General features: G+C 40.0%; 1 protein-coding gene across 1 annotated transcript; it reads right to left on the bottom strand.

Annotated features, from left to right (window-relative positions):
• Nucleotides 1–18,883: 18,883 nt before the first annotated feature.
• THBS2 (thrombospondin 2) lies at nt 18,884–49,556 on the bottom strand. The gene is made up of 21 exons (XM_075707693.1): nt 49,487–49,556; nt 47,981–48,537; nt 46,273–46,357; nt 41,595–41,791; nt 40,647–40,787; nt 40,314–40,410; nt 38,948–39,118; nt 37,915–38,091; nt 36,456–36,629; nt 35,880–36,007; nt 35,621–35,773; nt 34,362–34,580; nt 30,940–31,047; nt 28,955–29,114; nt 27,388–27,506; nt 26,529–26,763; nt 23,191–23,418; nt 22,458–22,729; nt 21,402–21,499; nt 19,303–19,442; nt 18,884–19,008 (listed from the first exon to the last, which is right to left on the bottom strand). Exons 1-21 carry the CDS (start codon nt 49,554–49,556, stop codon nt 18,884–18,886), a joined length of 3,654 nt encoding a protein of 1,217 aa, XP_075563808.1.
• Between the last annotated feature and the right edge of the window lie 22,533 nt (nt 49,557–72,089).

Raw genomic sequence — 72,089 nt, 5'->3', positions numbered from 1 at the left:
TAGTGCAGAAGAGGATACCTCAGGTTGAACACTGTGGAATCAGCAAGGTAATCTTTTTTTTGATAAGCAAATGAGACCTAAGCTAAAGAGTATGGTAAATCAGACCAAGGAACTCTGGAAAACAGAAACATTTTCCTGTCTGCATAGTAGAGAGTACAGCTGAAACTGCATTTGTGACACCAAAAGTCACAAAAAAAATCTCTTGTTTGTACCACATCTGCCGCTGGTGTGTTTTTACATGCCTTTTCAGAAAACCAATTAACCCATCAAGAATGCTGAGCAAACTATGCTAATTTCAATACTTATATATCTCTGATATAGTTTAGTCTGAAAAAAAGCTGATGACATTCATCTGAACAAGCGATAGGTAATCTCTGAAAGAAATAACCAAGCTGACAAATATAAGATGGAGAGAAACAACTAAAGGATGTGATGTGGGACTAGCAGTTGCTAACCAGCTGAATCTGTCCACACTGTTATACAGCTGCAAAAAAACCTCAAACAAACCATGACTGCATATTCACATAAGAGTCCAGCCTGCAAAATAACTGAAGTTGTTCTGCTTTCCGCTGCACTGTGTACACATTGCTTAACAGAGTGCTATGTAATGGTTAGGGCTCTGTATTTCAAGAAAGATGTGACCTAACTGGAGACAGTTGAAAACTGATCAACTGCCTGGCAAATGGGAGTTAAAAGGAAAGATTAAACAGACTGGCAAAAAGCAGGGGAACAGGTAACGGTCCTATTTGGCTTGTACAAAGAGTTTATCACAAAAAACATCTTTTTCCCAAGGTCCACAGTGGATTGGAAAAGCAGAAACAGAAAAAGCTGTTATTTGTATAGCAAAGTATTGGATTCAGTAGTTTGAACAGGGAGATTAGGGAATAAGCATCACTGAACATTTTTTAAGGACACATTAGGTAAATATCTACCAGAACTGATACGATCACAGTTAGTCCTGCTTTGGATGCAATAACGCTCATTTTTCTACCCAAACATGGACTAGAAATGACCATTGAATTCTTTTTGTGCCTATACAACAACGAGCAAATCTATATAATGTTCCATTCTAATTGTAAATTCTTCTGTCCATTTGTTTCTTTTACAATGTCCTAACTTCAATCCGTATTGTTTTCATTTAAATAATATAAAATTACACTAATTGTTTATGAAATTTTATATAATAATATGGGCACATCTATATGTACATGCCATGTAAAGTTCATGAAAGTCTGAAATACCTGAAAATTCATCTACTGACCTCAAAAAGAAAACCATATGTGGTTGTGCATCTATGACTTTTGCAAGCTTGTGTAGTTGATTACACTTTCCATTTAAACTAGTTCTATTTGAAAAAATAAAAATTAATGCCCTTTGTCTGTATCTGTGACTTTGAGCATCTAGTAAAAGATTTAAAACACTTCCTATTTACTCTTATCCACTTATTTCTAAATGCTATCAAAAAACTACACATAGCAGGTATTCGATGGCACTTTTCCCTAACAGGTTTCTCTGTTGTCTGATTCTTCAGTCCCTACAACCCCAGTCCCACCCCTACCTGCAGAGCTCTTTGGTTACATAATCTGAGCCCATGCTGTTTATCTGTCAATGCTCATATTAAGCACTTTTCTTGCCATATCAAAAGGAAACAATAAATGATGTTGAAACACCTTGTTAAATCATAAGTATCGTTGATAGGTAGGGACTGACTCACAGAAATTAGGCATGGCAAAATTGTCCTAGGCCACATGTTATGAGATAATTTATTTAATATCTATTAATTTAACAATGTAAATATATACGCCTTCAAAATTAACCATATTTTGCACTGGGAATAGGCTATTATGAAGACTTTTTGCACTCTTGAGAACACAGTGAGACCACGGATCTGCAACTCTGCCCGGTTGCTGTGGAGTCCTTGTTTCATGCACAAGCCTTTTCAAAGGGTGAGCAGGGGTGCAGAGTGGTCCCTCCATCTATCCAAACGGAGCTGCAGGGCTGAGGTCTTGTTTCTCAGTGTGCACCAGTAAGAGCAGAGATGAGTGACGTGAAAATGGGAAAACAATTTTTTATGACCTTTTAAATAAAACACTGATGTTTCTTCATGACAGAATTTCTTGAAAGAAAAGGATGAAGCCTCCACCAGACCAGCCTGTGTCATTATCATAACTCATCTGAGAAAGCCAAAGGTCATTTCTGGTGGGATGCCAGCAAAGCTGAAGCTTCATTTCAACACAGCCTGTCCCAGTTAATTCCCTAGAGAAGAAGCAGCAGAAATTCATGCAGTGGGATGACTGCTGTCCTGCTAGAAGGCAAAGCTTGGTACTGAAACAGCATGGGGGGAAAAGCAGCTCTAGAGAACAGATACAATTTCTAGCTCTAAATCCTATGCGGGATTATGCATCTTATTTTCTGGTTTCTGACAAAGTGAGCATGAATACATTTTTAACTGATCTCTATGGTTTGCAGAAACCTTTAACACAGTCTTTGCAGTTCTGAAGCACCTGGTTTGGCAGGCAGGACTGCTTCTGTGTTTCACTACAAGACCACCAAACTTCATAAGCTGGCATGAACCACAAAATATCTAAAATTTTACAAAAGAGTCAGCCCTGCCAAGACTTCCATACCAGAGAATTTCAGAATAACGGTGGGGTACGTCCGAATTACAACAATTTGTCAGGGCCCTGTACAGCCTCCCTCCCTCCCTCCCAGGGGTTCAGCCAGCGGCAGGCACAGCTGTCCCCCACAGCAGGAGCTGCAGTGAGGGAGGAGCTGGAAAACGCCCTGGCCAGGGCTGGACCCCCTTTCCTTGGGGGCTGCCTCAGCCAAGGCTCCTGCCCTCGGCCTCGCTGGGTCTTCCTGCAGCCATGTCAGACTCCCGTTCCCCTCACCAGGCCCAAATCCTAGCCCCACACCCCACAGGCCTACATCCCAGCCTGGCCTCGTCCCATCCCAGTCCGCAGGGAGGTGCCCAGGGCTGGGGCTGCCCCGGTGCCCTCAGCTGTATGCGCCTGGCTGGGGGTGGGACAGGCCCTGGCTGCTGGGCCCTGCCCCAGCGGACCCCCATGGGGAGCCCCTGGCCCTCGGGGAGCCCCACATCTGTGAGCCCTGGCATGGAGCACAGCACCCAGCCTCCGGCTCCCCTGCACGGCTCCCTGCACCGCACATCTCTGGGAGCGTGGGGTAAGACGCCACACACACCGGGCAAAATCTGACAGGTGGGAGAGGGACAGCAGCACTTTGTGGGGGGGCTGGGGTGCCAAGGAAAAGGCTGGAGTGCTAGGAAAATCCTAGAGGTGCTCAGAACAACCAAACAGGGAGGTTTCTCCGGGGGGGTGTTGTGTCGGTGTATGACGATACTGGTACGAGATAGGTAGGTGTTGCCTGGGGGGTGTTTTTACAGGCAGGAGTAAGGGGGTGATAAATAGCAGTGACCGTGAAGCAACTGTAGGCTGACCATCTGAATCCTCCATACTAAATTTCAGTGCTTCTTTTTCCTGTCTAAATCTAGAGGCTTCTTCAATTCACCACACACAAAAATACCTACAAGCAACACAAGTTTAATAAAGAAAAGGCACTGGGCAATTGCGGGTAATGTCTAGGTTTTGCTGGTGATTAAATGGAGAACCAGGCAGTCCCTTTCAATACTTTGTTCCTTTTTACTGATGTCTCTGTTAAGTGACATGTAAATCTTTTTTTGCTTAACTTTACAGTACCTCTTAAAATCACCACACTGTCAGAAAGAGAGAAGTCAAAGATTTGGACCACAAGCATTAGGACTGCAAGACAACCATGAATTCTGTGGTATGAGACTTAACTTTCAAACAGTCTCACTCTTCTGAATAAATCTAGCTCAACAGATTTTGAGGACAGTAGCATTAAAAAACACATCCCTTTCATCAAGTTGCAAAAGCTTAGCTACAAATAAAAATGAAAATAATATACTGCACACACTGGCATTGTTTATGGAATTTAGGACACTGAAAGTAAAACTATTATCAGAGTCCTGGCCTTAGTAAATATTTGTTGTGTATGTAAAAACAAAAAACAAAAAACAAACAAACAATATCAACATACATCCAGGAAGAACAATCACCTTAAAGCATTCTTATCAGTAAATTTGCCTATTTATTTGCTTTGCAAGCTTCAGGGCCAGGATTTCTGAAGTTCTTTTTCAGTGTGCTTCTAGAGGGACAATATGGCACATCCTTCCTGCAGGGCTCCCCTACTTTACAAGACCTCATCACCTTACACTTGTGCATAATGGAGCTGTTTAACTGTGGCAGTAGGTGGTCTAATGAAATATGACCTCACCATTTCTTCAAGGACTCCTTTGGCTTCTTGTGTCATTTATCCTTCTCAGAATCACAGTGTTTACTTTGGACTGTTTTGCTAGAATTGCTCCTTGGTGCCTGATTGATTTGATGAAAAGAAGGACAGGCCGCTAGTGCCCCTTGGCCCTGTTCAATAACAGAAATGTTTCTCCAAGGGTTGGCAGCCTATGCTCGCTCTGGGCTCTGCTCCAGGTTTCCTCCGAGAAGCAGCTCTTTGATGACACGTAGCCTGATCAGAAGAGTCCTGTTGACATCACCAGAATTGGCTTCCCTTGCATGCTGGCAGTAGGAGATGCAATTCAAGGAGACATGAAAGGCACAGGATGACGGGGAAAGGAATGGTCTTCTGCGAGTCACAGATCAAATGCCTTGTTTCTCCTCCAGAGTTAGAAACAGATTTCTTCGAAGCTGAGCTAGGGAATTGAGACTGTCAGCCTGAGAGCAGCTGAGACTCCAGCTGAGCTGCTATTGTTTCTTCAGTGACAATTGTTCTCAGCGAGTACCTTCAGAAAACAGTATGGGTTTGGAGAGACAGGACAATGTTGCTGCTGTCAAGTACCGAGTATCTTCATCGCCCTGCTCTAACTGCAGTGGAAGCTGAGAGCTCTCAGCACTTTGTTGGCAGTGATCATCACCTCATGATTAGGCCCATGGACAATTAAGGCTTTTATATATTCCCACACAGAAGTGATGAAGAGTTGCAAACATCAGATTCTGATTCTCACTACTGTTATGAAGTGTGACTGCTGAAATATTTTAGATGTTTTTTCACTGAATTACATGAATGTTGCCTCATGAGCTTTACCCTTACTAGACATCAAAGAGAAAGAGATTAGAGAACTGCTAATTATGCGAAAATATTTCAGTCTTTCTGTGACTTACTAGTAAAAAGAGAATCCATACGGAAGAGAAATCTTAGTCAATCCTATCTGTGCAAAAATCATACGTATTTTATCTTTGAAATGTCTGTCAAATTCAGCTCTGTCAAGTCAATTACAACTGGCCAATGAGCTTAAAAGTTCTGTTAGTGATTTACTAGCAGATGATAGACAGATGGACAGCATGATCATGCCAGCTTAATTTCTTTGAGAAACCAGGATTAGTAAAAAGCCTATTTCAGATCCTAATTAATTTTTTACTGTAAGATTGGTCTGGTCGCTACAAATCATGTTCTGTATCCTTAATGATTTACTTCTTTTGAATGTTCTTTATATATATATATGTATTTGATATTTTTCTTATTTGGACTACAGTCAAGGGAAATGTTTTTCAGTCAGAGGAATAAAGATGTGGAAGCCCATGAGAAGAAGCATCATGATGGTGCTCTGCAATTGTCTGATTTTCTGATGGAGAGCAGGTGTCTTGGGACCACTCAGGCAGTTCTGGTAATGGTTAAACCCAGTGCCAGCTCTAGACATCTGCTGGTCTAAATAGGACTACACTGACTTCCTGTGTTTGTGTAATAGAGTACTTAGGACCCTGTCTTCCCTCAGGATCTGTGTAATTTGATGTCCTGCATGTGATACTAAATATAGGTTAAATATAAGATAACTGTACAGCCTTATACATATCAGTGTTCCTTTTTTTTAAAGTCAAATTTAAGTTCACCAATGAAATCCCAACCTACTTACAGATTTTCTTGCTCAGTGTAATTTGATGTTGAAGCTCTGACATTAATGATGAAGGACCTGAATCCGGTGCTTCTAGCAGGCTATGTATGAACTCCTTTAATTTTCCATAGTTTTGTAGAGTCACAGACTGGTTGAGGTGGGAAGGGACCTCTGGAAATTGTCTAGCCCACCCCCACCCCCACCGCCCCCTGCTTCAAGCGGAGCCAGCTGGAGCAGTTGCTCAGAACTGATTTTTGGTTTAGTGATGAGGTTTCTTATATCTCAACAAAGGTGAATATATATCACATCAGTGTTCCTAAATTTTTAGGAGATTATTTATATCTATTCCAGCCAGCAACTAAGCACCACGCAGCCGCTCGCTCACTCCCCCTACCCTGATGGGATGGGGGAGAGAATTGGAGGAGTAAGAGGGAGAAACACTCCTGGGTTGAGATAAGAACAGTTTAATAATTGAAATAAAGTAAAATAGTAATGATAATAATAAAAATATTATAATAATAATAATAATATACAAAGCAAGTGATGCACAATGCAATTGCTCACCACCTGCCAAACGATACCCAGACAGTTCCCGAGCAGCGATTGCTGCTCCCCGGCCAACACCACCACCCCCCCCACCCCCACCCCCCCCAGTTTCTATACTGAGCATGACGTCATATGGTATGGAATAGCCCTTTGGTCAGTTTGGATCAACTATTCTGGCTGTGCCCCCTCCCAGTTTCTTGTGCACCTGGCAGAGCATGGGAAGCTGAAAAGTCCTTGACTAGCATAAGCAGTACTTCGCAACAACTAAAAACATCAGTGTGTTATCAACATTCTTCTCCTACTATATCCAAAACACAGCACTATGCCAGCTACTAGGAAGAAAATTAACTCTATCCCAGCCGAAACCAGGACATTAAAATTCCTATAATTAGAAATGTCAAGTGACTGCAGCAGCTAGGATCCAGGATCACAGCCATTTGAGTCCTTCTGTCCGGTCAGAGCCTTTTTGCTTAAGCTCAGAAGTAAGCCATTAATTGAGTCATTGTATTCAAATGCCTCAGTGCAGAGGTGCGAGTAAAGCAAAGGTCAACTTGGATGAAGTCAGTTGAGTGAACACAGGTAATGAATCCTTCTGAACAAGCATAGTCAGAAATAAAAACTTGCTCCATTTGCCTGGATAAAATTAAGTCCATCTTGAAAAATCTTTATGGAATGATTTTTCTATACTCCACTAAGAGTGCATAAGAGAAATGTTCTCACAACAAGACCAAACAAGAAAAATATAGAATATTTATAGCATTAGAGTCACTTGTGAGTGGAGCACAATAAGAGAGATGCTTTCCTTCTGCATCCTAAAGAACAGTTTCATAAGTGCATACCTTTTTTGGCTTGGATCTGAGCTTTTCAGATTTATTTGTCCTATTTGATACACTTACATTAAAATAAAAACTTCGTTCTAGGAAAGCCTGTTTTTCTTCACTAACTGAAAAGGAAGTATAAAGAGTTAGGCCAGGTATAGATATCTACATCTCAGATGGCTAAATCCCATTTCTGGTTTGGATTTATTTATTTATTTATTTACCAGACTATCTGTCTCACACATCTGGAAATAGAGCATTTCTTACAGCCATAGCTGCAAAAGGGACATTGTGATACACAGACCAAATGGCCAATCCTTTATAACCAGTGTTCCTTTGGAAAATATGGTTTAACAGTTGCCCTCAGCTCACCATTAACAATCTCAAATCATTTCCTTTTCCATCTTTAAGAAGCCCTGGTATTTCTAAGGTAGGAACATGGATCAGTGGCCTTCATTCTGTTCTGAAAGGATGAAGAAAACAGAAAAAAGAAAAATCTCTCAAACAAAACGTATGTAAGTGAAAAATGCCACCTCTGTAAGCTCACTCTGAGGAACATAACTTCTGTATTTTGTGCATACGACTAATTCTTCAGCCTGCTTTTGCACAAGTGAAGCAAGAATTTGGCTCTCTGGTTTTATAATCTATTTAATAAAAAATACACAGCAGCAAAGAAAGACTAGCAGCTGGTTTCTGATGCACACAGCATAGCGGTTCCCCAGGGGATCCTGCCAAGCATCTTAGGTGGTTCAGACACTGGCTGATGATCTCTGCAGACTAGATCCTACATTTCTGCAAGTACTGATTATGACTTTGAGCAGTGTTTTTCCTCTCCCCCTGCCCACCTCTTTTGTGTGGTTTGTCAGTCCCTATAAATTTTTGTGCAATTTTGTTGCTGCTGCTTTCCCCACACCTATTCCTCTAAGCCACATCTGGTATGTTACATGTCTCCATCTGAGAGATTTCTGCTGGCCTTTCAATAGCTTCAGTAAAGTGATACTGGCATAGGTACTTTAAAAAAGCAGAGCCCCATTTGCAGCACAAATCATCGCAACATGTCTCCATCTGCCACTAAGCCAATAATTTTAGTACTGATATTTTTGCCTACAACAATTTTGAATCAGCAACTATACTTTCATTAACAAGAATTGTGTAAGAAGTTCATTTTTCATTGTGCTTTGCATGCAAACCCCTGTGCATACGAGCATTCTGTATATGTCTATATACAGGTTTCTCTATATGCAACTGTACTTGGATATAGGCACAAATGCTTTGTGACTGACCCAGGGTGAGCAAAATTAATATCCTTGACCCAGTAATCAATAGAAAGCCTATATTAACAGACTTTATTAGGAGAGTTTCCCAAGGTTTCATGGCTCACAGCTGAACAACACAAATTCAGATGCCTTTCCCCCTCCTTACCTTGCAATATCTATCTCATCACAAGGGCTGAATTTTTCTCTTCCTCTCACAGCAGCACCTCTGGCACTCGTGAGGCTCCCTACCACTTTCTGAAAAAGTAGAAAAACTCTCTTTGACAATTAAACAATTCTCTATAGTATACAAAATGTGTTTCATTCAGTTTAAAAATAAGGAGGACTTTTTTTTTTTTGACATGTACTCCCTGAAGTTTTACCAATATCAAAGTGCAGTATCATTGATGGAAGAGAAAGAAAACAAACAAATCTTAGATAGATCAGGTGACAAATACATTTGGCATCCACATTTTCTTATTAGACAAGATTAAAAAAAAATCCCTTTGGCTTAATACACTTCAGGAAATTAATATTTAACCTGAAGAAAAATCAGAACCCCCCCAAAGTCCCCATCAGCAGCCGTTATTTGGTGTTGTGGAACCTGGCAAATAGCTGTACAGATTCCTCCTATCAGCCTTTTTGTCTTCATCCTTCTCCAGTTTCCTTCTCAGTGCCTGCTGGTCTGTGATGGTGGGAGACTCTGCCTCCCACCACCTTGGCATTGCTGTGCACTTCTGAGAGCTGTGACAGGTGAAAAAGGGAGGATTTTCTACCTTCCCTATAGGTTATCCCCAGGAGAAATGGAACAACCTCTCATGTGATAAGGATATCACAGTGCAGAGCATAAACACATGTCAAAGCCTCAGATGATGAGATACAAAAATGTGGATATAGCAGACAATTAAAATGCTCTGAGATTGTTTCCTTTTGAATTAATAACTCTTTCCACGGCTTCAGTTTTATTTTACATTTCTAATGCAAAACACTTGCAAAGCAAGAAGTGTCAAGCTTTTTGCTAAAAGATGATACATGTCCCTCAAAATTATGAACATGTGTATGAAAAACTGCCAGTCCTAATAAGGTAAATTGACAACATTGGTTCATCCCTCATGGACACATCTATGCAGAGTAAAGACTGAGCAACAGAACAGGTAAAGATGTCACAGATATTTGCTATTTCTTACTTATTAATTACTTCACAGTGAAACATTTACAGTTTCTTGTAAAAATTAATCTTTCTTCTTGAGAAATACCAGTTCTGCATCTTAAATTATTTAGACATCACAGCCCAAAGGTTTTCCAAGCCACTTTTCAGTGTTAAAACTTTTCTAGAATATTGCAGGAAAGGGCACAAAAATGTACATTGATAAAATCTTTTCCATATCCATCTGGAAGTGTCAACATTTTAAAATTCATATTAATATTTAATCAAAACTGGACAGAAAAGTAAACTTCCTGTTTATAAGAAGGTCATATGTGCAAGTGGAGCATTAATTTCTTTTGAAGCTATAGAAATTAATGCAGTAGTTTTCCAAGTAATCTGTTATTTCTGAAGGTACTGCAAAAACTACAGTGGTTCCACTCTGTTTTGGGAATTGGGCAGGACCTAAATATCTGATATGAAATAATAGCTGATATGGAATGGTTGTGACTTACCAACTGCATTGTTAAATCACAATATTTCATCCTCTGTTGGGAGAAACAATATAGGGAAGTATGTACGTAATTATGGAGCTAAACAGTGCACCCTTTTTGAGAAATAGCAGCCCCCACATTATGAACTTGTCCTGGACAGGAATGAAGAAGCACAAGCAACAGTCCTTCACAGTGCTACAACACCACAATGCTTTGCACTTGAGTTTTTTTAAGAACTCTTTCAAAACATTATTTCATCCTCTGGGACATACAGGAGCATTATGAAACCCCAGTTCATAGAATTAAAAAACAACACTGACATGAATATTCCAGAAATAAGAAAGTAAAACTGTTTAGTTTTAGTCTATATGCATCATTAAGAAAAAAAATCTTAAGCACAGCATTCAGGTGTTAAATCTGGAACTAGACTGTAGACAGATGCATTGGCATGAGGATAGGGGAAAGTATTTTAAGTACAGGCAACACAGCAGCCATGGAGCTGATCTGCAGACCTCAGTGTCTGAAGTAACTCTCTGTGGGCTTAGCACATTTTCCCCCTCTCCTCTGTAGGGGACTGCGCACGGGGATAGCTGTGTGCAGGTTTTCTTACCTTGGCTGTTTCTTTGGCTGTCACAAGGGTCAAGTGGAATCATGCCACAGGTGCCAGCTCCCGCTTTTAGTAACTCAGTTGCACTATTTCTCTCATCAGAAGGCAGTCAATGCCACTGGAGGAGAACAGTTCTTCCTCTCTGCAGAAGAGATAAATGGTTCTGGCTAGAACCTTCCTTCCCAAAACACGTGATTTCAGTAAAAACTCAAACAGGCATCAGGTCTTCCATGCTGTTAAAAATGATTCCTAATAACAAAAATCAGCTTCTCACTTTTATTCACAAAAATTTACCAAAGGTGGAAATGGAACAAAAAAAACCCCTAAGAGCTCAAAAAATTTTACACAGAAGACCTTTCAATCACTGCAGAAAAGTGGATATTATCCACTCATTTTCAAAAGTAATAGAGCAAATATTCCCCCCTCCCTTTTGAAAATGTTCCAGAAATATTATTTGTCTTATTAATAAACTCAGATGATATATTAAATGCCTGGGTCATTTGTTAAAGTAGCCATAAAAGTAGCATTTTTCTATACTCAAAACTGGAGATATGTTTGAATGTCTGGGCCTTCCAGTGTACCGGTCTCAACCTGCCAAATCCAACAAGTTAGTAGAAGAGCGTTCTTTTGATCGACTTCTCCAGCATAGTGCCCCATGGTTGGATGAATAATCAGAATTTTCAGATGTAAATAAGGGAATATGGAAGCATTCAAATAAGATAATTTTTGTGATTGTCTGTCTGTATTTCTCTCAAAGGGAGGTTACTTCATTGTTAGAGGAAAGTCTGAACAGGAAACAACAGGAGCTGATGTTTTCGTATTGCTGTCATAATGTCTTGTGCCTGTTTGTTTTGAAATGGATGGTCTTGTGATAAAGACATTGACCTAGTCCTCGGAAGCCCACTGCTTCATTTCTGTTCAGCCACAGCTTCCCTCTCCCTCATGTTTAAGAGGGAGAGAATATTATCTTCTCACACCACAGGGAAGACCGATGCTAGGCATGAAGAACAATAGGTTTCTTGATTGTCTGGTGATGGAAGATACAGTTTCTGCTCAGAGTTGGGCAACCTTCCTATCTATAACTGTGAATGGCTTAATTTCTTTCCATTTAATGAATAATACTGATTTAAGGTCTATTTCAAGCTCTGGACACCAGTCTTTGATGGACAAATCATGTAAGATGATCCGAGAGAGTAATTTATTGTATTTGATCATTTTAATATTGTTGAATAAACCAAGAAAACTGAAGTCTTCAACTGAAAGCAAGGAATTAAATCCTATGGAAGGATGTGATACTATATAAATAATAGTCTTCCCAGTTCCCTCTGTGTACAATAGAAGATGCTTCCTTCTCAAACAAGTGGGAGCTTTTTATTAACATATTAATGAAAAAAAAAGTGAATGCAGAGTAACTCTTTACTTCTGTTGTTTTTCTGCACTTAATTAAAAAGATGAATTTCCAAGAAGAAAAAAAGAAGAATGTGGTGTCTTGCCATTTTACTGCCTATGGATGCTCCATTTGTCTGAAAATTGTGCAAATCTTAACTTGAGCATTTAACAATGTTCTGGTTTTCTCCCTGCTCTTGATCTGCTTTACAAACATTGGAACTTCTCTCTTTAAATGAAGTGCTGATGTCTAGAGCAGTGATTGCCAATATCTTTCTAACTGAATCTCACTTGGGAAAGCTAGTGATCTTCCACACGTCACTGGTTTCAGCTCTAGACATTGTCCCCACTTCTTCAGCATCAAGGCTGAGCTACTGTGTATAGTTAACCCATGGATTACATCCATGACCAGCTGGGTGATCCTTTACTTCTGACTGCAAAATCCTAAGCGGAGACACTGCAGCTGAATCTTCAGAAATCAGGACAGATTAATTTGCTAGGGCTCCACACTCCAACTCTAAAGTACTCAAGTCTCACCAGCAAGGAATGTCTTAACAATTGGTAGCCACTGCTCCTGAATATCTGTTAAAGCAAGCTGAGATATTGGGTTTGCCATACCTTGAATCATTGTCCCATTATGATAGGTAGACCCTTCCCTAAAATTTCTATTGGATGTTGTTGCTACTTTCAAGAAGGCAGCAGCAGCAACTCCAGGAAGAAAGATGGATTGAATGATCAATCAGAAGACCATCAGAGAGAAAGCTGCCTTGTATGAAACTGAAAACTCTGGATTTCATTTTCTTCACATATATAAAAAAGTGTTGGTCAACAATTATCCATTGCAGCAGCTGACTGTGCCTGCAGCTTTCCACCCTCTCCCTGGTTTTGTGTAGGCATGACTTAAAGAGAGGAAATCAGCTTACAAAGGGAGTCTCAAGGCTATATCTCCTAAAAGTTATGGAATGACTATGTAATCTCAATGACTAAAAACAACTGCTAAGTTACAAGTTACCTTATTACAGCTGTTGCTAAGATTTGCAATACGTGCCTCCAGCATCCAGAGACTGGTACATTCAGCAGTGTTGAAAACAGTCCAGAAATGTCAGCAGATGTCTGAAAAGAAGTTCACTTCCTTCTAAAGGAACACCACCAAATATGTTCACGTCTAACTCTACAAATATCAAGATGATCAGGTAATGATCAATGATCATGGACAGGATAAAAGGTTGTAAAAGATCAAAAATCCGACCCTTTTGCCTGATTCCAACTGTGGCCAGTAGCAGATGGCTAGGGAAAGCATTAAGAACAAGACAAGCACAGAATGACATTTATCCTTTGCAAAATATGTAGATTTTTTAGTGTGTGTGTGCGCGTGCACGCGCACGCATATGTGACATGTCTATGCAAGAGAGAGAGAGAGAGAGAGACTTGGAGGAGGCCATAACCATGGGTAGCACCCTGTACCAGAACAGAAGTACAACATGACAGCTGATCTTTTCAGCAAGCAGAGGAAATTCTTCTACCTTTGATGTGCTGCATGAACCCATTGCAGATACATGCACACAAGCAGTAAAAACAAAGCGGAATATTTTTTTTTCTAACGTGCAGTTTTATGACTAAATATATAGTATTCACTCCTTCCCAAAGTCTGTGAGAAATAAAGCCTGTCAATGAAATTAAACAGTAACAGACCTGAAATTGGTAAAAGGAAATTTATACTGTATATCGTGTATAATCAACCTCCAGAACTCTCAATAGGTAGAGAAGTGGGATTAAAACCCCAAGATATTTATATGAATAACAAGAAAATTTGAAGTTATATTAGTAAAACAAGCTATGCAGGCACGAAGGTAGGAACCACTCATCAACTGCCTGGGACTAGGAATGATGTTTCCCTTCTAGGCATGCTAATGAATGATTTTTAGTGATAGATATTTTACACCTTCCTTTGGTGCATTTGGCACTGGCAGCTTTCAAGAAGCAGGATAATGGATTAGAAGGACCTTTGGTTTAATCAGTCCCAGGTTTCTTTTTCTTCAAAGTTCCCCTTCCTGATCTACAAGGGTGGTCTTCTCCACATTGGGAACAAGAACGTGCCAAGTTATTACATATTTATTTATTTTTCATATGGCTTTAGAGAGCAGATGTTCCCATGTGAGCCTTAGTGCTCTTCCTCTATGGACGTTTGCAGCACAAACCAAACCTTGAATCTCATCCAGATATCACTCAAGTCCATAGCAAAACCCCCACTGAGCTGACCAAGATGAGCAGTTGGCCCACTGTGATAGTCTGTTCAGCTTCTGCCCCCATTGTGTAGCTAGCAAGGAGCAGACACAGATGCTAGCATTCATGATGCTAATATTTGGGCTGCCTCATATGCAAAATCACAGATATAATTCTTGGGTGGATTTTTTTCCTTCCTTTCTGGAAGAAACCATGGTAAATGTGTTACTCTTATAATGGACAAATCCTTAAATGCTGTGAGTTCAGCTTAAGTTTTCAGAATTCAGAGGCTTATCCAAAGTTTATCTGAAAAGCTCATAGTTTGAAAGTGGTCAAGAAGTCTCATCAGAACTTAATTTCAGGGGGGTTTCAGGATTTCAGTATTTCCTGGGGTTTTGGCTGGCCCAGAAACAATAAGATGCATAAAACTTACCAGAAGTATTTTAAAGGGAAGGAAATTTATCATTGACTTTTAGTAGATGGGAGCCTGATGCTCAGGGAAATGAAAAAAATTCTGCCTAGTATCACGCAGGAGTCAGTGGCAGAATTGGCGCCTGCTCTACTGTGCTTCCCCTTGTGAGAAAAACAGCCTCTCTGCAGGGATTTCAGGCCACCTTCTTCCATGCCCATATCTCTCTGGGAACCAGAAGTGCAGAGGCTGCAAAATTTTTAAATATGTATTTTTCCCAAATTACCCAAATATTCCTTAATGTCTTCAAAAGCCTATAGTTAGAACAATGGACAGAGGTCAGAGGATGTCATTGCTTTATGTGAACCTGCTCATTTGCAGCATACTGCTTGCTTTTTCAGTCCTTCCCTCCCTGTTTCTCTCAGAGACCCTATACTATTACTGAAGTGCTGCTGTTATGGTTTCACATGTTTCCAGTTGTTTTATTTCCCTGTGTCTGTTTTGCAGGACATTGTTTGGCTGCCACGAAGGGATTTATTTTTTTTCCTTCAAATCATCAGTAAGTGTTCATGCTCAACACTCTCTTGCAGATCTATATGAGAGATTTAAAAGGGACTCTTGAGAACGTGGGTACCAAGATCATGATCACTCTATTATCTGAACAATATCAGTCGGTGACATCCTTGCAGCATAAATAGAAGCAAGCCACCTCTCTACAAGACTGAACATTTGTTTGACTTGAAAGGACTCATCAAAAGATTGTGGTGAAGAGTATATGGCTTTCTTGTGTAATGTTCTGAGTACTCGCACTGGAACCAAAAGCCAAGGAAAGTGCATAGCTGGCATTTTTGTAAGCCCAAGAAGAGTGAATCGTTGGGATATTTGTAAGGCCAAGAAAAGTTAATAGTCGGGATATTTATAAGAAAATGTGACTTGAGTTCACACCTCAAAATTGGCATTTTGGCATGCTGGGCATTCTTACTTTTCCTAATCCAATTCAAATTCCCCTCCCTGGGAGCAGTTCATGCTCATGGCAAAGATCTCTCGTGCTAAGAATTTGTTTCTTGTATTTTATTCTGTTTGGTTAGTGACGATTCACTGGTTCCTGAAATTCTCCATCAGGAAGGCAATCCTTGCTCACACCAACAAATCCCAATGACTCAGATGGGACTCACAGCAGAAGCAGTTACAGAATAGGATCGTATATTTGTTCAAACACATCGGCCAAGACACAATACAGAGAATTTGTGTAGGAGTCCAGCAAAAAAAAGAGAAGCAGGACCAAAATTTCTCAGTCGCAATGCCATACATAAAACTTGGGATAGTTTGCCAGATAAAGACTTCATGGGGAATGATGTCTTGTCAGAGAGACTAGGAAACCTGCTGTTTACAACCTTAGAAGACAGTCAGTGATTTGTAACCAAGCAACAGCTTTGCTGGTTTGCTTGAAATGAACTGGTTTATAGCAAGGCAAGAGGCTTATTTAACTGAGGGCTTCGGGGAATGGAATATTTTCTTTAAAGAAACATATTAACTATAAAAAAGGTAAAGAGAATTTTGTTTATAAAACCTTTTTACAGTTTATTTCCTATCATTAATTTCTTAAAATATATATTTATAAAAATGAGGATCTGACTAAATGAATCAGGACGTTAAATGATAAAGTTCCGTCCATGTAAACAAATAAATAATTATTTACAATCTTTGGCAAAACAAAATGAAATTTCATTGATCTCACTCTCTCTCATACACACTTGCAAGGAAAAAAAAGGAAAAAGAAGTTAAAAAAACCATCATAAATAATTTACATAGAATAGGAAAATTATGATACAGTCCAAATATTAACATCTTCATCCCCACACTGATGTCTCTCTCTGACAAAACAAAAAACCCTACACAGCCATTACAATCATTACATTTAATGAAGTCACCCTCCCTTCTGCTTGGGACTTGGGGATACAATTTGGAACACCAAAAGTAAGAAAGTGAAACATTTAAAAACCTCATGAAGAGGATTTGGGAAAAAAAAAAAAACCCAAACAAAAACCACTCAACAAAACAAAATTGGAAAAAAAACCAAACAACCAAACAAAAAGATAATATGAACACTACAAAATGTGCAATAAAGCCAGCAACTGTGGATTCCTTTCTAATGAATATAGCAACAAAATCTATTTCAAGGGAGAAAAAGTTGATTCAACATTTAGCTCACTGTGCCCCATAAGAAGGCAGAGGTACTGTATAATTCCATTAGTTAACCCATCTATGAATAAAATTACACCAGCGTGTGTTTTTTGTGAACAAAGCTCATACAACTTAAACAAAACAAAAAAAATGTTAAACATGTTTATACTATTGTATATCTGAGTAACTGTTGTATCTGTTTAGAATAAACACTGGTATCCCTTCAGCATTATTTAAGAAGTTCTATATACAGCAGACATAGGTAACAACACAAAATATTAAAATTAGGGTAACTGGATATATATTAAGGTTCCATTTATAAATTCCTTATTATTATTCATTTAACTTTAAAGCATACATGAATATAACCCATGAAACTATACTTAAGTGTATACCATGCTTCAACAATATCTACATATTGTGATATGCTCTTAAAAATAGCTTTAAAATATCATTATTTGTGAATGTATTACTGATGCATTATATGACATGCTTTAAAATAAATTATCAGAGAAGGTAGCTCGGTGTGATAATCATAATAAATATTAACAAAATATTTATGAATGGAACCTTAAATTCATACGTTACCAAATTAAGTAATAGTGGCGTTGCCACCTTTTCAAAAACCCACATCAGGATTCAGGATGTCAAAGTGCTTTTTGCAGCAGAGGTGGGAAAGTGGTTCAGGTCCATTTTGCTCCACATGGTCATGGTATATTCTTTTTTACAAGGGAATGCAAAATATCATGGAAATGGAACAACTGGAAATAATTTTTTTGAAAGTCAGACAATAGTGACAGCTTTGGATGTTTAAATGAATCACTCTTCCCTTTCGCATGGCAGTTTCTAGTTCAATTCTGTTTGGCCTGAATTAAGGCTCTACTAGACAATGTTTTAGCTTGCAAATTTGACATTTCTACCAACTGTAATTGTAATGGGTGTTATTAAGAGCATCTTCATCAGCTAAAGAACGTCTTTTGGGATCAAGAAATGTTCATAATTGACCTTTACTTTATTATCCAAAGGCATTTTCATTGTTATTATAGATACTGTTGGTGTGGCCCTCCATTACTTTGCTAAAATTAGACCCAGAGGCTCTGTTATTGAAGTCCAGTCCTGATCAGAGGAAGGAAGTGTCAACCATACATGTAAAAAGTTATTCAAACACATTTTTCCTCACTTAAAGACAATGACTGATATTCATCACCCCTCTCTTTTTCTCCATATATATATAAATACATTAAGTAATTACATTTTTATATGTAAACGTCATTCCTTAAAAAAGACAAATAACAAACAAACATGTTTTGCTAAGTTTTCACTCTACAAAAGTGTTCTAATGTATCAATCTGCTTTTGCTTCAGTGGTGGGTCAGACGCTCACGTTTAGGTTTCATTAGTCCAGGCTGTGAGAAGGCACTTGGGTGGAGGGATGGCTGAGGCACTCCTGGCAGCAGGGAAGTACCTGGTGAGTGGAGCACGAGGACAGAGGACAGGAGGTACACAAAAATAGAAACTGGGAGTACCAGGATGTACTGAGGTGTCTAGGTTGCATAGCATTTACAGTACTTTGCTGGTAATGCAGCAACCATTGCTCAAGCATCTGAAAGAAATGGGAAAAAAGATATTAATTGTGGTTGTTTTATTTGGTTAGGAAGTCAATCACACAAGAACAGAGCTCCATCACGATACGGTATAAGGATGGAGCACAGTGTTTCTTGTTCTGCATTTCCTACAAACATGAGGACATTTATATGAAAATAGGTATCTGCCTATACAGACAGACACACACACACACACGTGTATGTGCACCTATGTATCTGAAAGTATATAAAAAATCATATATAAGAAAACCTGGGAAAGCATTTTCTGTATTTCAAAACATTTTGGACAAGGCACTATAGACAGACATGCTCATTAAAAATATCTGCTCTCTCCATGCCTCTTGAAAGAGGGGTGATCCAGAAGAAGCTCTTTGCCCGCAGGACACACTGAAATAACCTACAAAGGAAAGTGGATATACAGGGAGAATTCTAAGTGCATATCTTGCTCAGAGACTTCTATCTCATTTTTTCAAGGTGGGTAGTATTAAACATCTGGGTTTTGTTATTCAAATTGAGATTACTATAGGGGCAAAAGGCATTCAGGGTATTTCAACAAATCAAGATTTACTCCATGCTATGGTATTACAGATTGTTTTCAGTAACTAGAGGATACTTTTCATTTCCATATTACGTGCTTGCTCCACAGGTTATCACAGGCTTCAGCATTTTCCAGACATTTTCTGTAACTAACCTCTGCATTCATATTTGAGGTCAGAGAAGTAGACCATCTCTTGAGAGAAGACAAAAAGACCTAATCGTCCACCAGCAAAGGTTGTGTCATAGATCGGTCCAGAATCCACCATGACTTGTTTTCCTTCATACACTAGAACTCTGTAAAGAAGAGCATAATTTAAATTAGACAAGGAGGATAATGCAGTGTCCAGTGATATGGGGTGGTAACAATTGCCAAGAAATGAAACAGAATTAATTTTAACAAGGCACCAGACAACCCAGCTTCATTGTAAGGATCGCTTCTCATCTCTATCTCACGCCCACCTGGCTGGCAGCCATAACACATTAATCAGAAGCAGTGGAGCTATTCCATAAGTAATTTTATGCACACCATCTGCAAAAGATTTCCCAATTCTTTATTTAGAACAGTCATGTCTCCTGGAATGAACTATGTCATGTACTAGCTTTCATTGATAAGCCCCTGTCCCTGTGAACTCAGAGGTTAGCACAAGACCTTGCCACATCACTTAGCAAAGTCGTCTTTACAGCTGTGTGAGCAGCTGATTTATCTTTAAGTGCAAGGGCCAACATCAGAAATTGGAAGAACCATCCCTTTAGAGTCAAACAAAACATTAACTGGAGACATGCTGAATCTCAATTTCAGACATTTTAAGAGCTTAATGAAAGCTGGAAGGATTTGGATGCAAACAGCTAGACTAATAATAAATTGGAAAAGAAGGAGAACTTGGGTTTTTGGGTTTTTTTTTTTATTATTGTTTCAGGCACCCACCCTGGAGCCAAAAGACCTCTAAAGACATCTTCTCATTTTCTTTATCAGATAGACTGCAGTTCCTTAAACTTGGATTCTCCACTTCTCATGGGAGACCTTGAGATAGTCAAGGTTCTAAGGCTCTCAGTCTCTTAAAACAGCCTGGGCCAAATGAGAAGTGACTCTATAGTCTGTTAATTAGAGCAGTCTCTGGAGGAATGGGTTATGGTCCTGCTTCAAATGACAATACATTAGTTATACAAAACAGGATGGCTTCACATGAGGATGAACACACTTGAGCAACTTCCTATAACTCAGGAGTTAGGGACAGATTTCTGCTTAGGCAGAAAGGCATGTCCAGCACTTGCTCTACCTTGAGGTGTTTTATTTTCTGAAAGGTGCCCAAAGACAAGTATGAAACTGCTCCCTGAAAAACAGTATTTAATGGAGGGTAAAAAAACCAGCAAAAAGAATGACAGGTTTTCAAGTTCATGTAACCGTATTTAACAGAATTCTCAAAATTTTAAGAACCCAAAACACATGGGAAGACTTTAATGAATTATCCATTCCACCAAAAAAAAATTAAGCAGCTCTAATCATGTTAATACTAAATTGCTATTTCTGTAGAAGTAAAATGGTTTCATGACTATATTAGTGAAATAATTTATTTTATTTATTTATTTTCTATAAAAACACCCTAAACAAGACATTAAGAGGTCAGGTCAGACTCTGCCCCATGAAAAACATCCTTTACAGTTACAGTAGTTAGTAGAAGATAAAATTGACATGGACAGTTAATGCTCCTTCTTTGGAACAGCAGATAAACAGCTGGTCTCTAAGGAAAGTCATATGCCATAGCTCCTTTTTGTGTGCATTACAGATGTGCTCATGGTTACTTCTGCAGTATAAGCCACTATGGGAGACAGGATGCTGAAGTAGACAGTCTGTTGGCCTACTTCCCTGTGGCAACTCTGGTGTTTCTAATTAATTTCATTCATTCAAATTCCAGAGGCTGGGGAAGAATCTCATGTTTTAATCTTGCTTTGAATTTTCTTCAGGAATTTTTGGTCCCTTTACAGGAGAGCTATTGAGAAAGAATTTTTTTTTTCTTTAATTTAAGAATATTTAGCTGATGTAAATATTGAACCATCCAGACTAAATTAAATACATCTGAAAAGGAAAATAACTTATTCTAAAGATAACAAAATGTCCCCAAAATATTGGAACAAACTGTCACACAAGTATCATCATTATCAGAACTAACAAAGAAACTGGTAACACAGCTCTTACATCAACAGAGACAAAAGTTTTGCTACCAGAAAATACAGAGGTGCAGAAACATTTCTTACTTTATTAATCCTGTTTTAGGTCTATGAATCAAATGCCACCTGTAAGCAGTATAATCTTTCCAGCCAATGTTCTTGGGATCATGCCACAAAGTACGCACCTACAGTAGGAATACAAATGCCTTATTAGAAACAGACTGTGCTCCAGTAACTGTACATCCACTACAGTAACTGTACATGCAGCCAAAGCTTATTTGCTTCAGAGCATGAAACTGAAAATAGTGTTTAACATTTGATGGTATGATCAGCAGACCTCTTTTATAGGGTAAGAGTAATGAAAATTCCTGTCTTAAATTATTGATCAGTTACTCATCTGTAGTTTCACAGCTGGAATCACTGAAGACCATTAATTACAACGTCAAACCTGACTCCCCTTAGGAAGTCCTGCCCCTGTTTGCACATACACGCCCACGCTGCCAGAGTGGATGCTACCTTTCCTATCTGTACAAGTGGCTCCACCAAAGGAGAGGGACTGCAGCTTGCACAGATGTTACTGCCCGAGGCCTGCTCCTTGAAATCTCTCGCCTCAGTCAAGGTCTTGTTCCTGCAAGGAACTCCAAAGTGCGAAATTCCTATTCACATGAGAAAGCCTCACTAACTTCATTTCCAAAAGGCACAAGTTTCTTCCATGGCTGGGCCCTTTTGGAACAGCAGTTTTTCTCTCTTTGTTTTCATTTCTTTCCTCTTTGGCTGTCACTGGTTACTGAACTCTAAACTACGTAGAACTCAAACAAGCTGGAATGCTGAAGAAGCAAGTGCCAATACAGAGGTCACAAAGGATTTGTGGATAACTGAAACCTCTCACTCCTTTTTCTTTAGACCACACCACATCTTCCCTTTTATACATGTAATTTTTTCCATTCATAATTTTTATACGTGTAATGTTTTCTTTCAGACCCAATGCAAATGTTATTATTGACACTAGTAATACAGGAATTGAAGAAAAGCTGATAAACATCTGCAAAAATTGAGGTGTGAAAGGAAATTCTTTTTGAGACACCTCCCTTCTTTTTAGAATATTAGTCATGCATCGTTGGCCTGAAGTTTTAAATCTCTCACCTGTCCAGGGGTGTTTCCTGTGTGCCAGAGAGCATTTCTCAAGTGTTCACCAGTACCAGTTGTTGAATTCACTACTTTGAGCGACACACCAGAATAGCCATAAGCCCTGGTGGGTTTGTCCTCCCAGTAGGTCTGAGTGACCTGCTTCCACATCAGAACATAAAACCGACTGCTAGACTGGTAGCCAAACACGAAGCCAGCATAGTCATCATCGCGGTCTGTATTGACATAGAATGTCCCACTGAAGTCAACAGAGCTGAACTCATCGTAGCCTGGAAGAGGACAAAAGAGACAAACCATTGAGTCACACTGCTGGGTCCAGCCGCCCACACCCAAGAATCACAGCTCTATCCTGAGTTTTGCCAGGAGTCATGAACTATCTTTTTCCATTTCCTTACCTGTAGGAGAAGGGGTAATTACATATTGCCTACATATTGCATGGAGGCTTCTGGAGAGAAGTTGTTTACAAGGGGCATTGAAGAAAGCACGCACTATACTTTTATATCAAGTTTTTCAAATGGGTATTTTATGTGTGTTACAGTCAGTGATGAGATGAATAGTCAAAGGCAAACAGCATTGAACTGTATCTAATTTGGGCATATACACTGTCCCCGTGTGTCAGTCCAAAGCTTGCAGCACCAAAAAGGTGTGTTTATCTACTTTTTCTTTCCTTTCCTTATCACCAGATCACTCGTTACTTTTCCAAAGATGATGGCTGACATCTGATACTCACCCACGGCTATTCCAGGATCAGAGTTGGCAGTCTGCACCAGTTCCTTGCCTTGGTGGCGAATAACCCAGTTGGGATCAATCTGAGCTGTTCCCTTGGGGTCCAGGGGGACCATCTGGAACTTTCTGAAATCAGTTTCACTGATGGCATTGTTTTCAGGGCATACATCATAAATATCTGGGACATTGTCATTGTCAAAGTCATCTTTGCAAATATCACCTCTGCCATCACCTATAAGCAATGTGAATAAGCAAATGCAATTGTTAGCAATTTATCCAGCCTTCCTAACAGCTCTCCCACTGATGGAAGAAATTTATGATACATATGGGTATGTTACTCTCTTGTTTCTCAAAGAATGCTCCAAACAACTCCAAAGAAAGCTTCATTCTCTGAAAGTCCACTTGAAATGTTGCTAGTAATGACTGAAAGAAGTCATCAACTTAGATCAAGGCCAAAATCATTGTTAATAAAACTGTCTTGTCAGTCTTTATGACAGTGATCAATCTGGCCCCAGTCTATACGCTGCTTTAGAATCGGGTTGGGAAAATTTGGAAGTTTGCAATGTCGATATAATTCACTAATGCTCGTATTACATTTTCAGTTTGATTTGTCCCAGATGTGGATACAACGCCACATTTTAATATGTGCAGTGTAAATGAATTCAAACAACAGTGTTAAAATCTTAATCTTCCTGCACAGTACTAAATCCTTATATACAATTGAAGATACTACACTTTTTTTCAGACTCTTTTCTCTGTCTCAAGATTCCTTCAGCAACAATCTATCTAAGGTGCTTCAGATTGCAGAAATGTCACATCTATGTCAAAAGAGAGTGGGGACAGTATTGCAGTAAAATATGCATACATGCTCACGCTTTCAGTTGTGGGTAGAACAATTTGTCTTACAAAAAATGTAGTGCTTCAGAAAAATGTAAGAAAAAAGAAAGCAGCACTGTATCCAACAGGACTAGCCTTGGAGGAATGGAAATATTAAGTTTTGTTATATGAATTGCAAGAAGTTTTTTAGAGAACCTAAAAATACATCCATACAGCTCAGCTACAGTTATGCTGCTGCTCAACACTTTTACTATGCTCGATATTTAAAAAAAAAAAAAATTCCTTTCTTAATTTGCCCATAATATTGGTGGAAACAAGTAGATGTGACTTGCCTTGAATAGCAGGTGGTAAAAGGAGGCATCTAAAAAACAAAAATCTCATTGCCAACGCCACTGTTATTCAGTGGCATGCAATAGTACAAACACTCAAAAATAAAGTAGAAAAACTTGACTAAACAAGTACAGAAATAAATTAGCAAATGGCTCTGACTTTTACAACAGAAACCACTGGATATTACACTAGGTACTAATGTAAAACCAGAACTGCCAGCTAATTTGTTTCTATCCTCATATGGCTGAGCATCTGCTTTTTTTAATTTAAGTGTTTGTAACTGCTCTGAGAACATGGGAATTAACACAATGGGAAATAGCAATGATCCATCTCATTCATTATTGACCTACTACTAGATGCGTCACAGTAGCAAATGGAAAGCTACATTACTATGCCTAACCAGGACAGCATTATCCAAGTATGAGGCTTTCAGAGAGAAAGCAGAATGAGTTTTAGGCAACAGCCAAAAAAAAAAAAAAGTAGTTAGAGAAATCTGAAGCATCTAATATCTCAAAGACTTTCTGCAGTTCAGATATGTGATAAAGTGGTCCCATTTTCCACCTGGCAATCAGCCATGGAGATCTCCAATTCCTGACCAGCTGTATGCTCCTGCACCTGTTTGTCTTAGTACTTACTGGAGAAAAGAGACGGAATTTCTAATTTTATTCCCTTTGCCAATATCAAAGAGGTAATTCTTGAGTCACAGGAGAAACTAATTATTCACTGAAAGTCCTGCTGATGTTCATTTTGTACTGAGCTGCTGCTGACAACGTTGATTCCCTGTCACGGAAAGTTAGAAAGTGTTTGTTTACGCAGCCGCATCCAACAGCTCTCTCCAGGGCCTCATCTTTATATGCTATAGCTCACACTCTCAAGAGCATAGCAGCATCTTTTGGCTTTATTTATTGCTTTTCCAAGATTTCTGTTGGACCTGCCACTAATGACAGTGATGAGCTGGCTAAACTGTTTAAATTTACTCTTGTGAATACTTACTTCATACATAAATGTAGTCTTTCTCACAAGATCCAGGTGACAGCTGACTATAATAAACTACCCCAACTTGGGGGCACCTTTATTCTGGAATATTTCTGAAATTAAAGGGCTATCCCAGAGATTGGCAAGTACAGAGATATTCCCGTTATATCATTGGACTGAAGGGTAATTTAAGAACTACTACGGACTACCAACCAGAAACTTCTCACTGCAAGCAGTTGTCTTACCAGGAAATGAGTCAGGGCTCAGGATTTTATCTTTCTAAATGTACATAAAACCATATTGTGTAGGTACTAAATTCTGCTTTCAATTTCACCAACATAACCATGGAATGACTCCAGCAAGCTGTATAACTCAGAACAGAATTTGCTCACCTGTATTTATTGCAAGGGCCATTATTCATAGACATATTATGCTGGTTTTCAAAGAATGATACATATTTTTACTCAATTACATTTATGATTGTGAAACTATCACTATTTCATTACTGAAATACTGCCAAACATAAAGAAGGACTGTTTGAGAGTGACCAGCAACATTTTACCACAGAACTGGAGAATAAAACAATTATGTATCCATTTCTTAAACTATGACATGTACCTCATCAAGACATATTTAAAGCTACCTATAAAGAAAAGTTGAGAAAAGCTGCTCAGAAATCTTATTTTTACAAAAATAATTAAAAATTAGCAATAATTTTTTACTTAAACCTGGAGAAATAGTCTGTTCTTCAAAACAAAACAGCACTAAACCGTATTTTTTTCCATTTTAATATTCAGAAGACAACTTGTTTGAAAGCAAACAGCTCATTTTAATTTTTAAGACATCTGAAATTCAAGCTATTTGAAATATTTTCCCAAAGTTTTTTCACTTTGAATTTCCTAATTCAAAGTGAAAATCAGAAATATATATAAAAAAAAATCTGGTGTGGTGGGTTTTTTGATTTCTTAAAGGTATTCTTCTGGAAATAAGTACGTGTGTGTTTGAGCCCCTGTCAAAGGTTTCCTAACGCTCTAGCTCTGGACCAAACTGGCCAGTGCAGTTCCATTGAAGTCCACTGTGTCTCAAATGTCAAAAGCAGCTCAGTTTGATCTGAAGTCTTTCTCTTCACCAAATACTAATACTCCAAGATCAAAATTGGATACTAAAAACTAAATGAAATTCATATGACATTGCTCTTACCATCAGAGTCCTCCTGCTCAGGGTTGTATCTGAGGCGACAATTGTCTCTGTCATCTGGGACACCATCATTGTCATCATCAGAATCACAGGCATCTCCTTTACCATCTTTATCATGGTCAGCCTGGTTAGCATTGGGGATATAAGGGCAGTTATCTTGGTTGTTCTGGTGGCCATCTTCATCTATGTCCTCATTGTTGTCACACTGGTCACCAACAAGGTCATTATCTGCATCAGTCTACCAAAAAGAATCAAAAAGAAATAAATTTATTATTGTTACTAAAGTACAGATAGCCTGGTACTTAATTTCTCAACATATCTCTTCAAGGACTTCTCTGAAAACAAGTGACACCATGACAACAACCGTGTTTACAGCAGAAATGTAACTTCAAACAATGTAACTTCAAATGTAACTTCAAAGCTACTTATTCTGCCATCAGTCCATAAGATCTGGTTGCTGAGACATTTCCAGGGCAGTTTTTTGGCCATCTTCACTGCTCTCATTCTAGACATCACAGGGGAGTTGCAGTCTGGGAAGCACATTTTCCGATTGCTTCTGTACGCTTGATGTTATTTATCTGTGCATGGACCAACAAACTCAGGCATACCAAATGCAGCCCTGAGGCTGTTCTCACTTGCCATGGGGGAAGAAAACAGTTTACCAAAGTCTTGAAGATGGATTAAAGGCATCATCACTCTACTTCCCTTTCATCTGATACAAAGAGATCTGACAACCTGAGATGTGAAAATGAGCAATACAGATCCACCTCTTCAGCTCTACAGGGACTGATAGCAATTCCTATGTTCTTTTCTCTGCCCTTGTTCTGACATTACCATTAAGGAAACTGTCTCTAACATTTACCTGGTCTGGATTATGCATCAATGGACAATTATCACACTGATCACCAACCCCGTCACCATCTGTATCACTCTGGTCTGTGTTATAGACGTAAGGACAATTATCTCGTTCATTAAAAATATCTGTGAGGAAAAAAATTGAAGAAATCAGAATGATACAGCATCCAGCACAGACAGCCACAGACTGCAGGAGTCACCAGTAAAGAAGCAAGGCTCTTAAGGGGCTCACAGGCTTTCTGATTGCTATAACATTATTGCTACAACATGAAATAGTGAAAAGACTAATATTAGAAAAAATTACGGTATCAATTCCACTTTTCTTGCTACGATAGACTTCTGTATGTATTTTACTAAGGGATTTTGCTAGAGTAAGGGCTGATGATGTCTTAAGAATTTAGCCCTTTTTCATAGAATAACAGATATGGTGGGTATTTTTATTTTTAAATAATTTGATTTGGATTTTCTTCCCAGACACTTTAAGGAATGGCATAGAATGCACAGCTATAACATGGTGGAATTTCTGAAGAGTTTAGTATAGGAACAGCTGCATTAATGTTCAGCTGCCTCAGCACTACCTAATTTCATTTGAATATGTGCATCATTTATTGTACAGCATACCAAATTTTCAAAAGAAACTGTTCCCCCTCAGGAAACTATTATACAACCAACAAGCTCCTTCAAAATTATAATACATTGAAAAGAAACAAAAATAAGATATGTTGGCATAGCTGTCTAGAAAGTATACAAGTACCCTCTCCTACATTATATGGTCCCCAGTTATTTCCATAATCTTTCAGCCAATAACAAATTATTACATTTTTCTTCAAATGCAAAACTCCCATGAATACTACGAAGAACCTGAAGATCAGAAGGATGAGAGGACTTCAAAATGTTCAGAAGTTCAAGTCAGATAAGCATCCAAAAGTTTAAAATGTTACTGAAGGACATCCAAAACTAGATTTCCTCAACTTCTAATACTTCTGGATTCTAAATTTGAAATGCTGCAGGGGTATGATTTCTGAAAGACGTTTAAGTTCCTTTCCCCCTCCTTAATTCCGATTGAATATGAGTCATATAGGCATGTACTAGTAGATGAAATAAACACCTTTAATAATATTTTAAGACACATATGAAATGTGTAGTTGGATTACTGTGGACTTTGCAGTACGTTCATAGAAAAGCAGATTAATTTACTACAGATATTATCTTAACCGCATGGATGTTCTGATGTTCTTTTCCCTCCCTAAAAAAAGAAAAAAAAGTCAACAGAAGTGTTATATTAGACCCTGATTACTTTGGAACACAGACGAAGGAAAGAATTTTTTTAAGATTACACTGATAAAAGACTCGCTGTGATTTATTCTTCAATAATATCCATTGCAGTCATTTAGGGACTTTGTGGATAACTATACTACACAGGACAGATGAACCTCAGCCTTCTCTTTCTTCTGCATTTTTAAGCAACTAGACCAAATTTTATTCCATGTATAAAAGCAGGTAGCCCATCTTACTGGACATAAAGCAAAGTGTACTTGTGGAACAGCACTTAATTCTCAAAACTGAAAGTATACCGTCTCCATCAATATCCACGGCACACGCGTCACCCTCCCCGTTATTATCTGTGTCAATCTGAGCAGGGTTGTGCACATAGGGGCAATTATCACAGCGGTCACCAACTTCATCCTTGTCATAATCAAACTGACGAGGGTTGAACAGTAGAGGGCAATTGTCCTAGTAAGAAGAAATAGAAGATTTCAGAATATAAATCACAACTCATGCGAGCATAGTATGAGGTGGTTTAATTCTTCCTGTTCATCTTGGACAGAGGCACAAAATCAAAATATTAATCTATTATTTTTTCAATGGACAAGCTGTACCTACACTGAAGATCTTGGTAGTAACAGGATGGCACCTGCACAGCCTGCCTCACTGTCTGGTTTTGTGTTTTTGTACAAGGCATGCAAAATGTCTTCCATATCTCACTAGGAGAGCAACAGGTATTTTAAATTGGATCTGTATTCAGATATTTCAACAAAAGCATATCACTGGTATGTGCGTTTAAAAAAAAAAACAAAACCAAAACTAAAGACCAAAACTAGAATGTGTTGTAATATCAGGCCAACTTCAGCTGTATATTATATTTTTTGGAAAAAACTAGAATTGTTACCCTGACTTTTTTGGAACAAACTAGTATCAATACTCTCACTTTTAAACTACATATTTTGATTTTTTAATGTAAACAAGGACTGACTTTTTTGTGGGTTGTGTTATATTGCATATAATAATAAATGTAAAAAGTTTCAAAAAGCAAGGTTAAAATTAAATACTCTCATTGACCCAAAATATTTTTTTCCTGACACCATTCCTTTTACTGGAATTTTGAAATTTTCATTTCAGTTTAGTCCCTAATTTGAAAGTCTGCCAGAACAACAATTCTTATGTTTCACACATCCCCAAATTATACACGGACTTTTGCACAGGCACAAGGAAGTACTCAGTGTGGAAAGTGAAGAAGAATGAAACCAAACCAAATCAGTGGGAGTGAGGGCTACATCAGTATCATGGAATCTGAAGGGAGGTAATTTGGAAAAAATCTTTAAACTACTTTTTCTTTGCTAAAGCAAAAACCATTTACTAGGAAATAATTTTTTTAGCCCAATATTTTAAATTCCTCAGAAATACATTTTATATACTCAAGGACAAGATATAGAGGCAAGTCAAAATTTTATACTGCTCATAAAACTGAAAATCTGGCTACAATTTTTCAAACATATGTACTAAATCATATTATTTTATCAAATGATTCTTTGTTTTTCAAAATGTTCTAAGTAGAGGCCCCATGAACACAGTTCTAACCCAGCTTTAATCATCTGAAGCTCTAGAGCATCTAGGCTCCCTCTGAAGGGAACAAAGAGGAACAGTAAATTCCTAAACCCAATTCACTCATCCTAAACATGTTCAGAAGAGGCAGGGTGAATCCCAGTCTGGAGATGCCTCTGTCCTTTTGCTGAAAGTACAGGGAGAACAGGTTTAGACTAACTATGTATCTTTTAGGCTCTGCAGGTAAATGAATTTCAGCCTTGTGGGCAGATCTAAAGTAGGGAAGTATGAACCAGGCTAGGTACTTTCCTCTCATCATTTCCCCCTGATGCTGGCTGTATTTATAGTCATTATTATTCATCATAACTTGTTTCCAATATACCTCAGATATAATATCTACCAGCTTTTCAAATACAATGGACCTATCATTCTCCCATTGCAAAATAAAAAATCCAATACCACCTTCCATTAAACTGTTTTCATGCATACAACTGAATCCAGAACTGATACAGAGAACATAATTCAGCCCCAGGTTCCCCAGGCTGCTTTGCCCTGCACAGTGCTACTCTCCTTTGACCCAACATAGCTTTACTCTGCACTAGACATCATTCAGGGAAGGCAGTACAGAATAACTCAGCTGAAGCTCTGAACAATAAAGCTCTCATCTATTGTAATGGTTTTCCTTAAAACCAGATGTTTAGGTCAAATGTACCGAAGACACAGAAATGCATCTTACTTTGTCATCTTCAACACCATCATTGTCATCATCCTCATCACAGGCATCTCCTTTGCCATCTTTATCAAAATCTTCTTGGCCAGAGTTAGGCAGAAGGGGGCAGTTATCCTGGCCAAAAGAAATAATCAATACATTATGTTTACATTATGTCAGAATGACTTGCCTGGGCAGAAGAGTAGATACGGTACACCAGAGGCTATAAAACAAGAACAATCAATCACAAATACTCTTTCAAATGCCTGTTTGTTTGCTGCCAAAGATAGTAGTTCATTTGCTGCTTTCATATTGTAAAGTAAGTGAAATGCATCTGCAAATCATTCTATTTCCCAGCTTTCCTTCTGTTAAAGGGATGTTTCCAGTAATTTTTAGATGAAACTATCTAGCAAAGAATAAACACACCACACGCACACACATGCACTCTTACATCAACTTACGTACCACTCATGAAGTATGTTTGAAGATTACATAAAAAATGACCAGATTTGGTTGCCAGAAAAATAAAGATACAAGCCTGGAGATGGTCTTCTTGAAATAGCTGTTCATGTGGAAAGTTACTGGAATGAAGTAGTACACAGCAGTGAGGGGGAACACTAAGAAAGGGTTTTGAAAAACATGCCTTTATACGGTTCTGCAAAACAGTACCTTTGCACTCCCATGCTCCCATGGCTTTGAAAATAAAAGGCAAATGTATCTCTTTATTTTGTATCACAGCTTTGTAAAGAATGATTATTTTAAATGAGCAAGTCTTAGGTTACACTGAAAAAATAAGAAGTGGTTTGCCAACTTTTAACATGTATTCCTTTTTAAAATACTAAAATCAGCTAAAAATGGATTGCAATTCTACCACTGGCTAAGAATACATACATCTATAAAAACCTACTCCGTTATTCTCACTTTTTCTCATATTCCACATCTATCTCAGACCAAAACTAAATCTGACAATAGAGTGCAGAAATATCTTTTTTGTAACACATACCCTAAGAAAATGAAGTAAGTAAGATTCCTAGCACTGTTTTCAATCTCAGTGGTTCTAATAGGATAGATAAGTTAAGAAAGAGAGAGCTGGAAAATCTGTGATAAATATCAAAACTCCAATGCAACTCCAAATTTTTTATGGCACTTTTTTACCAAATACCTGTGAACAGCCTCAGCTGTCCAACTCAACACTGGTTACCAGTGATACAAAAAAATTTTTTTGAAAAAATGAAAGAAATTAGTCAAAGCTTGCTCAATCACTTTGTATTTTTGTATGTATATGTTTGTCTGTCTGTATTCTCTATAGATTTGAGTCCAATATCATACAAATCAAGTAGCAAGGTTGCTAACCTCATGGTTAGCAAGTTCCTATAAACTTTGCAAAAAGAGGTAGTGGGGTAGAGGAGAGAGATCCCACCAGTGCACTCTAAAAGTCTCTTATTAGATATTAGAAAGAGGACTTATTAGACATCACAGCTTCCACCTGGGAACTCAACCTTGAGGCACAAGCCCACTGGAAGTTAGGCTTCTTTGGTTCACCTATTGACAAAGTTGTGTGTTGGTATGATAGTACTTAGGGAAAAAAAAGCTACTTTCATTTGATTTAAAAAGAAATTTACACTAAAAGATATTGCTAAGATTTTGTTTTTATTTACAACTACTTGCTTTATTCATATAGCTTTGCTTAGTAAGTTAGTTTTCAACCATTATCAGCTCAAGGAAATAAGCTTTGCTTTGCTTTCTTTAAATCAAATTACTCAACTAGGATATTTCATAATGAATATAAGGACCTGAAAATACCTCATATTTTTAAGGGGTTTTGTGGGGTTTTTTCCCCTTAAATGAAGTACTTGTGTCTATTAGATCAACACATGTATTATAGAAACCATGAATCAACCTTTGAAAACAGGTTTTTTCCTGAATGGGTTCAGCATGTTAGGTTTTTAATGAAAAATAATCATTTGCATTACATCTTGAGTCAACATGTTGCAGATTCTGATGACAGGAACCGAAAAAGAATATATGAACTGCAATTGCTGAACTGGCTGGATCCACAATAAACAGACATCAGCTACAGTGAGGAAGTTCAACATCTGAGGCTAAAATTTCCACCAATGTCTGAAACTCTTCTGCTGCTAAAGGCCAGATTCGCAACTTCAACTGGATCACCTGAGTGACTTCTGATTCTCCCAAACAGCCTGATTTCAAACTTTCCTAGTCTCTTGATCCGTATTTGGGTTTTTAACCACTATAGAAGTCTAGCACTCAGCCATTTTTGCATTTCTTTCCTCATTATTTAATCTGAAGTTATTGTGCTAGAACTTCATGACAGTTTAGAGGTAGATCACTTTAACATGGAGGAGGAGAATCCAAAATGTTTCAGGTCTGGGAAAAACAAATCCAAAAACCTCAGAAGAGAAAGCATTGACCTTGTAGCCACGACTGATTCAGCAAAATACTCGAGCACATGCCCTAGTGAAAACAAGTAGGTAATCCAGTGTTGTCAGTGGTCCCATTGGTAGGTGTTTAAAACTGAGCACTCATTTAAGCCTTCTGCTCAGGTAAAGCTCCCTTCATCCCAGTTGCTTAATTTGCTGCTGCAAACAGTGTATGACCCTCTGTATTGTCCCTGTCATTCAACCATCAGTGAGGCCAACACTCAGAACTGGGATCCAGGGAATTGCCTGTCAGGGGGTGCCTTCACCCCTCAGGTATTCAGGCCACCAGCAAGGGTGGAGAACAGTTCCCGTGCCAGGTCTAGAACCAATGGTGGCAGGCAGGTAATTCCCCTCAGGAGGGTAAGAGCTGGGACTCCACATCTCTGAAGGGCAAGAGAGGCTGAATCTCCCATCCTCTCCCACCGACCTTTTGCAATAAGGAGGACTCCTTTGTCTAATTACTCGTTCATTCCTCTCTTAGATTCCTATTGCCAAAAATGATGTCAGGCTCTGAATCCAGTTTTCACAGAATGACCTGCTTAACTCTTTAAAAGGAAGGGGTAGTTCAAGAAAGGAGTTAGAACTGTAGACCGTACGTGGCTGTCAGTGTCTTGTTACAAGCCTTGCAGGTAGGATTTCATACTCACCTGTGCCCAGAGATTCCTGTTTAGTTCTCACTAGCTGTGTGCTCCACACCGATGCTTTAGGCAGCTCCTGCTCGGTGTGCTAACTCTATTCACAAGCATCCCAACCTTCTGTGTACGCTGAGTAGGAAGAAATCCAAAGCAGAGGACTCTGGATTTCATTTTGAGAATCCCTTACTGGATCTAGTGTTAAGTGAATACACATTTCACAGCATCTCCTAGAAAATGAGCATGCTGTAACAGTCAAAGCTTAATGAAAGCAACCACCAGCTTGATGCTGAAAAGTGTTACGTACAACTATTTAGGAAAAAAAAAGAGAAAATTTGGTTATGGTGTGGCATTTTTATCACCCTTTTTAACTTACCTTCACACAATGGTATGTTGCATTAGCAGCACAGACCAAGTTATTATTAGGCCAGCCATCCAAATCCGAATCCTCACCACAGATGCGTCCATCACCAGCATAGCCCGTCCTACATTCACATTTGTACATAGGATCACTGAAATGGCCCAGATAGATGCACTCTGCAGACTTATGGCAGCTGTGTGTCTTGTCCTTGCATGGGTTCTCAGGTTCACAGACCTGTAACAGATAGAGCATACTCACTGAAACCTGATAATATTCGCAGCCAGCTGTGTGTGCCTCATCTTTGTCAAAATCAGGCCAGTTATTCAGATGCCTAAAGACAGGAACTTTGTTTTAACTGTGGTCAGTAAGTCATACTGCTGTCAGTTCACAACTCCAGACAATGTGTACAATGAAAATAATTAAAACAGGAAAAATTGGATATTATTTAAAAAGCAATTAAAGTGATTAACATTTTCAGAACTCTATCTGTTTTCTTCCAGATGTCATTAATCCCCAGAAATTAACTGCAACAGGAAGCAGACTGTACGCACCTCTTTAGCATTCTGCCTGTCAGTAGGCAAGGACTATCTTATTTTCTTCAGAGACCATAGTGAATTCTCATGTTCCCCTCAAGTAAGTTTGTGTTAACTCTTTCTTATCACTTTGCTTATTTTCATTGACAGTATCTCAGAATCTTACACAGATATTTTACATTCAGACGTCACATGTTGAACTAACCACAGATTGATTCAACAGCAACAAAGAGAAGGCATCCCATGACATCCGTTTTAACATTTTTCTCGTCTATCAAACCATAGTCTTCAATATCACTTCCACTTCCTTCTGTCCTTCATCACTGATAGGTGTTGGCCCAATGGAATTTAGGGAGTGAGAACTTCAGATGTGTCTGATGACACCCACATTAACAGTATTACATTTATTGAGAGAACGATGCTGATTCTTCAGTTTTCAGTCCCCAGAGTAGGTATATACACCTGAGAGAAAGGAGTGCAAAGCAGGGGAACACTTCCTCCTGGCATTTTACACTGATTTGGTGCAACTGTGCAGATGCCTAGGGAAAATAAAACCCTTAAAAAAACAACCCCAAATTCAGTGTTTTGTTACTTGAACCAAAAATACCCTGGAACAGCAGTTATCTATTTCAGGTTGTCTTTGTTTGGTACCCAAGTTTATTACATGCTTTTATTTACAGAAATTTTCAGGTGAGAATTACTCAGTTTCGAAGCCACCAAATTCTCTTTGATATCACTTACTTGCTTCTCTGTCTTGGCAACTTCCAGCCCTACCCCATAGGGCTGACTTCCTTTATAGCGTGGAGGACATGGCAAGCAGTGGAAACCCGGATTTGTGTTCACACAGCGATGGACCTGATTCACCTTGAAGCAAACATCTGACACAGCTATACACTGTAGGAAAAGAAAGAAAGAAGAAACCAATTAGATGGCTGTGTAATTCCTAAATAACGAAAATTTCACAGTGATTTACTGATGTTAATGGAAACAAAGTCAATACCTCATCAAGATCCTCACAGACGGTACCATTGCCAAGGTAACCTGCTGGGCATGGCCCACATGACCAAGAGCCATCTGGGTAACTGTTGCATTCTGCTCCAGGAAAGCAAGGATTTGACAAACACCCATCTGGCAAAGACACATAAAAGCGTAGCTTAAGTCAGGAGCATAAAAGGCATGTAACGCTTCATTTAAGAAACAGGTATTCCCTGTTCATTAGCTTAAATCACATCTGATGCAACAGACTCTTATAAAAACCCTTACAATTAGGGTTATTAAATGCATTTAATATACTATTGATTTAATATGAAAATATTACAGATTGCTACATTCAGTTGAATATATTACAGCATACTGAAGCCCTGTTTAAGAAATGCATCCTTGTTCAGGGGAAGTCAGTATTAAGAATATATATAAAATCCCACTGATCTGAACAGCACCCAAAATACTTAAATGTGCTTTCCTCAAACAAAGGTATAATTAGTAGATTTCTGTAGTGTCAATTCATAATTATCCATTAAAGAAATAACAGCAATAATAATTATTCAGACTGAATAAAGAATGACTAAATACCAACCAATTGGGCAATCCTTTTTATTGCACATATCATGTTGCTTGGTATCTCCCACGCATGGCTTTCCTCCATACTGTGGCTCTGGACTATTACAGAGGCGAGACCTCTCACGAATTCCTCCTCCACAGGTAACAGTGCAGGCAGACCATGGAGACCAAGGACCCCACTGACCATTCACTAGGATATGCAGAAGAGAGGAGAAGAGCATCACAGGCAATATACTGGGGACAACATTTGGTGCCAATGACAACCTTTTCTTCAGATCCCTGACTGGAGACAGTTTCCCACTATGCACATAGGAAGAATGATGCTGGCAAAGCCTACATTAAGATAGCAATATTTCAGAAACCAACAAACAAATAAAAAAATACCCAAATGCTTTATAGGCATTTTTTGGCCAATAATTAAAACATGCCATGCCCATTGGCATGCTGTATTTCCATTTAAGTTGATCAGAACAAGTACAGTGCCTTCAAAGCTCCCTACTAAGCTTTCATTTTGTACAGAAAGCAGAGTGTGACCACAGGATACAAACTTCTTCAGAGCCAAACTTGAGCTCTATGGCTTTTTTTATGGCAACAGTATGCAGGTATTATTCTTGTTTTGTAATCCATTCGTCAGTGTATCTTCAACAGTATTGCTTGAATCAGTATAAAAAACTTATTTCAATGATTCTGCATGTTTTATATTGGCACAACTCTACTGATCCTGTTGTCATCAATCCTGAATTTTCTTGAAATACAAACATCTTTGAACCAAACTCCGTTTGGTTTTGGTACTAGGGTACTAGGTACATAAGTGCAATAGTCTGTGTCCTTAAATAAACCTTTTCACTAACTTTGCATGCATAGATGGATCAAAAAGTAGGTGAAGTGTGTACAGCTATTTAAGTTCTATTGTGTTAGAAACTTGGCATCAGTTTCAATCTCATATCCCATAAGTAGAAAGGCTGAACAGAGAAGGGAAATGAAGAAAGATATACAAAAAGGAAAAAAGCAAGGAAAATTATATGAAAAGAAAGTGAAAGTGAGTGGAATGAACAATCTCTAAAAAGGCTAAAAAAGTGTAGATGAGGAAGAAAGAATTATAATAACAATTAAATATGCTGAAGGTGTGTAAAATATGTATGCATACTTTCAAAGAAACCTGGCTACTGGGGGACTCTATGTATCAGCTTCCTTTTAGATAGAAAGTGTTTATATTTTTGATATAAAGAGATAAATCACTAAGTTATAAAACAAAGATTTCTCAAACACTTAAAGCCAAAACATAATATGGGAGGTTTACAAAACCTCTGACTGCATTGTTGTCTTGATTTTAAAAGCACCCTTGTGTGTTATTTCACCCCTAAGCTACAAATTATATTTTCCATCACAGAAATCCACTGTAATTTAGATCTGAATAAAGAAAAGAAATTCAGCTGGAAAATTGCATCACCTTGGAGTCAAGACCACAGACGTACCTGGACATGGAACCTTCTCACACTTCTCTGTTTCACGCCCATTTCCCACACAGTTTTTCCCACCCATCTGGGGGATAGGGGAATTGCAGAGGCGGATGCGAGTGATATTTCCTACTCCACAGGTAACTGAACAGGAAGACCAGGGAGACCAGTGACTCCAGCCACCATCCTGACGTACTGCCAGAGAAAAGAGCAAAACTCAAGGAAATAGCCCACCTGTAGCAGTAATACAACTTCACCAGTGAGTTTCACCTTCTAATAAGCCTCTCACCACATCTGATGAATGTCCCATCTCTTTCCTACCACTGTCACTTACAAAGCCCAGCATGTCAGCTCAGACATTCAAGTACAGCTTTCTTAAGAATCTCAGTGACCAACATATGACTAACATGCATGTTAGATATTTTACTTAAAAATAAACTTGTTCCAGTGAAACAAAACCTTGTTTAAAATGCACATTTGGACATCTCACATTCAGCAATAGCCTTAGCTACTATAGTACCCTGGATATAGCAGCTACCTGCAAATGTATTGACCACAGTTCAGGAGACAGTATGATCCTTCTAAGTGCCTTAAATATAAAAGCAGTTTGATATTTTGCAGAAGTCTTCTCTGATTACCGTATTCCTAAAAACTACTAAGCTAATGGAATGCGCCAATAATCATGAATGAATTGTAGATCAAAACACGGTCCCATGTATCGTGATTATGCACTGAGTGTCATCTCCAAACTTACTTCAAACAAGAGACTCCAGTTCATAATGTTAAAGAAAAGAACACCCACTATCTTTTTGTTTAACAGAGCTGAGCCCAGAATGCACATAACTATTAAATTGTCAAGAAAAGGAGAAATATTTGAAAGGGGGGAGATGACAAAGAATCTAATGATAGCTACTTTAATTATGCATATATGAGTGTTCAAATACATACTGTTCTGATTAGTGAGTGTTCATAGCAAATCCAGACTAAGCTTGTTTTGGTTTAGAGAAGTCCAAAGAAGCTTCAAAAAAAGGGAAGGGATTTTATTACTTACTGCGATGGTCACATTTCTTAAAGCTGCACATCCTCGTCTGGATGTGCGGGCCTGTACAAGCACTCCTGGTGACATCACATGACCTTCCTCGCATCTGAGTCCCAGAGCCACAGGTAACTGAGCACTTTGTCCAGTCTGACCATGGTGACCAGCCTTCCTCACTGTCATCAGCTGCAGAGCAAAAGGTACAAAAAAGTACTTAGTATTGAAAGTCACTCTACTATTGTGCTCAGAAGATTTTCACTTCTCTTTGTCTGTAGAACATACGCTTTGTCCTTTCTTTTTCTAATTTTGCTTTCCCAAGCTGCCACTGAAGTTAGGAAATTATGGTTTAATGTAATGAGAGGTTAGTACAGCTAAGAATCCCGGATCTTCATGAACTTGTGTGCAGTGTATTTGCACGAAGCACTGACCACTGAAGAAAGAAGAACATCTTATCTCTAGAATGGACTGAGCCAAAAACTCGAGTTTCAACTGCCTTTGACTTCAGAACATAGGTCAGTATGATGAGATGTGGCCCCACCTCTGAACATAACATAACGGTGAACGTGATCAAGAGCACATTTTAAGAACATGCCCTGTGCTTGAATAGACAAAAAACTCTGAGTATATTCCAATGCATTTTTATTTAGAACATCTAAATAACTGTTTTCTTCTGTGATAGACCTGTCTAGTACAGAGTGAAATGTACTGAACCCACACTGAAGTCACTTAATTAGTGAAATTACTAAAACTATTCAGTCCAAAGTCTAGTTCACAGCCTGCAATGCTGTCTTAAATGAACCTCAACAATCTGTTCCATGTAAGTAAAGCATTATACCAAAAGAGGATATATGACAGTGAAGAAATAAAACAGAGTAACAGTATGACAATAACAGAGAGGAAAAATAACTTGCACTCTTAATAAATATTGTATCAAACCGCATGAAACTTTTCATCTGGAACTTCAACATCCTCCACAAGGAGACAAGAAGACATCCTAACCTATGTTAGTCTGTTTTAACCAGGAAGTATGGAAAAAAAAAAAAAAATAGTGCACAGTGCTACTGCAAACCAACAAAAATCAGAATGTCCAGCCTTGGAAAATATGACTAGGGAGGAGTATGCATCTAACCTTTAGTGTCCAGCTTAGCTAGGCAAGTTATCAGCTTACTTCTAAGCAACCGATATAATCACTGAAGAGAGACCAACTCCTCCAGAAGGTAGCTTCAAGCAGCCAAGTTACTTCATATTATCCTTGTATACATGTAAGTTTTTTATTTGATCTTACATGCGTCAACCTCTTATTTGTTTTCACCTCTCCACCACAGTAGTAGCTATTTTAAATATTACCAAAGAGTAACTTTCTCTTTGGCTAAATACTCACAGTGAGAGCAGACTGGACAGCATTCACCTTCAACAAAAGATGGATCAGCACAGGAGACTGCTGGGCAGGTGATTTGATGGCACACGATTTTAGAATCCTACAGGCAAAGAAATCAACTTACTGACTTATGCTCACATACAGAGGCAAAAAAAGGTGGGCATGTGGGGAAAGTTTCATGTGTGGAAATTCTTTGATTTGTTCTAAATGTCATGGACACGGGGACTACTTTTCATAAGTATCAGTAAGTCTAGGCCAAGCTCTGACTAAGTGTTACCTGACCTAGAGCAAACCCACTATTCATTTTTGCAGAGAAGAATGTTTCCAAAACTTTACCTGGCAGGTACATTTGGTGCAGCTATCTACAATCCAGCTTTCATTATCTGCAAAGACACGGCCATCCTGCCAGCAAACTGACTGGTTCTTCAGTGTTTTGTTAGGCCCAATCAATTCCCACATAATTTGGTTCTCTTCAGACTAGAAGATGAAGCAAATGAAAAAAATTGTGTACTTTGTAAACAAACTATTTTAAATAAGACAAAACTGAAACACTACTGGATTTCATTCTTCCATTAAAAAAAGTGTATTTTTTACATATTTATGTACATAAAGTAGATCTCAGGTACTGCAATACTGCATAGCAATTCTCCAGCTAATAGTACAAACACAGTCACACAATACTAAGGGAAATCTGTTCTTAGCAATTTTGCTTTCCTCCAATACAACTCATCTTTAGATGGAAAGACTTTAGTCCTGAGACATATCGCATAGTAATAAACTTCCTTCAGAAAGGATTAACTTATTCAGAACAAGAAGAGGGGCAGACTTCAGTAACATGTCACAGTCTTACTTCAACTGTGAAAATCCCATACCTTTACTTACAGTTTAGGTACTCTGTGTAGCCACTTGCTGATGTATTCATAAATGGTATAAGCATGGTAACAACACTTCAACAGTATACAGGCAAGGTTAGGTTTGTTAGCTTTTGATTTCCAAACCTGCAGTACCTTTAAGAGGATTGATTTCCTCTGTGTATGAGTGCATGTGTGTGTGTTCTTTTAAACCCAGTCTGTGAAAACCAAGCCTTCACTAAAGTGTTATACTCCAGAACTACCAAACTAGTCACTCTGATAATGTAGGTCATCTCTACATTATGTAGGTATACCAACAGGCATGCACACATACATACAGAAACCTCTATTAACCGCCTGTGGTATAAAACAAAGAAGGAAAGAGTACTGCACAAAAGACCTCTTCCAGTTCTTCAGACTTACAGGTACCTACCACTTTTTGGAGGTTATCAGCTAAGTTGTTCACCACAATGCGCAGGCCGGTGAGCTCCGTGAACATTGTTCCCAGCTCTTCACAGGAGCGGTCACAGAACTCAGCCTTCTTCTCTGCCTTCTCACCCACATACTCATTTGTGATGGCAGGACTCAAGTGAAGGATTTCAGTACTCTCATTTATGGTGTTCACTTCAGCTGGTAGCAAGAGAGGAAAAAAGAAGAGCTGCATATACAGAGTTCTTCCACAGATTATAGATTCCTGCTGAAATCACAGACTGGCACCCATGTGTAGGGTTTAAACACATCTATTTTGGCATAGCTTCATGCTAGATTATACCCATGAATAAAAGAGAGGGGTTAGATGTCAGCTGGTTCCAATTATAGGTTTTCTCTTTTCAAAATTAAGAGCCAAGCTGTGTCTCACACGTCCCTCACTTTAAAACATTGTTGGCACTGCAACACATTAATTTATGAAGAAGGCATAACAAAAGGACACAGTATCAAAAAAGCAAACCCATTTTATCCACTCAGAGCCATGAAAGGTTTCAGATTTTTTCACGACCTATCACATTTTCTCAATGCAGAGAAAAAGGCAGGAGAAAGAGTTTCCTTGCAGAAGTCATTGTCCTTGTTCTGCCCATAAATTCCACGGTTACTTGGCTCAAGTTCAGACCATTATGCAATTTATACCAGACTCCGGGCTGCTCTGTGTTGCACTGCCTGGTGTTAAACTCAGAGGACCTGTTATAATGATAGTTTAATTCTGAAGTGAAATGGAGGTCAAGCTAAGATCAGGCTGAATATTTGATTTGTCACTCCAAACACTCCTCCATCAGACAGATTGTAATTAAAACAGAACTTTGTGAGCATTACACGGGGAGAACTGGACATGTTCTAATATCAGTTTAAAAGACCTCCCTGTCTATAGCAAATTGTTGAAAAGGAATGTAACAGAAAGCATCAGCAGTAATTAATAAAAAAAAGAACACAGATAATTAAATAAATGGTCTGTGTTCTGTTAAGCATTTAAATCTCCACCAGGAGATTATCCACCATCTTATGGATTCCATGGAAGCTTTCTCTAAGGACTCCATGGTACACTCAACTTTGGTATCAGCTATACAGAAATCCATACTGCCCTGTCTGTTGATAAAGACTTGTTTACCAGACTTAGAAACGTTGCAATAACTCCACGTTACCAAACAGAAAGGAGAAGCAAAGCATATAGCAATTTAAAGAGAAGAAGTCAGCACAGAAATGTGAGCCATAAAACATATTCTTCAAAACACCCCAGTACGATTCAGTGTTGACAAGTCACAGAAGGTGGCAATGCTTTAAAAATTTTGAGGGCTTTATCTGATGCTTGATTATCCAATGTAAAGTATTATATTCAAATGTACAAGCAATGAAAATGGGAACACCAGCATTCTTCATTCATTTAGAAGGCTAAAAATAAAAGAACAAAGAACCAACCCATAAGATGACATTAAATAACTACTTCTCAACCATACTTAAAATGATTGGCCTGATGTGCTTTTCAATTAGCTATGAAGTATCTGCTGCTAGCCAAGGTCTACAATAAATTGTTCACAGTATTCCAGAGTTGAAGTAATTGTCCAGCTTCACTTACAGGATGGGAGAAAACTGATATACCACATAGCAGATCAGAAGTCTGTGTCATAACTGTTTACTTCAGCTGCTTTTTGATTCCCTGGAAAGAATGCAATTTTCCTACCGCATTGAAAGACTAGGTTTCTCAGATTCCCCCATAGCACTTCTCAGGTCATTAATTTCATATTTTTCAAGCCAACATGGAGTGTGCCTTGACCAGAACATTCTGAGGACATTAATAAAGCTGCAATCTCAGCAGGAAACATAAACCAAAACTATGTTAGAAGAACTAAATCCACACTTCCTACTGATACTTGGCAGCAACTGAAAGAAGATGCCTGGGGATCACTGGGAAATCAGTTCTCTGCTGCTGGCTTCCTGCTAATTTCCTAAGGACCACATGATTATCTTTAAAACGAGAAACCAGAATAGTAGAATATGCATCCTTTCACATATGCAAATGTCATTCTGTTGATCTAGCTGAAGAAGGGATTTTACTGATGTGCCTATTTAGGCATGTTTTTGTCATCTCTCCTACCCAGCACTGCGTGTAAGTCCTGCTTAAAGTATTTGCAACCACCACACTACAGAGATACTTTCCTACCCTCAACCCAACAGCAATCCCAAGCTACCATTTCACCATACCTCACATTCTCATACTAGGATTAAAGATACAGTAGGAAAACACAGTCCTGCCTCTCAAAAAGCAGCAGGCTTTTTGTGTCCTCAGAGCTGAGGGCACTTCACTGGTAACGTCTGCCGTGTGGGACATTCACAGATAAATTTGGCATTTTAGTGCCGGTACCACAGCTCAAGGGGTGGGCCATCAAAATGGGAAAATACGTACCTCATAGTCAGTAACATATCACCCATGGCTTTTCAACTGTGGTAATTAAGCTCAATAGGCAATGCCAGAAAATCAGCCATGCATTAACAAGCCTCACAAGTCATTTTGACGGCCTCAAGCCATTGGCCCTCTTCTGCTGTTGCATAAGTAATTTCCATCTTGTAGCATTCTCTTGGTGTTGTAAAGTAAAAATAAAAATATTGTGAATTGAACTATTTGCTAATAATTCCCAAGAAGGGTAAAACAAAAAACCCAAATCTGTATAATTTATCAGACCTAAAAATTTGGTAGCCAACAGATGTGATAACAAACACATTAAAAAAATTATCTGTTGGTTATTAGCTGCAACAGCTGAAGGATATAAGAATTCCTCCCAAGGTACGTATCAGCATGCAGAACTCAATTATCCCTTTAGGCTCCCATTGGCTTCCTCTTTAGAGTAGAAGTCAGTAACCTCCCATTTTCACTTGATGATATTTCTAAACATTTGGCCAAACTACTTCCCTTTGTGGTGATCAACCAATAATAACACTAAACATTTGAAGTTACCCTCTTTCATTGGTTTTGCTGGTTCAATCTATCTACACCTAGGGGCCTCATCCTCTTGAATGAGACTGTCTTGCCTCTGATTGCTGAATGTGCCCTCAAGGTTCTACTTCGACTTCTGGGAATTTTGTTTCCACTGGTAAATGAAGTAGGATAGTTGAACTGCATCCTTCCTAAAACCATCCTTCTCTTTTATTCAGATTACAATTAGACTTAAAAACACATTCTATTTTCTCACAGCAGTTCTGCTCCTCAGGCATTTCCTTCCAGTAACAAGGCATTTCTTTCCAGTAACAAAGCTGAAAACCAGTAGTTCTGAGTAGTTTCTCAGTAGTTCCTGAGTACAGAGAACAGCTTGGCTGGGGTAGATGACAACAAACAAATGAGGGCATATCTTCTTGCTTGTGCCATCTAAGGCCATTTCCATTCCAGCCCACATGGCTCATTTCTAACACATCATCACACTTGTGTATGAGGTCCTGCAGCAGGGCACACCTCTGGAACGTATGAAATAACCAATCAATATCCTTTATCAAGATTTAAAAACAGACTAGCAAGCTCAGTCACATTTTTTGTGCATATACATATATACACACCCCTATATATATACATACATATATATACACACACACATTTATGTATCTTATAAAGAATTTTTGTTACAAAATCTCAATACTCTGGCCCCATTTGAAGAAGTTAAGACCTGCTACTGCTTAATTTATGGGCTTTGCATAAACAAGGAAAAAAGTTTGCTTAACTGATTTGCTCTGTGTCATATGTTTTGGTGAAGTGACAGAAATAATGGCATTTCAGATGGTAGGAGTTTCAAATAAAACCCCAAAGTCCTGACTGCCTTGTGTACCTACCACACTCCTCTGGTGGAATCAGCTGTCTCTGATTCTTGACTGAGCTCCTGCCAGTTACAAACACTGGAAAGTTAAATAGCCAGCAACTCCCATGAGCTGAACCTTAGTGCATACTTGACAGATTTTCATAACTCTTTCATGACGAAGCCAATATATTCCCACACACAGAAGGCTCCCCTCCTGGTGAGGTCAGCAAGAACTGGACCAACAAGAACACATGGCAGCTTGTCACATACATGCCTTCCATACCTCTTTTGGTTTTTTTCTTATTTTCCTTAGGTTGTTTTGATTAACAACACTTTGGGATTCAAACCCAAAGCCTCTTTCAGTCAACAAACTTATTGCCGAGGAATTCAGTGTCTTTAAGACTTGCAGACTTGCTCATGGGCCCGTTGAGAGTCAGGAGCAGAATTCAGAAGCAACGTTCCCAGTCTTGTGCTCAAAGAATCATGGACATCTCATGGAAGAATGTAGATGTTCCCATGCATATGCATTTTTCCTTCTATTTCTAATAATTTCTTGCTTGACAGCTTTTCTCCCAACTTAAAAACAGAGGCTTAGAGTTATAAACCTAAGCAATAAGAACTAAAATAGTAGCCTAGAGAGTAGAAATAGTATCTCAATATAGCTAAGAAATATATTCCTATTACCACCAAAAGCAATTTAATTTTCTTTTCCTTTTTTGAATAAGATTCCTCTACCATTTCAGAGGGATCTGTTGCATGGTTTTAGGATAGTATGTCACCATTGGCATTTCTCATTCTCAGCGTTAACTGAACAGTATCAATGAGGTAAAAAAGCCTTACTTGACTGGCTCCTCTGGCATCCTTTTTTACGCAGAACATCCTCTATTGAAGTATCAAAGATTAACTGAATATTTTGCAAAAGACCCTGTAATAATAATAATAATTAAAAAAATTAAAAACAAGTTAGATCAATTTAGGATTAACTGGTCTGTCTCAAACCCATGCTACTGACTGGATTTAGCCATAAGTAAATATGTAAAAAACAATCTACAAGGCATTCAACCTGACACACACTGAAAAAAAATTCTGTTGATAGTTTTGTTACATACAGTTTAAATACTACAAGCAACAAAATCAGGTATGTTCTGAAATAGGTCATAATAAAACAGTTATTAATCAGCAGTGAGCTCAAATATCCATTTCTATAGAGCACATTTTAGATTTTAGTTCTGAGACATTCATCATGAGGTCAAAGCCAGCTTTTGAAGTTCCTACCCCATCGCACTTCCATCCTTAGCCAGTCATTCCCATGCACCATACTTCACTGTCTCCTCACTTGTGCTGCCACTAACCTGAGACAACACTGTAAAACCAGACCAGTACCTGTTTCACTTTAAAAAAAAAAACCTCAGAAAAGAAAAAAATTACTTTAAAAACAGATTACTTCAGTGACCCACTTAACAGTACAGCTCCAAAACCAGTTCTAGGAGCACAACTGATGGGCTAGGAAGGCAGGCAGAAATGGAGAGGCCGTGGGCAAGAGCTTCTGGCTTTCTTGCCAAAACTGGTCACCCTATGGAACCACACTCCAACATGTCATGCTCTGGCTGACAACTAGATGGCACAACAGGATGAGAAAGAAAAGGCTTTTCAAATTTTTGAAGCCATGTGTTCAAGTTTGATCTCAGCTGTGCTTGGAAAGAAGTCCGCCTTAAAGCACTTGGGCCAGATCACACCACTGTGTGAGGCAGAAAGAAATTTTCATTTTATAGGAAAACGAGAAAGTTTCTAATTGCTTCATTTTAAAACAAAAGAGAAACAATAAATGTTTTCCACAAAAAGAAAAAAAAAAAATCTAATTTACAGGACTGATCAAAACACTGTTTTTTTTTTTTCAAATTGTCCTTTTTTTTCCCTTTATTTTTTTCTTTTTCCTTTATTTTTTCTTTCCTTTATTTTTTTTCTTTTTCCTTTATTTTTTTTCTTTTTCCTTTATTTTTTTTTAAATTGAACCGAAGGTTAATTCAGAATAGCAAACCAAGATACTCTGTTAGGGGATGGGCCAACACCATATGCTTCAGCTCCATTAAAAATTCTTTCTTTCCTGTATGTTTCTTTTTCAAATAAAATTTAACAAATATTAACAGGCTCCTATGACTTGAACAGATATACTTCAACAGAAAAATAGGTGTTCAAGAAATTTCCAAAGAATTCTACAAATCACCACAAAAACGCAACACGTTCAGAAGTCTTAAATCTGGAAAATGGATGGTTGCATAGGAAAGCCCGTAAACTGGTTTTGTGCACTCTTCCTGGCCTTAGACTTTGCTTTACCAGTCCTTTGTTTTCAGGAACCCCTAAATTCACACAACAATGATCCAGCAATGAATAAAAACACACTCTGGAGAAATTCTGCTTGGGAACACCTATGATGCCACCAAATCCAAGAGGCGTTGGGAGAACAAAACTACACCTATTGCACCTTCTCAAACTAGTTGCAGCTATGTCCTTACCTCGCCAGTGACCCGAGCTCCTCCAGGTTACCTACCCTGAAATGATTCTCCCGAATGGACCCTTTCGCCACATACATTCTGCTGTTCTCTGCTTTCAGCTGCTCATAGAAAGGCTCCTCCAGGATGAAGCTGTCAATAAGGTCACAGCCAACATAGAGGTTGTAGTTCTCCCCCGTTATTTGCACGGTGAGGTTCTTCCACTGCGAGTCGGCAAGGTCCACATCTTCCAGGGAAATCACGTTCTGGAAGCCATCCACCCAATAGATAAGGTCCAGGGTGTTGGCCCGGCCATTGGAAATGATCTCAAACTGCCTCTCACTGATGCCAGGACCCTCTAAAGCAAGGATAGTGCCCCTAGATTGCCTGTCCTGTCTCAGGGTGGCTGAAAGGATAAAGCCCTCATTCTGCCGTATGAGTTTGACAATCTTTTTTAATTTCTCTGGTTTACACGGAGGTATATGGTCAAACCGAATGAAACGATATGCTGGGATAGCGGGGTCTGGACCCCGAAACAATTTTGCTCCAACTGTCTTTCGGTTTATGTTACTGATTTGAAGTAAATCAAAGGTAGTCTCCTCTTCCTTGTCACCATCTGAAAAAGTTAACAGTGTGTGACAATGCGTCTACAAAAAGCGTTACAAGAAACACAACTCTGCACACTATACTTAGTAACTGCAATTACATGACAGATGTGAAGATCAGCAGACTAAACCCCGTACTTTCCTACTTCCACAAACAGAACTGTTCCTACTAGCATGGAAGCGAATTGTATTTTCCACCTGTCATTTTCATTTACATGACAACTCTTGCCATCTCTGTGTGTAGGTATAAATACATTTGCTTATATAACTAAACATATGGCTATGTATTTTATAGCACTTTGTAATACACACTTCCATATACATACATGCTGTGTGCTCATGTATATGCCTACACATGGATGCATGTAACAATGTAATCATTAAATATTTTTAATATATATGAAAGGATAAGGAAGGTGAGCCAATTTCTGTATTTTGACTGTCAGCTAATAAAAGTCAAATTATGAAAAGCCATGTGGCCACATGACAACAGGAAACAAGAGATTTGCTTTTTAAAGATTCAGGCCAAGAAGTCAGATGTAAATGAGGGCCTGGCACTGTGCCAATGTACATCCTACTTATATTTGGTCTGTAGAGGTCTACTTGTCTACCTTTACGTTTTTAAAATGTTCACTCTGCTCAATGATTCTGTTTGTGTTACTTTCACCATACATTTCCACTGCAGAGGAAAGTATAATAGCAATTCTTTCTGAGATTATATACATTTTGATCAACAATTTCTAAAGAAAATATTTTTTCAATATTTATTCAGCAACCTTCATTTAACGGTAGTAAGATGTATCTACCAAAAAAAAACCCAGCAACTACAATTCCAGGCACTTCTTAAAAAAAATCATATACGATTACTTTGTCCACTGTAGCTCAGGTAAGCCAATGTTTTACACCAACTTCTAGTTTTGGGAGCTACTCTATATCTAGTTAAGAAGTATCAGAACTTACCCTGAGTATTTGAGGAAACCCACAGGGTTATCAACACAGCAAGCCACAACAGCCCACTCCTCTGCAGCATAACTCCTATGAATAAATCAAAAAGTAGTAAGTATTAGGGAAATAATATTTATCAACCACAAATATTTTAATTTACCCCATGAAATGCCATAAACAGAACTCTCATTATAAGCAGCTATGCACATCAAATCAGACTTTCTATCTTGTCTGATTCTTGTAATACCTATTCTTGGGGTTATTCTTGATGTCAGAAGTAAAACATGACATCAAGTGAAGGGAATAGAAATTCTTGACAATAAAGCCCCTTTTTATGCAAATATCCCTAATAATAAAAAGGAAAGACATACAGAAAAGACACGGTATTATTTTCTCCATGACTTTTCAGCAGCTGGCATAGAGACCACGTGACACTACATGAGATACAGCACATTAGTAGCTGCATCTTTACTTTGGAGCACAATGTTCAGCTGAACTTCCTTGGAGGGTAATGGGATCTCCGTAGGTGCTGGTTCTGAGTACTAGGGGTACTTTTCAGTACCTTTTTCAGTGTCATCATACAAACTCCTCTCTCTTTCTTGTATATATATATGTAGCTATATCATTTACCCGTTCTTACAGTCCTCTGTACCCACGAGCTATCCCCAAAGCTGGATAAAGTGACTTTTAACTGGATGCTCTTTTGCCCCACAGCACGATGCAGTTCTAAGCCACGTAATTGCATCTCCGTACGTGTGTGCACTCACAATGAATGGAGCAGGCTGCTCCCTTTCACTGGAATGCACAGACGTTCACTTCCCCAGATACAGCCCTATCACTTCAACACCGCTAACTGCAGGCATTTTTGGAAGGACTCAGGGATGCCGCCTTTTCCTGTCAATATTTTCTTTTTTACTCATCATCTGTCACCCCGAGGTATCACCGCTAACACCGATTAACCGGCAAACTCCAGGAAGCCCCTTTCACCTCTCAAACCCAGCGCCTCCCCCGCGGAGACCCAGCCCGGACGACTCCGGCCACAGCCCCGCCGGCGCGGCGGGCAGGGCGGCGGGCAGGTGCCGCAGCCCGGCCCCGGCGAGCGCTCCCCGGCGCAGCTCCCTTCATCCTGCGCCCCGAGCACCCGCGGGGCCGCGACGGCAGCGCGGGGCGCCCGCCCGGCCGCCCTCGGGCAGCTCCGCCCGGGCGGCCGGAGCCGCCCCGCCGCCTCCCCCGGCCCCGCCGGGCGGCTGCCGTCCCCCGGAGGGGCCGCACGGCGGGGCACGGCGCCCTCCCGCCTTGCGCCTCACCTGGCATGGGGGGAGCCGACGGCGCGCTGAGGCTCTGCCGGGGCGATGCCGGTGGGGAGCGGAGCGCGGTGCCGGGCCGCCGTCGCAAGTCCCTCCGCGGCCCCGCGCCCCGCGCCGCCGCCTTTATGGGCTGCGGGCCGGGCCCCGCTGTCAATCAGCGGCGCCGGGGCGCGCCCCCGGCTCGCCCCTCCGCGGCGGTGACATAACCCCCCCGCCGCCCCCTCCCCACCGGGCGGCCGGCGCTCGCCTACCTGCGAGGCCATCCCGGGCCCGGGCCCTCCCCCGTACCGCCCCGCGGCCGCCCGACCGCCCTCCGCCGGCGGTGCAGGGGCGGTGCGGGAGGCGGGCCGGCCGGCCGGGGCCTCCCCGCAGGGAGCGGAGGGGCGGGGAGAGGCGGCCGAGGGCGCCCGTCGTGCCCGTGCCTTGCCCGCGGTTTCGCGGGGGGACGAGCGCGGCCGCCCCGGCGCGGCAGAGCCCCCGGGAGGCGGCGCCAGGGCCCGGCAGCGGGGCTCCGTGCGCGGCCCGGGCCCGCCGCCGGGGACTCCCGAGCCGGGGCCCCGCGGGCGGGGAGGGCGGCACCGGCCCCTCCGGCCCGGCCCCTCCGGCCCGGCCGGCCCGGCCAGGGGCTTCGCGAAACCTCTGCGGCTGACAGCTCGGTGCTCCTGCCGCCGCTGCGGCAAAACTCAGCCTCCCCGAGGACCGAATCCTCTCGGGTTTATCCTGTTTATTTTTAAGCGAGACGTGCCCCGGTCACCTTCCCCCTCTCCGTTTGTAAAGTGCTTGCTGGAGCCGCTTCTCGAGTGAGCCCCAGCACCCCGGTCCCTCTTTCCGCCATGGGATGCAGCCACCATCCCCTTTGAGCTCAGTCAAGACACGGTGGGCTTGCTTAGGCATGCTCCTGATGGAGGAAGCCTTGCCTCGGACTAATGAAAGCAGCACACAAGAAACCTCACTCTCACGCTGCTACCAGTCTTCGGAGGACTGGAATAATCTCCACAGCAAGGGCTCCTCCACTCCCAGCACTTGAACTCGTGGGTCGCTCTGTTGAGGAGCAGCCGGCATGGCTGAAGGCACCATGCTCCGCGTGGAGCAGAAGAATGGAACCCTGCAGTGGGTCCACAGAACCTGCCCTGACATGTGGAAACATTTCAGAAGTCAAACGAGAAGACCAGGATCCCTGCTGCAGAGGCCCGAACTGGGGTTGCAGAATATCTGTGGAAGGATCCTGCAGCTGATGCAAACAGGCATGGATTTGGCTGAGTTGCCTGCAGAATCCAAGAAATGGAGCCCTGTCAAATGTGTAGCTGGATAAACACCACAAATGTTAAAAAAAAAAAAAAAAAAAAGATATAAAACAGCATAGGAAGTCATCAGCTTTGCTCATCACAATTTGAAATTCCAGTAGAAAAAGGTGTTGAAGTTTCAGAACTCGGAAGACTTCAAAAAGCTCAATCTGTCACTAGAGCAGAAAACTCCAATGCTAGCGTCGCTGCCTTTCCTTTTGCCATGGAAGCTCCTTCCAACTTGGCTGGCCTTGGCCTTGCAGGGTAGCAGGAGCCAAGGAGCCTTCCCCTTTCGCACAGGGTCCAGGGGACCAAGCCAAAGTAGGAGGGAGAGGGCTTTTTTGTCTTCCTAAGACATTTGGTTTTCAGTTTTGTGAAACCTCAAGAATTTAAAAAAATAGCTAATGAAGTTCACAAAACCTCAGATTCTACTGAGTTTACTCATTCTCCCCACTATATTAAGACTGAGTCTTTATATCTGTATATGTAGCTGTATAGTGTGTTTTCCACAAGACTTTGAACAGCACTGGCACAACTCTCATCAGGAAGCTGCTCTGGGTTTACAGTTGGAGAAGAGAGGGCAGCAAAGTGTTTAAGAGAACTAGAAGGCATCTTTGAGATAGGGCACTTTACTATTGGTACATTCATATATGAACACCTTTTGCAGCGGAAATTTTAAAGTCAGTAAAAGGACAGTGCAAAGTAAAGAGACACATTTTATCATGATTGCTTTCAACCAGCTACGTCATAACAAAACTCTTCTTTCCATCTCTGTGGGTGTTGCAGGAATGAAGGATTGATAGCATATTGTTTCAAGCTGAGTGATTTATATATAGGATGATGACCTTTGAGAAGACAGATTTGGTACTGTTCCTTCCATGACTGTGAACGTGCTCACTGCTCACTTTCCTCTGCCCACCTTGGAAGAGGTAAACACCCTCTTCTTTCCAGGATTCCTGACAGAAAGCTCACAGGAACAAATGCGCACACTGCTTTCCCCAGCTAGCCAACATATACATGCAAACATTGGAATTATGTTTCTCAATCTGCCTACTTTTTTAGTACAAGGTGAAACTGAGCAATGGTAATGAGAGAGATAATAAAGTCAGATTAACGAACATTAAGGAAGGCTAGTGAGGTAACAGTAGTTCTCTTACTAATGGTTTTCTGTGGTGTTTTACCTTTGATTGTGTTTTGCTTCAGACTGGCACATCAGGCATGAGCACAGGCCCTTAACTTCTCATTTCTTTATGTACCTCCCTTTGCCTTTTTCAGTCTACTGTTTGTGGGTTTGGGGTTGGTTCCCCCCCCCCCCCCCCCCCCCCCCCACTTCTGCACCAGCCCTAGAAAACTTCCATTTTGGATCACGAGACCATTGTGCAAGGTAACATGCATTACTGAAAATCATGGGGGAATGGCAGGATTCTGGTACAGCACTATCTCAGAAAGAACTGTGATTTGATGGATCTCCTTGTTTTTGCCCAGGAGTTTATCACTGACATTCTGACTTAGCTTAGCTTGGGACAAGACTTGAACTCTCCTACATTACAAGAAATCCCACTAAAGAAGTGGAATACGCTATACATACTAGAAAATATTTTTTTACTGCTTTTCTGATGAAATTGAAGCTACTGTGGTATGATGCCAGAAGGCAAATTCCATTAGTTTTTCTGGGTGAAATCCTGATTGACTTTTTTTTTTCTTTTCCCACAAAAGCATCTCCACTAATTGAAACAGATCTAATTGCATTAATATGATGAGGAGTCCTTTAGGTCTTATCCTACAGTCCTGGCTGTTCACCTGATACTGATAAACATTCTCTCTGAAATGCTGTCCCACAGGCATGAAGACTTTTTCAGTTTTTTCTTCCTGTGGTGAGGTTTGATTTTCATAATTGAGTATATCGGGGTTCCAAAACTGAAACAGATGACTTCAGATTAGCATGTGACTCAGCCATTTAATTTTTTGAATGAGCTTTGTAGTGACAGGGAGAGAGACCTGGGTGGTTCCTCAGACAACTTGTTGTAAGTACTCCAGCTAAATGCAGATTTTGAGTACTGGAATAGGTTACACAAGGGACAGTGAGTTCATCTCTGATGAGGGAGAAAGTTATTTTTGACAAAGATTTATGTATGCTTTAGTTTATGTTCTGGTTCTGGTGTTAAGTTTCTGACTACTAGTCAGAAAAAATGGGCATCATTGTAAGGTGCTTAGTTTTCCGTTCTTTGATTCAGAGGTAGAAGTGGTTTATTTCCAGCCTTCCTCAAACAATTTCCAGGTATAAAATGTATCCAGATACAAATGGTAACACGTTCTGTCAGAACAAATGCCCATGGGCTGTACAAGTACCAGCTGGTATACTTTTACAATATTCTTGTCAAAGAGGGAAATCTTGCTACTACCCATTTACAGACCTTGCCTTTACTCAGCAAAGTGCTTATACATAAAGGCTTGTTCAGTCGTGTCAGCAGGAGAACTCTGAGTTTAAAGTTAAGCACATGTTTAAGTGTTTTGCTAAATTGGTTCCTACATGATTTAACTGGTGTCACACAATAACTTATGGAAAGAGGCATAAGTGGAGCCCTGGACTTCTAATTCACAGTTGGAAACTTTAATCTGGAAACTGTTTTTTCCCTGTCCTTACAGTACATACAACAACAACAACAAAAAAAAAATCCATCTACAAACAGTTGAATGTGTCCTTAACCATTTTACAGAATTTTTGTATTCTTTCCCCATGTGTGAGCTGCTAAACATGTTAGGGCTGCCAAATATTTTCAGCCTCCAAAAAGGAACATTCCCCTACCAAATGCAATGCAAATGAGCACTGAAAATGCTCAGTAAATCCCATGTTGTTGCTCTGGGTTCCAAAAAACCCCTTTTACTAGATTCAGGACGGATTTATTACCCAAAGACTTGCTTTTATTACAACTTTGTTACATAGTTCCACACTCTATCACAAAGGTATTGATTGATATTTTCACTTACAATAGGAAAAGAATACATCACTACAGCACTGACTTTTAAACAGCTAAGACTATCCTTATTATACAGGCTGTAATATTATAATTTTTATTTACAGTACTGTGCTTTCTGTATGTCAAATGGAACATGGTCTTTTGTATTTACACATGTTCAAAGACAGCCCAAATCTCAAAGCTTTTAGATGGTTTGGATTCAATCCTTATTTAGAAGTAAAACATACTGAAGTTGATAGTAGTTTTAGCTGAGGAGCAAGTGAATACAACTAAAATGATAACTTCAGTGGTCCAGCTGGATTATAGAAATCATTCAGGGGACCAGATGCCATTCATTTCAGGAGGAGGTAGAGCCAAACTACCTTTGAAGGTTTGGGCCTAGCTTCTTTTCACTTATTTAGTTGAAATAACATACCAAACACTTAGTGGGAGCTTAACAAGTTATAGCAAACGTTTGAATGATCTCAGTCTAAAAAGAATTTTTTATTGCAATGAGACCCATGCTTGTGTTTCACCAGAATTGTGCCAGGTCCTTGCCTTACCCATGCAACTGCCCCATGAAATGTGGGTTATTCCCACTGCTGCATGCATTGACTGGTTGGGGGGACCCATCCTGAGGGGACTTTAGGTGCAAACACAGGACAGGAGCCTCTCCCCTGGGCAGATCTGCAGCCCCGTGCCCAAGGGTGCTGCCTCTTCCACGCTTTCTCCCTCCTGCTGGCAAGGGCCTGGGCATCTGCACCCTTCTCCTTGCCCTCCATTTTTCTATAGGTACGGCAGGGTGGCTGGCCAACAGCAAATTATGGTCTCACGAGGTACAGTGCATCCCTGAAACACGGGATCCACACAGTCTGAAGAGATCAAGAGGCACAACTGGGAAGAGAAAACTAATGGATGAAACCCCCAACAGGGCAAGAAAAAAAGCCTACTCAAAAGAATTGAAACTGACTGCAAAAAATTTGAAAGGCCACAGAGAACAGTCTGGGGGTTTGATATCTCTCCATATGTTCAAAACTCCCACAGATGGAGTCATGGGTCCCACAGGATGAAGTGAAGAGATGAAAGAAAGCAATTCATGAAACTACTACAGCTGGCTGTGGGTCTCTAACTGGGAGAAAGAGCGTCATTCAGCTATGGCCTGATAATGATTATGATGATTAAAGCTGAACAAATAATTCCTCCCCCCCCGCCCCCAATATGTGTTTTGCCTCTTTTTCCCCTCATTAGAACATCCACACACAGACCACAGCTTGCCCTAGCACATTAATTACTTGGGTGTGCTCATATAGCCATTACTTGCATTGTTGATGAATATATAAAATCCAAATCATCTTGCTTAGCTGTGAATGGTCAGAGGAGTCAGATGGCAACATTTCTGCTCCCCAGTTAGCACACCATCCCTTCCTGAACAAATACTTGGGCATATGTATTGAAAGTGGGACCTCTTATACTACTCATGCTTATAAGCATCCATTTTGCTCTGAAATGGCTCTGAAAGCCCTCATCCACATAGAATTAAATAATTTCAAAAACCCCTCTGAAATAGTTTAAAGGTGAAGAAAATCGTTTTTGCTGTTATGTTCCTTGTTCCACTGTGGCTGTCTCTGGTACTCTTGAAAAGTGAACAAGGAGAAATTTGCTCTGATGATAACCAGAGACTACTCAATTTGATATAGTCATATAATGAAATACTGGGGAAACTAGAGCAATGGGAAAAATATCTATTACAGCATACACCAGAAACAGAACAATATATCTCCACACACATTTTTTGCAGACTTGCCAGTTCTTGCAAGTTATTAGCTATTTATTTATTTGGTTAGTTGTAATTAGTTCTATGTTTCTTTCTATTCAAGAACCAATTGGCTTCATGTCAGTCTGAAGACTATAAGAAAACCGTGATTTGTTCCCCTTCCTACAAAACATACTCTTCCTATTTCTACCCATGTTCTCTGGCAATAAAAATTATAAGCTAATCGACAGTGATATAATTCAACCTATGCATGGTTTACTGATATTACTATTCTTGCTTCTTTACTTACCTTACAGCAATTAACTGCATTTCTCCCTAGTGATATTATTTTCTTAACATTGCTTTATTTTCCTTTCTATGAATGCTCACAATGATGTGCTGCAAATGGGGGCACAGGAATGGACTGATATTCATCAGATGAAGAGGGACATTAACATTTATTATTGTCTTGCATTTATTTAGTTATTTATTTTATGATTTGAGAATATTCACTTCTAGGAAACCACACAAGAACAAAGCTGGTTCTACTTCAAGAAAATCTCTGCTGACCAGAAACTGTCTTTTTCTCTCAGCTAACCACATAACGCATCTTAAATTTGCGTGGTAATTTGCATGGTTCACAACACTAAGGAAAAGAGAAGTAAAGTTGATGGTTGTGGCATTTTTGCAATTTGGTGAATGTTTTTGTGGAGGTGGGGATGAGCCCATGTTCATGTCACTGGTGGTGGATGTCTACATGTTGGTGAGGTTTGCATGGTGTTCTGTTAATGCATTTGTGTAAGTGTAAGTGTGTGTTCAAAGATGTGTCCCTCACTACAGTATCCCTGGAAGCTACCTGTATTATGCTAGATTAAAGATGCTGAAGTTCAGACCCAGCCTGGGTAAAAATGCGTAGCTTTACTTCTATTTGTTTTGCTTAATCATATACTACATGTTAATCCTGTCATCGGACACCCCTTGTTCAAATACAGCAGAATGCTTTCGTTTGTCTTTTCATTTGGATTTAAAACATTTATCTCAAAACTAAAAAAGCAAACAAGCAATTCTTCACTTAATTTGAATTCTGCTTACTGTTATTCCTCATCCTTCTGCCCCCAAATCCTTAATGAAGGTGACATTTAACAGTCACTAAAAAGATATAGAAAATCTGGATTCAAGTCTAGATAGCCACTTACAGGTCTAATTCCTTGTATACTTATTAAACTCCATCCAGAAACCATCTAGAAACCAGCTCAAGAACACCTTTCAGACGATGTCATGTCCAAGGCAGCTTGCTAGCTACTTATCTGCCAACCTGGATGGCTCTTAATTCAAAAGTCCAGCTCTTGTAGTACTGTTCGTTTCCTGCAGTTTAACTAATAATTCTCCATTTGCCACTGGGCTTAATGTTTTGCTAACAACTACAGATTTAGATATTTTGCATTTTTCTTCTTTACAAGGTCCATCTTAGCATAAAAGGTACCATGAGCTTCCTTTGGTAAATCCATCTTGCTTTTATCCAGTTTTTGTCCCTATCTTCACTTATTCTTTGTTTCAATATTTACTCTAAATTCTTTGTGCATTACTGAGATCTGATTTGCTCTCTCTTCTCCTTTATGAAAAATTTTTATATTCATTTTACCCATTGCCTGTGAGACTGTTCCAGATGAGACAGATTCACTCAAATTACTTGCTACTGGGTTTGCTACTGGGAACCGCGCCAGTTCCTTCAGAGTCCTGGTACAGAGATTATTTGATGACGTAAATTTTGAGCATGTCTGAGTCTGGGAGTCTGGGCTTTTCTTCCACGTCAGATGTTCTCATTCTTTTTCAATACCCTCTATTCCTTTTTCCTTTTCCTTTTCTTTTATTTTCTTCTTTTTTTTTTTTTCTTTTTGGTTTTTTTGCCTTATCTTCAAAATCAATGTATATTTTTGAAATATGAACATCAAAAATAGATATAGCTTTCCAGTCAAATGACTGGTAAGAATATCTTCCCTGTTCTACTTGGTATTTGCCTATGTGTGTCCAAGGTTTGTGTGCTTTTTCATAATCCTAACATAGTGCTGGATGTGTTGTTCAATTAATTATCGCACCATGACCCTTTTCAAATCTTTATTAGAGTCACTATTTCCTATCTTCTCATATTTCATTGAACTAAAATATGTGTTCTTAAGGGAGACCACCTCAGATTTTTGTGTAATCTGAAAACCTCAACAGTTGTAGTATATTCTTTCAAGCGCATACAACTGCTGAACATAGCTGCACTGAGAAGAGCCCCTTGTAGGACCTCTCTGCATCACTAACTCTTCAGCCACCTACAATGAAGATATTTCATTTACAACTATATATATATATATATACACTACAACAGTTACTGTGCTCTATTTACAACTGCTCTGTATCTATGATGGATCTATGTTGAAAAGATTCTAGGGAAAATAACTGACAAACACTTAATATATGTGACAGCAGAAAAGTTTAAATTTTGCTCAGAGAAACATTTCATTATTTTCTTGATCCTGCTCTCAAGAAAAATTAAATTACTGTCCCTGAACTAATGAAAAAATTCTAAAACATACAACATTGCTGAATTTGAATGTTATAATCTGAAAAAAAATCAGGAAAAACCAAAAACCTTTTTTGTTAAAATTCTTCCTAGTGTTTGGCAAGATCTACTCCTTTCTACCATGCCTTTAATATTTCTTACTTCCCTCATGGAACTATTTATTTCATAGATTAGTCATTCCTGAGGGGGTTTTTATATTTTGAGGTGGAAGATGCCCTGAAAATCTAAATCATTTTAATTATGTACAGTTATGCCTGTTACACTTATCAAGAGGAGGTGACAATGGCTCTGTGTACACATAGATATTCTTGTCTCTGACTGAAATGGAACTTCCTGTATAAGTAAGGCTATGGGCTTGAATAAGAAATGCCCATAGAGAAAATAAGAGAACATATTTTTCTACTGGCTTTCCTACTAAATTTCTTACTAAGTGCTCTCTTAGTACTGAGATGGAAAAAGTCAGCCATATTTTTCTTCCAAAGTCAGTAGTGTAACTTTGATAAATACTTTTGCTAAATTATACAAATGCTGTCTCAGATTAGCTGTTGTTCAGCTTCCTCCTTCCTTTGGGCCTCAGAATTACTGTGGCAGGTTGATGTACTTAAGGATGGCAGAGGGAGGCACCCAACTACCACCTTTGTGCGTCCCAGCAGAATTGAAGACCTTTTTACATAAAGCTAGCTATATATCTTTATTTATTCTTTAAGACATCCAAATCGTACTAAAATGTTATTGGCTCCGACATTCAAAATTTTGGATACTAGGTGAAAAATAAGATGGCTGTTTGGAATAACTCCTTTTATAGACTTTTAGACTTAGTTTAAAATTTCAGATTTCTGTATGGCTTGCATAATATTGCTGTGATAAGAAGATGTTAGTAGGTAGTCTGTAGCCATGTTCAAGTTTGATCTTGAAGAAACATTCTTGATCAGCTGTAATGCATTTCTCTTCAGACAGAAAGTAGGCAGTAGGCATATTCCCTGCGCCAACCTCTTTGACAAAGAACTGTAGCTATAACTTTCAATAAGTTATACCCATTTGAGTCCCCTTGAGGCCACATTCTTACGTGTAATGAGAAGCCTTTTTCAATATAATAAACAAAGTTTGTGTTTTCAAATACAGTGAAAGATTATTAGATATTTAGAAGTTGTCTATTTTTCGCACCGTCACAGATAGTTAGCTAAGTCCTGATTTGTGTCCTTTATTAAATTCCTCGGTGCTTTCTTGTTGTCATGATTTTCTTAGATTCATTTCCAGTATATGTAATTTAGTGGAATATTTGGAGCATGAATAGCTGCATGTATATTTTGTGTGCCAAAATTAAATTGAGGTTCTTTGATGGAAATCAAGTTTTTAGGAATTAATAAAAACCTAACTGCCTGACCTTTGTTTAGAATTACTATTTCAGCCTCTTCGATTGTAAAGTAAAGTTAGACACCACCTATAAAAGAGTCGACTTCACTCTGTAAATGGAAATGGTGCAATCTCCTTAGCCAACCTGGGGTTCCTTGTAGGGATATATGGACTATGGAGTAGGACATGTTCAGCCAAATACTGCTTTCAGACTCTTAAACCACCTTCTGAAGGGAGCTGATGAGTGGCGCATAAACCAGAGGATGAGGTTATTTGCACCACATGGCCTAAGTGGCTCTTACAGAGTTGGTTTTTGATGCTGAAGTGTAAGCTCACCTTTTCACCCTGCTTTCTCCTCAGAAGTGTGCATCAGCCCAGTGTGAACAGGATGTAAATTTGAGTTATGTGTGTCTCTGTTGTTGTGTGTCACTTAAAAAACTGCTATGAGATGATCAGCAGATTGACAGCTTTAACATGTCACAGAGAAACAGTAACAATTAAGCTTACAGGGTTTGTAGTTCAAACAAGCTTGAAAGACATCTGGCTAATAATGTCAGTGGTGCGGCCATAGGTACTCAAGTTGTTCATTGGCCATTGCTACTATCTCAGTTAAAAGGGCATCTATCATCTTTTAAACATACAATGGTGACTTCTGCTCCAGGTAGGACACAGTCTGACCTTATCATATAAATCTGCAGTGATTAGTTCTGCCAGGAAAATCAGTAGCTTCCAACTGCCTTAGACATATGGCCTCCAAAAGTCAGACCTATGGAAGAACGGCTGTGGTGCTGCAAAAGAAAATGATCACAGATTATTGTTGGAAAAAGGACAATGAAAGCTCTTTTCTGAGGTTTGGCCTGGTTAGAATGCTGATTTTCTTAGAAATTCAGTCCCAGATATCATTAAAACGTCATCAGACTTCTGCATCATAGAAGTCTGTGTAAGGTTGAACACACAGCCAAAAGGAAATGTGTTTAAGAGGTTTCATAACACAAAGCCAGCCTGAGATCTTCTTTGATCTTTACTGGATTGCTTTATAGACAACCTATTTCACAACTGCATTTAGTCATCTGCCCTCATGATAGAAAGCAGATTTGGTGTGTGCCTGTGCATTGTAAAAGTGGTAAGCAGGTCATGGCACAGGATCATGGAATGGTGTTGTCTTATGGACATTCCCTGTTTAGGTCAGTTCTGCAACTTCATGACAACTTACAAACATGACAAAGAGCGTTCTTTCCCACGTAAATTAAAAAAAAAAAAAAAGTGGGGGGGTGTTTCTTATTTCTGTGAGGAAAAGAAGAAGGTTCATAAGGAGAATTTTAAAACCAATGGGATTATGCTTGCTAAGGAAGAAAGAATGTCAAGTAGGAAAGTGAGATTTTGGAAAATTCCAATTGTGGTGGGTCAAAAGCTGCCCTAACTATAAAAATATATATTTTTCTCACTTAGAAGCTGGTTATACACGTCTTAGCTAGTCTTAGACTGACTCTTTCTGTGGTCAACACAGAGACACAGGCATTTCCAGAGGATGACTTTTCCCCTCCTAAAAGCAAGTCGAAAATGAACAAGATCCAAAGGTGCTTACCAAAAACCAAAATGAACAAAACATGCCTTTAAAGGTTACAGTGACAGTAAATGACTGAGATGTCAGAGTTCACACATTGTTCTGATAAGCCCAAACAGATTTTTCTTCCTTAAGTATTACCATCTATCTAACCTCTCCAAGGTCCCTTTGGCCTTTCCTGCTTGAAGTCTCTATGAGTTCATAATTTGTTCTTTGACTAGCAAGTTGTTACCTGGCCTCACAATTCAACATGTAGGCAAAAAAAAACAAATGTGGAAAACGCAGATACTGAAAAGTAATAGTGAAGACAAAGAAGAATGAGCACTTAAAATCCCAGAGTTGAATGAATGAGGACGTTGAGCCCATCACACAGAAACAAGGGAAGGTAGAATGTGCTAAATTCAGGTATAGACCTGGATGTTTAAGTCAATGCTGGATTCATAAAAACCACATTCTGAAGGGGAGTTAATTTCTCATTGACCTTCCAAGCTCTATAACAGCAAGACAAACCCACGAGACTGTCAGTCTGGTAGGGTAAACAGAACAAATTATTCAAGCTCTTGTACCACACCTCATTATTTAGAGGTTCACAAAGTGATATAAGACCCATTGGAAACACCCAGAAATCCCTTCATGTCAAACCACATTTACCCACAGGTTGGATCATCAGTACAGACTTCTGCCAGACATTGCAGAGACAGTGGGGAAAGCCGTGGCTGAGTAATGACTCAGGCTTTGGACAAAGATGGTCCTACACTTTCCTACAGGTTTCACACATACCTTTTGGGAGCCATGGACTCGGACATTTAAGAGGTCAATTCTACAGTGAGAGTGTTAAAACTATCTATAAATATTCTCTACCAAGCTAGCTTCTGTCCTGGACATCATTTCTTCTTCTCTTGATACTATACTCCTCTGTCTTTCTCCTATCTAACCCTCTCCCCTTATCTATTCCCTATATGTGACACTAATCACAAGATGTTCTTCCTGCCTTCATCTGTCTTGTCTAGTCCCCAGATCTGCTGTCCTGCTATCTCCTGACCAACACTGCTTTCCCACATCCCTGACTCCCCTGATCTTCTCTTCAAAGTAACTCCCAAACTGCATTCTTGACGTTGCCAAGTCAGGCTAATTCCTCTTTTAATTGAATTTTGAAATTTTATTCCAAAAATGAGGACACAAAGCTTCCTCTGAATGACTTTTACATATGAGTTGGGGATATCAGATGTAAGATGGGCTCATTCCAACCTCAGAAACAACCTTCCCAAATATTTTTTCTGAAACTTCCAAAAAATGAGCTCTGAGACAGCCTCAAAACCAGAAAATCTTAGTTTAGAATATTAATATGGGAAAAACTTAAAAGCTAATTGTTGTGGTTTAACACCAGTGAGCAACTAAGCACCACACAGCTGCTCACTCACCCTCCCCCCACCGCCCTGGTGGATGGGGGAGAGAATCAGATCAAAAGTGAGAAAACTCATGGGTTGAGATAAGAACAGTTTCATAATTAAAATAAAATAAAATCTAATATAATAATAATAATAAAAAATTGTAGTGAAAAAGAAAACAACAACAACAAAGAAGAGGAACAAAACCCAGGAAAAACAAGTGATGCGATTGCTCACCACCCACCAACTGATGCCCAGCCCATCCCCAAGCAGTGATCCCTCTGCCTCCCGGCCAACTCCCCCCAGTTTATATACTGAGCATGACATCATATGGTATGGAATACCCCTTTGGTCAGTTTGGGTCAGCTGTCCTGGCTATGCTCCCTCCCAGCTTCTCGCTGGCAGGGCATGAGAAGCTGAAAAAGTCCTTGACCAGCATAAGCACTACTTAGCAACAACTATAACATCAGTGTGTTATCAACATTATTCTCATACTAAATCCAAAACACAGCACTATGCCAGCTACTAGGAAGAAAATTAACTCTATCCCAGCTGAAACCAGGATACTAATAAAAAGAGAATCACATAGCCTTAATGTAGAGATGTTGTCATCTGCACTGCCTGTCACATTCCTATCACATATATAGCAGTTGTTAACAGGATGCCTTGGGATAATCCACAAGTACCAGATTAACTACGCTACCAAATACTAAGCAAACAGAAGAGATTTATGTCAGTAGGAAATAGAAGTTGACCCTCACTGTGTAGGAATGCTCTTAGGAAGGGAGGATTGAAGAATTTTTCCTAGTCAGACCATGATCTGTTAAGTTATTATTCTAATAAGAAATTTCTCTCTAAATCTCTGACTAGTCCAAAGGGTTATAGTTAAGTATGGATGAACAAAGAAAAAAATTCTTTAATTCTATATTGATGAAAAAATTAATTTGGACTTACTTTATGGACAGATACAAACTGAAGTAGCATCAGTACAGTTTTCTGAAGCTTAAAGCATGAAGGAAAAACCTCATAAATACACTGTTCATGTTTCAAGCAAGCAACATGAAGATAAAATGTGATGCTTGTTGTATAAACACCTGGAAGTAGAAAGGAATCTTACGGGAAACTTAGATCTTCCAGAGAATTAGCATGCATAATAAAAAAACTTCTCACAAAGTGTAGCTGAACCTTTGTATTTTTCAGGAAAATTTTGCATGTCTGGCATATTTTCATGTCAGTTCTATGTATCCAATTTATGTAACAATGTTCAGCTAAGAGTAAATCTATTGGGGAAATGCCTAATGCTTCTCGCACCACAAACATATAAGACTTTTTTTTGTTAGTTCTTTCACTCGTGAAACTTGAGGAATCTCGAATGACAAATACTAAATTTTATCCTAGAAACAGGCATGGAAAGGACTCCTCAATTTAAATGGATGGCCATAAGTAACTCCTCATTACAGTAGCATTTGGAAGGGAGTGTGAAAAGGTCACTAAACTATACATCAAACTGGGAAGTCTTGCCAGGAAAACATGCATTTCTGGAGTTGACATGGCAGCATGCAGTGTCTCAGCATTATAGTATATGGAAAAAATTCTGATGTCCATACTCAGTTTTTAATCATTCTTTACTCAAAAATGCCACAGAATTAAATGGGAACAGCACCAGAATAAAGACTGAGTTATAGTTGGGATTGACAGTGGTTTATGTTTCAAAGATGACTATTCCAAGTACTTCAAAATTCACGTATAACCCTGACTGTTTGGAAAATTGTTGATCTCCTGAGGCTGCAAGGCAGGGTTAGTGTCCCAGGTTCAAGGTTATTTAAGCAATTGATTCCAAAGTACCCCCCTCCTGTACCCATGGAGCAGCATGCAAAGCCCCTTGATCCTTCAAACCTTGGCTCAACCTTTCCCAGAATGAACTAAGACCTTTTGGATATGTCTCAAGCACATAACAGCCATGGCCTTTTAGGCAAACAGGTAGTGGGAATGGGTTTACATACAAAATTTCTCAAGGTTTAAGTTAGAAGCTGAAAGCCAGCCAGGATAATGAGCTGAAAGAAGCATCACATGAATGTTGAGGCTTAGTCTGTTGAAGAGCAAAGGAGCTCCACACATGCACTGGCTCATTGCCTGAGAGGCTCAAAAAGACATGCTGCTCCCAGTGACGGTAAGCTAAACTTCATGTTTGGGGCCTCTGGAGAACCTGTGCTATTCCTGCCTCCTGCCTAATGGGCATCCTCTGGGAAGTTTCACACGGGCACGTAAACCTGCACAGAAAGTATGTACATTGGTTTCCTGAGCCGTGGGTCATCCAGACTGGCTGATGACTGAAATGTGTTATGCCTACTTTCTAGCCTGCAAGCTGGATTTCTCTTCCAAGGAAATGAGAAAATGAGAATACAGGAGGTCATAAGGGCCTAGAATTTGCATGGATCTCATCCTGATGCTATGTTGAATTGTATGTGTACCAAGAGCTGAAAGCTTGGAACTTATGAAGATCTTATAGAATAGCTATAACCCCAGACATCAATATTTTTGGATGCAAAAGACTATTTCAAGGTGCTTGGGGGTCTATATACAGATTCCAGTTTTCTTTTAGGAATACTTTCCAAGGTAATTAATGCTGATGTAGTAGCTAGGATTATACTGGCATACTTCCTGACCAACAGAGCTGAGTATAAACAAAGCACAAAGTCAACAGGTTGTGTGGATAAGGGATCCCTCATACAGATCCCGTAGAATAAGCTCTTCATAACACTTCCAGATGCTTCTCCGATGCTTTCTTGGGTCAGAGTGAATGTATAGGGGACATCAGTCTAAGGAGAGAGCAGGGGGCTCAGGAGCAGGAACAGAGAAAGTGTACAGTGCAAGAGGGTGCTCCAGAAGCAGAAGAGAAGAGGACAGGTAGCTTAATTGCATTTCTTCGTTTTCAGAAGGTGAAGTTTATATTACACTGAGTAGTAGCTTTTGTGTTCTCCTAAGCTCTGTATTAACAAAGTTCAGAGAAATTTCATGAAAATGTAGTTAAGACCATGAAAAGTTAACACTGTATCTGCTCCAAGGTGTTTTAGAAGTCTCTTGGAGGAAGACTGATATTCTGAGACATTTCAAGAAAGTGTATCATTTGTTTCTGAGTTCTAACCAGTCACACAGTCACTGAAGAAAAATCATATTCAAACTCCCATGGCTCTTTGAAGTCCTTCTAGCTTAAAAATTACAAACAATGGAAAGTTAAAAGTCTGCAAAGAGTGAGAATACAGCAGTCCCCTGAGTGTTATGTAATGCATATTTTAACTGGAAAAAAAATCCTTCTCTCTAAATTGGGGAGATATGGATTTGATGGGTAGACTGTTCAGTGGATAAAGAATTGGTTCGATGGTCGCATCCAGGGGGTCATGGTCAATGGCTCGATGTCCACATGGAGACCAGTGACAAGTGGGGTCCCTCAGGGGTCCGTACTGGGACCAGTGCTGTTTAACATCTTCATCAATGACATAGACAGTGGGATTGAGTGCACCCTCAGCAAGTTTGCAGATGACACCAAGCTGAGTGGTGCCGTTGACACACCAGAAGGACGAGATGTCATCCAAAGGGACCTGGACAAGCTGGAGAGGTGGGCCTGTGTGAACCTCATGAAATTCAACAAGGCCAAGTGCAAGGTCCTGCCTGCACCTGGGACGGGGCAAGCCCCGATATCAATACAGGCTGGGGGGTGAAGAGATTGAGAGCAGCCCTGCAGAGAAGGACTTGGGGGTACTGGTGGATGAAAAGCTGGACATGAGCCAACAATGTGCACTTGCAGCCCAGAAAGCCAACCGAATCCTGGGTTGCATCAAAAGAAGCGTGGCCAGCAGGTCGAGGGAAGTGACTCTGCCCCTCTACTCTGCTCTGGTGAGACCCCACCTGGAGTACTGCATCCAGCTCTGGAGCCCTCAGCACAAGAAGGACATGGACCTGCTGGAGTGGGTCCAGAAGAGGGCCACCAAAATGATCCGAGGGCTGGAGCACCTCTCCTATGAGGCCAGGCTGAGAGAGTTGGGGTTGTTCAGCCTGGAAAAGAGAAGGCTGCGAGAAGACCTTATTGCAACATTCCAATACTTAAAGGGGGCCTACAGGAAAGATGGGGAGAATCTTTTTAGCAAGGCCTGTTGTGACAGGACAAGGATTACTGGCTTTAAAATAGAGGAGGATAGATTTAGTCTGGATATAAGGAAGAAATTTTTTGCAGTGAGGGTGGTGAAGTACTGGAACAGGTTGCCCAGCAAGGTAGTGGAGGCCCCATCCCTAGAAACATTCAAGGTCAGGTTGGATGGGGCTCTGAGCAACTTGATCTAGTAAAAGCTGTCCCTGCTCACTGCAGGGGGTTGGGCTAGATGATCTCTAAAGGTCCCTTCCAACCCAAAGCATTCTACATTTCTGATTCTATGATATTTATCGTAAGTGTATGTTTATATGTTGTGGTTAGCCAACTGTGAAAAATATCTCCATCAGCTATTTCCTTTCTCTGTCATGGTTTGTCAAAATCTTTCTGGAATATTTTAGACAAGAAATATGAAACTACTTTTTTACATATTCCATTAGAACTATCTCCCCAGTCCAAGAAAGTGGTGGAGAATAAGTTGAACGGGGAGTAGGCTTAGCTAGTCAAATATTGGTTGGCTTTTGTAAGATATCTTGGACAAAAATCTTTACAACTCTGCAGAAAAAAACATGCATATATGAAAAAATAGACTGGGGGAGGAATTAAAGATGTGAAGCATTCTCCGTAGTGTATAGGAGTTCTACTACTGGTGGTGCAGCCATCTTTGGCTGATGAAGTAGAAAGTGCATAGTGCAAGCAGATTTTTTTCATTGACTAGCTTTTTGGATTTGGCATCAAGAACAGTCTTTACTGACATGCGGTGATTGATACTGTACATGACAGCTATAAAACTCCACTTTCCCCTCTCTCTCTGCATAAGTGATGACTGTAATGACTGTCTTTGTTCTTTTGTTCACTGCTTGAATTGCTACTTGCAGTTGCCAAGTTGCTTTGCACCTGATTTGTCAAAAGAAAATCTTCTCCTCTACTACTCAAACCTAGCAAAGGAAATTATCTGAGGTTGGTTCAGTGGTTTCCAGAGGAACACAATGTCCTCATATGTTGTGTGTTATTTCCTCTCCCTCTTCCCCCACCTGTTATATTTTTCTGATTGCTCCTGATTCCATTACTTCTCCCAGTTCACAGTATCACAGTGGTGGATCTAATTAAATGTTTGGAATGAGAGGGGTGTGTCCGCCGTGAAATAAAATAATGCTTTTGGATCTGCACATCTGTAACATAGCATTTATTTTACTTCTCATTAAACATGTCAGAGTCTATAAAGTGAATTGTTTGACTTTGAGAGGACTCCCCTGCTGGGAAAATGATGATATGCAGAAATGACACTTGCAGCTTCTCAGCCCTCCCCTGATGAGATCCTTCTCACAGTAACGTGACAGGCAGAGTTTCCAGATGTCACTGTCTCCAAAGGAAATAAAAGCTTCCGCTTTACATGACCCGCACAATGTGTTTCACTTCAGTGCACACAACTATGCCAGGAGTGTAGTATCACATCAGTACTGTATCCCACAGCCCTAGGGATGACAAAATATAAGACTATAAAGAAAATCCGTAGTGGGTGAAGTACAGTTCAGTGGTTCAATTCATGTTATGTTGAATCTCAACATTTGAAATCCATTAAGGAGCAACTGATTATATCTAAACCCTGGATACCCTTTCCAAGAAAAAAACAAAATAGTTAATTAAAAAAAATACCTGTGCTCTCTGAACCTGGCAAATGAAGACATGTTCCCTGCTACAGGAAATGCAAGGTATGTGACTGCCATCTACTAGATGACCTGAAGAGTGTACAGAAAAAGCACAATTTTTGCTCAGGATGAGCTCAGCTAAAACTATCCACACTAGCTTACATGTCAAATGGGGCATTTGCACATTCAAGTGTTACATTTGGTTGTAAAGTTATGGTAAATTTTTTGTTCAAGTCACTGAATTTGCAAACAGCTAGGAGAAGGTGAATCTTCCTGTTTCAAACCTTCAGTACAACTTCATTTGGCTTTTCTCTAGTGAATGTGTTGGCTTACTGCAACTGAGGAATAGACCTGATGTGCATTTCAGAAAAAAGTACAGATTTGTTTCCTACAAAGCAGTACACAGTTTCAATTAAGGCACCATTGTATCTCCATATTCCATTTAGAATGATCTAAATATTTACTCAGTACATTCCTCTGAGCCAATTTTGAGAGTTAGCCCACAAGCACCGTCCTCAGAGGGCACATTTTCTCCATTCCCTGCCCAGATTCAAGGGTACTTTGGTCACTTAGCAAAAAGTTTCCTGGATTTTGAAAAGGCTGAAGATTTAAATGTGTCCAAAACTCATTTTGATTGCCTTTTGGGTCAAACACTGAAATGAGATTGAACACATGATGTTGGCATGCACTTGCATAGTGAATATTGACAACCCTATAGGACATGAACAGGAACCAACAGTTATTGATATATAAACCAGCATGCTGTAGGTGCATGGCCTAGAGTAACTGTAGTAGCCTTCTCCTTCTCGATAGCCTGGCTCAAGTGCATCTACACCAATGCATGCAGCATGGGCAACAAACAGGAGGAGCTGGAAGCCGTTGTGCAGCAGGATAGCTATGACTTAGTCGCCATCACAGAAACATGGTGGGATGACTCTCATGACCGGAGTGCTGCACTGGATGGCTATAAGCTCTTCAGAAGGGATAGGCATGGAAGGAGAGGTGGTGGGGTAGCTCTCTATGTTAGGGAGTGTTTTGACTGTATAGAGCTCAACAGTGGTGATGATAAGGTCGAGTGCTTATGGGTAAGGATGAGGGGGAAGGCCAACAAGGCAGATGTCCTGCTGGGAGTCTGCTATAGACCACCCTACCAGGATGTAGAGGTAGATGAAGCATTCTATAAGCGGCTAGTAGAAGTCTCACAATTGCTAGCCCTTGTTCTTGTGGGGGATTTCAACTTGCCGGACATCTGCTGGAAATACAACACAGCAGAGAGGAAACAGTCTTGGAGGGTCCTAGAGTGTGTGGAAGATAACTTCCTGACACAGCTGGTAAGTGAGCCTACCAGGGGAGGTGCCTCACTTGACCTGCTGTTTACAAACAGAGAAGGACTCGTGGGAGAAGTCCTGGTCAGTGGCCGTCTTGAGCTTAGCAACCATGATATGACAGAGTTTTCAATTCTTGGTGACGTAAGGAGGAGGGGCAGCAAAACTGTTACCATGGACTTCCAGAGGGCAGACTTTGGCTTGTTCAGGACACTGGTTGGGAAAGTCCCATGGGAGACAGTCCTGGAGGGCAAAGGGGTCCAGGAAGGCTGGGCCTTCTTCAAGGAGGGAGTCATAAGGGTGCAGGGGCGGGCTGTCCCCATGTGCCGCAAGACGAACCAGTGGGGAAGACGACTGGCCTGGCTGAACAGGGAGCTTTTGCTGGGACTCAGGGAAAAAAGGAGAGTCTACCACCTTTGGAAGAAGGGGAAGGCAACTCAGGAAGATTACAGGGATCTTGTTAGGTTATGCAGGGAGGAAATTAGAAAGGCAAAAGCCCAGCTAAAACTCAATCTGGCCACTGTTGTAAGAGATAATAAAAAATGTTTTTACAAGTACATTAACAACAAAAAGAGAGCCAAGGAGAATCTCCATCCTTTAGTGGATGTGGGGGGGGAACATTGTCACCAAGGATGAGGAAAAGCCTGAGGTGCTTAATGCCTTCTTTGCCTCTGTCTTTAATAGCCAGACCAGTCATCCCCAGGGCATTCAGCCCCCTGAGCTGGAAGACAGGGACAGAGAGCAGATTGAAGCCCCCATAATCCAGGAGGAAGCAGTTAATGACCCGCTACGCCACCTGGAGACTCACAAGTCTATGGGGCTGGATGGGATCCACCCGAGAGTATTGAGGGAGCTGGCGGAGTAGCTTGCCAAGCCACTTTCCACCATCTCTCAGCAATCCTGGTTAACAGGGGAGGTCCCTGATGACTGGAGGCTTGCCAATGTGACACCCATGTACAAGAAGAGCTGGAAGAAGGATCTGGGGAACTACAGGCCTGTCAGCCTAACCTCGGTGCCAGGGAAGATTATGGAGCGTTTCATATTAAATGCCCTCAACAGGCATGTGCAGGTCAACCAGGGGATCAGGCCCAGCCAGCATGGGTTCATGAAAGGCAGGTCCTGCTTGACCAACCTGATCTCCTTCTATGACCTGGTGACCTGCCCAGTGGATGGGGAAAAGGCTGTGGATGTCATCTACCTAGACTTTAGTAAAGCCTTTGACACACTCTCCCACAGCATTCTCCTTAGGAAGCTGGTGGCTCATGGCTTGGACGGGCATACTCTTTGCTGGGTAAAAAACTGGCTTGGTGGCCAAGCCCAGAGAGT

Source organism: Pelecanus crispus, chromosome 3 (assembly GCF_030463565.1).
Source record: "Pelecanus crispus isolate bPelCri1 chromosome 3, bPelCri1.pri, whole genome shotgun sequence".
In the NCBI taxonomy this organism is placed as follows: domain Eukaryota; kingdom Metazoa; phylum Chordata; class Aves; order Pelecaniformes; family Pelecanidae; genus Pelecanus; species Pelecanus crispus.
The sequence above is the reverse complement of the archived record's forward strand: the minus strand, read 5'-3'. Positions and strand labels throughout refer to the sequence as shown.

Excerpts from the sequence above, each read along its gene's own strand:
- THBS2 (XM_075707693.1), bottom strand. The coding sequence starts at position 49,556 with ATGCTGCAGAGGAGTGGGCTGTTGTGGCTTGCTGTGTTGATAACCCTG. Across the intron at positions 36,630-37,914 it reads TGAGAAGGTTCCATGTCCAG|TGAATGGTCAGTGGGGTCCT; the intron begins GTACGTCTGTGG and ends TGCATATCCTAG. Across the intron at positions 34,581-35,620 it reads TTGCCAAGACAGAGAAGCAA|GTCTGTGAACCTGAGAACCC; the intron begins GTAAGTGATATC and ends TATCTGTTACAG.